Below are 72,089 nucleotides of genomic sequence, written 5' to 3'. Positions count from 1 at the left end.
TGTTTCGATATCTTGGTGTGTGGTGATTGATTGATATCCTAGTATTGGTTGTGCTTATCCGTCTTATGTGCGTAGCTAACATATAAGATAGCGTGTTAATCTCTATTGAAGCGACAGTGAATATAGAGGTTTAGAACTTGACATGCTAGCATAGGTTCATGTATTGTATGCATGATTCGTTGGTAACTTTAACCGTTTTACTTGCCCTATGTAATCAAGATAGATAATTTGTGCTTAAACCGTTATGTTATCAAATTCTATAGACATATAGGGTCTCAATATAATTGGTGTCTATTCAGTTTCTATCTCTTTTGTGGATGTCTGGTAGAATGGTACCCGTGCAACGAAAGTTGGCGTTTATCAGTTTCATGTTATCTGATTAGTGTCATCACCATCACATGCTAAGGTTAAAAACGAAAAGGCTATTGAATGAAGTAGTAATGAAGTTAGGATCCCAATTCTCTTAGTTAATGTTATTTAGTATAATCTCTTAGTTTAATAAAAACCCAATTTATTATTTGTCTTAGCATTGAGCGATAACCATACATTGTTGTATAGGTGCATAAATTGAACTTAACCTAAACCAGTCTCTGTGGGAACGAATCTGATTTATATCTTATACTACTTGCGAACGCGTATACTTACGTGAATATTAGCGTGTGCTTTTGCCCTAACACCCCCTTCCTTAGCTACTTCCTCATCTTCTGAATCTGACTCAACTGTGTCCCCGTGAGCTCTTTGCTTTTTCATTTTCTTCAAGGGTGGAGACACTGTAGGAGCTTTATCATTAGGATTTAGCTTTCTAAGCCTTTTGAGAGGCCTAGAACTCCCAGTTACAGTATCTTTCTGAGAAGAGACCTTCTCAGCTTCTACAACAACAGGTTCTGATATGGGAACATGTTCCTCAGTATCTGATTCATCTCTCACAATAATTCTCCTTTTCTTCTGTTGAGACTGTGGCACAGTCTTTGTCCTCTTTGGTTTGGAAGATGAAGGCTTCACTGTAGGTGCTGGAGGTTTGAGGTTGAGTTGACTGTGTTGGTTTGAAAAATGTCCTGATGGAGGGTTGAGATGGTTGAGGTTGAGAAGTTTGAGATATTGGTGTAGTTGTGGTAGTTGTGGTAGGTATGATGGAGTTTGGGTTGGTTGTGGTGAGTTGGTGGGTTGGACATCAGGATAGACAGATGTGTATGTATGTGGATCAGCATTTACCAAGACTTGTTTTACAGATTGAGGTATCTGTAAGGGTCTAACCACTTGTTTCTTATTTTCAGAATTTAACAAATCATTAAAAGCCCTTTTTGCAAGCTTAAAGGGTGGAATTAAATCAGTGGTAGGTTAGGGTTCATCAGCACAACAAAAAGTATATATAAGCTGACAGAATCTAGCAAAGTATACTACATTCCTATCCTATGTCATCCTATCCCCTATGAAACCTAGCACAGCACTTGCAAAATCAAAGTGAGTTTGATGGATAAGAGCATACCCGATTTGCTGATTCATGATGGGAATAGCATCAAAGTTTGAGTATTTATTTGCAAATGCCTTAGTGATACAATCAAAGAAAAAGCTCCATTCCTTTCTGATATTTGCTCTTTAAAGTTGACCCAAATTTCCCAAACTTTTCTCATAGCCCAGACTGGCCATAGACTGCTGTAGAACAGGGTCCTCCACTGTTGAGAATGTACAGCCTTCTGGTAAGTGGAGAGCTTTACGAACTGCTCCAGGAGTAACTACATGCTCAACATCATTTACTTCAAATACGATGCTTGGAGTACCAGTAGCACCACCATCATCAAAAAGTCCAGTCCGCCAAAATGTCAGTACTTGTTCGCTTGAAATAGTTTGAGGTTGGGTCAAAGCATACCCAATCTCACTATTTGCTAAGAAATCTTGCACAAAGTGCAAATCTGATGGAGCTTCAGCCTTGTTCAAGATTGCAGCATAGTTATTTGGTACAAACTTGGCTCCATCAACAGTTAAATCCTTGGGCGCCATCAGAAATAAGTGAGAATCTTGTTTGCCTGAAAGGTGTTTGATGAAATGTCTGTATAGTGAACTGTCAGAAAATATGAGAGAATAAGAAAAGAGAGAGAGTGAATAGAATAAAAATATGAATAAAAGATTTGAAAATATTTTATCTCATTTACTTAGACAACCCACGTTACAGCAGTTAATAAGAAGTGGGACAGACCTTTACACCTGTCAAGAATGTAGCAGTTAAGGCAAAAGTTAATGGGCACAGTAAATAAGCAATTATTACTTTGCACGTTCAGTTTTTTTTAACAAATGATCATTACTGCTTTATCTCACATAAACCAATATTCTGAAAAAAAATATGACCGTTGAAATAATGACCAAAAATAAACCAAGTAAATAAATACTGCCACGTCAGCATCAGAACTTGATTATTATCAGAATTTAAAAGTCATCAGAATATGGCTTCTTAACTCGAAAAGTGAATGTTTAATCTTGTAATTCTTCACAAAAATACTGATATGGGTACATCAGAACTTAATCATCAGAACTTCCATCAGAACTTGTCCTCAGAATTTATGCAATAGACACTTAGACTGTTCATCTAAAATAACATTTATCATCACAGTAATTTTCATCATTCATATGGAGTGTAAGTGTGTGCATTAAGCTAAATATCAAACAAAGAGTAAAGTCTGATTCACTTTAGTACATCTTAGAAATAAGGCATAACTAAGAACTTTATTCAAAATCTGTCATTATTCTGAAGTCTACTATAGAATGAGTTCATGCATGAGTCCACCTCAACTGTTTTGTGCTCATTTTATACATCTTTTGAAATTCCATTTTACAGTGGCTTCTCAGTGTAAGTGAGCCACGAGTGCTTATCAGAATTTATGCTGTTATCAGAGTATTTCTCCAGTAATCAGAGAATGTGAAAAGTCATCAAGAAATTTTTTTTATGCTTTTCTAATGCATATTACTTAATACCAACAATGCACTTGGGTCTTCCCTTCCATATTTTTACTCTAGATCTCAAATGAGTACCTGATTTTTATTTCTTTTCTTTTTCTTTTTCTTTTGATAAGTGAGGCTTATCAGCACTTAGTACATCCACCAGATTTACTAACATCAGAACTTAACAGATAAGAAGCACTATTCTAGTTTTTGACTTAGTAATAAGATACACAAAGTAAACTTCAACTAAGCTCAGTATCAGAATTTGCTTGTGTAAAAAGATTTCCATATAAACAATTACTTCAAACATGGGATCATCAGTATGTGAAAGACTACTAGGTCAGCATCTAGCACAGTTATCCTCATTAGATTGAATAGTCACAGAAACATTTATATCACTATCAGAGTTTAGAAATTCACATCAGACAACAATCAGAACTTAAGCAAATTTCAATTTAAGCACAAAGAGAGTAATATCTGTTAACACTGATCATAAAGTCTGATGTATAAGAACATAAACTAGCCAGATTTAGAGAAAGAACCTGAAACCATTCCAAGTTCATTTACCAATCTTGTAAAAGTAGCTTCACACAGTGGTTTTGTGAAGATATCTGCTAGTTGTTGATCTATTGGAACAAAATACAATTCCACTGTACCTTTCATCACATGCTCCCTTATGAAGTGGTACCTAATGCTGATGTGCTTTGTCATTGAGTGTTGAACTAGATTACCTGTCATAGAAATAGCACTTTGATTATTACAGTAAATAGGGATTTTAGAATATGTTAACCCATAATCCAGTAACTGATTCTTCATCCAAAGAATCTGTGCACAACAGCTTCCTACAGCAATGTATTCTGCTTCTGCAGTTGATGTGGAAATTGACTTTTGTTTCTTGCTAAACCAAGAAACCAATCTGCCTCCAAGAAATTGGCAGCTTCCACTTGTACTTTTCCTGTCAATTTGGCATCCTGCAAAATCTGCATATGAGTAACCTATTAGCTTAAAGTCCGATTCTCTAGGATACCACAATCCCAGATCAGTTGTACCCTTAAGGTACTTGAAAATTCTTTTCACAACTGTTAAGTGAGGTTCTCTTGGATCTGCTTGAAATCTTGCACAAAGACAGGTAGCATACATGATATCAGGTCTACTTGCAGTTAGATAGAGTAATGAGCCAATCATACCTCTGTAATCAGTGATATCTACTGATATACCAGTATCCTTATCTAATTTTGTTGCAGTGGCCATAGGAGTGGATGCACTTGAACAATCTTGCATTCCAAACTTCTTCAACAAATTTCTGGTGTACTTAGATTGACAAATAAAAGTTCCTTCTTCATTTGGCTTGACTTGAAGGCCCAGAAAATAGCTAAGTTCTCCCATCATACTCATTTTATATCTTGACTGCATCAGTTTGGCAAACCTTTTGCAAAGTTTGTCATTTGTAGAACCAAAAATGATATCATCAACATATATCTGCACCAAAAGTAAGTCCTTTCCATGGTTGAGATAGAATAAGGTTTTGTCAATTGTCTCTCTGTTAAATCCACTTTCCAGAAGAAACTGAGCTAATATCTCATACCATGCTCTTGGAGCTTACTTAAGGCTATAAAGTACTTTATCAAGCCTGTAGACATGATTGGGAAATTTGAGATCTACAAAGTCTGGAGGTTGTTCAACATATACTTCCTCTTCCAATTCTCCATTAAGAAAAGCACTTTTCACATCCATTTAAAAGACTTTAAACTTCTTGTGAGCAGCATAAGCCAAAAATATCCTTATGGCCTCCAATCTAGCAACTGGTGCAAATGTTTCATCATAATCAATTCCCTCATGTTGAGAGTATCCTTTTGCAACCAGCCTTGCTTTATTTCTTATAATTATGCCATCACTATCAGTTTTGTTTCTGAACACCCACTTTATACCAACAATAGATCTGTTCTTTGGTCTTGGCACTAGGGTCTAGACTTTATTTCTTTCAAATTCATTTAACTCTTCCTGCATTGCTTGCACCCAATCAGCATCTTGAAGAGCTTCTTCCACTTTCTTTGGTTCAGTCTGAGAAAGAAAAAAATGATAGAGACATTCATTTGATGTAGCAGTTCTAGTTCTGACACCTGCATCAGGATTTCCAATTATTATGCCAGGTGTATGTGCTTTAGTCCACTTCCTTGCAAATGGAAGGTTATCTCTAGAACTGGATACTCCCCCATGATCCATGCTGTCTCCATCAACATTTTCTGATGCTCCCCCTGAAATTATGCTCTCTGAGATCCTTCAGAATTTGAGTTTCCAGAAATATCAGAATATGAGTTTCCAGAATTATCAGAACTTGGCCCATCAGAACTTGATGAATCAGAACTTGAAGAGCCTGTTGTAGATTCTGATGCTTCTTAAGATGTGGTTGGATCTTCAATATGCTCCCCCTGCACAGGTGCATCTTGCTTTGGCGTAGTCACCACAGTTTCAATAACATCAGAGTTTAATCCATCAGAGTTTGCAGTATCAGGATTTAGACTGTCAGGATTTACAGAATCAGAATTTAAAACTTCATTTTCAAATCTCAGCTGATCATGATCATTGAAATCTTCAAGTCCAGTAATCTTCTTATCATCAAAAGAGACATTGATAGATTCCATGACAACCCTTGTTCTTAAATTGTAGACTCTGAAGGCTTTTGTGGAAAGTGGATATCCAACAAAAATTCCTTCATCAGCTTTTAGATCAAATTTGGATAGTTGTTCAGGATGAGTCTTAAGAACAAAACACTTGCATCCAAATACATGAAAATACTTCATATTTGGCTTCTTTTTCTTCACCATTTCATATGGTGTCTTTCCATGCTTGTTTATAAGTGTTGCATTCTGAGTAAAATAAGCAGTCTGCACAGCTTCAACCCAAAAATAGGTTGGTAACTTTTCTTCATCAAACATAGTTCGTGCAGCTTCAATAAGAGTTCTATTCTTTCTTTCAACAACTCTATTTTGTTGTGGAGTTCCAGGAGCAGAGAATTCCTGCTTTATTCCATGGTCTTTGCAGAACTCTTCCATAATCAAATTCTTGTACTTAGTGCCATTATCACTTCTTATGATTTTCACAGAGTCTTTGACCAATTTATCCAGTTGTTTAACATGATCAATCAAGATAGATGCAGTTTCACTTTTTGTGTGCAAGAAATACACCCATGTGTATCTGGTAAACTCATCTACTATGAGCATAGCATATTTCTTCTTTGTAATAGACATGGCATTCACTGGACCAAATAGATCAACGTGTAGTTGGTGATAAGGCTCAAGAATTGATGATTCAGTCTTGCTCTTGAATGAAGATTTTCTTTGTTTTGCCTTCTGACATGAATCACAAAGGCCATCAGGGGCAAATACTGATTTTGGCAGTCCTCTCACAAGATCTTTCTTGACTAGTTCATTTATATTGTTGAAATTTAAATGAGAAAGTTTCTTGTGCCAATTCCAGCTTTCTTCAATTGATGCTCTACTTAACAGACAGATTACAGAACCATCAGAACTTGTTGAAAGCTTGGCTTCATAAATGTTACCATACCTGTATCCTTTCAGAACAACGTTTCCTGTAGATTTGCTTACAACTTCACAGTGTTCTTCAAAGAAATCTACATGATAACCTCTGTCACAGATTTGACTAACACTCAGCAAATTATGTTTAAGTCCTGAGATAAGAGCTACTTTTTCAATGATGACATTCCCAAAATTGATATTGCCATATCCCACAGTTTTTCCAATGTTGTCATCTCCATAAGAAACACCTGGGTCAGCTTTCTCCATAAAGTCTGATAGCAGGGCTTTATTTCCAGTCATATGTCCAGAACATCCACTGTCAAGAACTAGGATGTTTTTCCAGTTGCCCTGCAATCACAAAGACCACTAATGATTAGTTTTAAGGACCCAAACTTGCTTGGATCCTTTGGCCTTATTAAGTTTGTTAACATTTGCATCGGATTTAGCATCAGAGTTTATGTTAACAGTTTTTTTATCAGAATTTACAATATTAGACTTTGTATCATAACTTACACTAGAAGGAAAAATGTTAACTTTCTTTAAAGAAGGTTTTATTTGATAATAATCATAGTACAAACTATGATATTCCTTCCAAGTATAAATGGAATTCCATAAACTACCACAATGAAAACAAGGATTTTGTGGCTTATATCTAACAGACTGACTCTTAACTCCTGACTTCGAAGGTAAGGAGTTTATGTTCTTATTCTTCATGTAAAAAGAAGCCAGATGGTTAGAATTTCCACAGTTATAACATTTTTTTCAAGGAGCATTAGGAACAGGCTTATAATCATTGCTTTTATTCACACCTTCCTTTCCATTCCTGTTTTTCCTAGGTGGCTTTACCTTGTTTACATTCTTAACATCTTTCAGCTTATGCTTAAGCTGCTTCTTTGTCATTAAGCCTATGTTAACTTCAGTGGGCTTATCCTATTTTGGTTTTTCAGAAGTTAATTTCTCTTTAACTTCTGATTTATCAATATCAGACTTTACAGCTACAAACTTAACATGATTTACATTTGGCTTTTGTTTAATAACTATAGGCTCAATTTCCACAGTTCCTTTATCATTCTTATCATCTCCATAACCTAAACCCTCTTTCCAGTTTCCAGTACTTAACAAATTCTGAGTTGTTTTGCCAGAGTTAGTCCAAGTCCTGATAATCTCTCTTTCCTTTTCTTACTCAGTTTTTAGAGATTCATTCATTTTAAGTACTTCATCCCTAACATAAAAGGCATCATCTCTATCTTTCTGAGTATGATGGAACATGACTAACTCTTTTTCTAAATAATCATTCCTCTTTTTATAAGCAAGATTTTCAGAAGTTAATTTTTCATATGTTAAAGTTTGATCTATATAACTAATGAACATGGTTTTAAGATATCTTCTCAACTCAGTAATATCATCAGTATGAAAGGCATAAGTAGTTTGAGGTACCTTTAACTCAGCAGCATCAGAACTGCTATCAGCATTTGCCATTAAGGCATAGTTCACCTCACTTTCAGAATCTGAAATGTCTGTCCAGCTTTTCTTCTTTGTGACAAGTGCCTTGCCTTTGTCACTCTTCACTTTCTTGCAATCAGGAGATATATGGCCTTTCGCACCACAGTTGTAGCATTTGACATTTGAGTAATCTCCTCTGTCAGACTTTCCTCCTTTGCCTTCAGATTTTCTGAAACCCTTCTTATCAGAACTTGCACACAGCTTCATCATCTCTTCATCAGGATCCATCTCAAGTAAGCTTTTAGTTTCTGAGTCATCATCTCTATCAGAACTTGATGACTCAGTATCAGACTTTGTGATGAGAGCTTTTCCTTTGCCTTTTCTTGAGGCAGCTACTTTGGGGACATCCTCCTCAGCCTTAAGAGCAACTGTCCTTGACTTCCTTCCTTTCCTCTTGCTTCTTTGTTCCATCTCAAGTTCATGAGTCTTAAGCATCCCATAAATTTCATCAAGAGTTGTTTCATCAAGAACATAGTTGTCTCTTATAGTGGTGGCCTTCAAATCCTAACTTTCAGGAAGAGCTAACAGGAATTTAAGATTTGAATCTTCAAGTTCGTATTCCTTTTCCATCAGTGACAGATCATTCAAGAGTTTGACAAATCTGTCATATAATCCAGTTAATGACTCATCAGGTTTTGAGTCAAAGTGTTCATACTATTGAGTGAGTATAGTCCTCCTGTTTTTCTTAATTGAATCAGTTCCCTGACATCTTGTTTCCAAGGCATCCCATATCTCCTTTGCAGTCTTGTAGTTGATTACCCTGTTTGACATGACATTATCAATGGCACTATGCAGCAAATGTCGTACCTTTGCATCCTTAGCAATAGATGAGATATCTTCAGCTATATATTCATTTTTCTCCTTTGGTATTGTCTGTGCTGGCTGATCTGCAACTACAACAAAGAGCTTGGTTGGATTATGTGGTCCTTCATTGATTCTGTTAAGGTATTCTGGATATGTAGCTTCCAGAAACATAGACATCCTCGCCTTCTATATGAGATATTCAGATGGTTTCAGTATGGGAACCCTAATAGTCTCATATCGATTATGGATTTGAGTCTTTAAAGGTTCTTCAGTTTTGGTGGGCTTGGTTGGAGTTTGTACTTCTTCAGACATGATTTTTTTTGGATATTTACTGTGTGTATGTTAACAGATAGCTCTGATAGCACTTGTTAGGTCACACACACTGTAGAAGGAGGTTGAATACAGTGTTTACTACAATCAAATCGAATATAAGAACTCAAGTAACAGAAAACAGATTTTATTCAACACAATAAACTCTGTTACAAAGAACTGTCATCTCTCAATGATAAACAAATTATCACGAGAGCTACTAGGGTTACAAAAAATAATAATCTCGATTAAGATAACACATATAGTGTAAACCCTATGTCTGTGTTTATATACTACACAGTTACAAGATAATCTTCTAATTGATATTGAATATAATTCTGCTTCCTAAAATATATCAATCAGTTATCTTTTCTTCCAAGTATTCTATTCTTCATAGAATTCCTTCTTCATGCATATCTCTTCTTGCATTTGTCTTGATCTTCTTTTTTTTCAATCAGCCGCCTTTCTTATCTGAAAGTCTCCTTAAGTCCTGATATTATCTCTTGATAAATATCTTCTGATAACTTAAGTTCTGATAACTTAACTTAATCCTAACTTCAGTATAAGTACTGATTTCCAGTTAAGTACTGATTTCTCCTGTTAAGTAAGATCTGAAAAATAAACACAAATCATCATTAGACATGACATCACAAATATATCTAACATATTATTATTCTAAAAATTACGGGATATTACGTCTGAGATTTAAAGTTGAGATATTTTCTATTGTCTTTCCATTTTTTAAATTGAACCGAACATATGTGATTGTGACACTTAAATGTTATTTTCTTGTAGCGAGATTCAAAATTGGTTAAACTTCGTAACAAGCCTGTAGAGTGGTATGATGATTGGCAGAAAATCTTTGGTAAGGACAGAGCTACTAGTGAACCTGCAGAGGCCCTTGTGGATATTATTGAAAATATGGATAAAGAGCAATGTGAAACTGATGAACTTTCATGCTCTACCGGTGATTCACATGCAAATAAAGGAAATAGGAAAAAAGCAAAGTTACAAAATGCTTTATTGACATCAATGGAAAAAATGAAAGAGAATGCTGAGAGCCTATTAAAAACAACTATAGAACAATTTGGAGTCAAGAGTCAAATAATTGGATATGAGCATGACTTGGGCAAGTCACGACGAGAGGTGTATGGAATAATTAGCAAGATTAGCAATTTGGACAACAAACAAAAGTTGTTTGTAGCATTAAAAATAGTTGATAAGCCAGCTAATGTTGATCTATTTTTAAGCCTCCCTCAAGAAATGCAAACTAAATTCGTACATTTAAAGTTATCATGTAATGTGTGAGACTGATTCCGGAATGCACATTTTTGTTTTTCTCAACATAGTGTTGAAACTCTGGACATCACGACATCTTTGAATAAGTCATTTTAAGGAAGTTTGTAACCTTTTATTATTTCTACATTTTTGAACTATGTTTCTTTAATTTATAGTTAATGATCATGCAATATTTCTAGTTTATTTAAATGTATGCAAATTTTATATAATTTTCTACAAAAAAATATGTCTATTTATACTTTTATATGAACCCAATTGATTATGATCTGAATATAATTGAAATGAATGTAATTTAACAATTACTTTTTTAATTATAATTATTCTTATCTATTGGAGTTGTCTCACATCTTTTGTAGGATGGGCAGTTTGCTAGTATATAAGCAGCCAGTTAACTCCATAAGTATGAAACCTTTTAGGATGTGCCCAAAAACAAACCCGTGCGGGCAAGCCCATCTGTCTCTTCCTACGTCACTTCTGGAACTCATCTAAGATTGTTATGGAGGGTTTATAACCTGAAGTTTTGATACCACTTGTTGGGTTTTGCTAAGCAGACATAACTCCACATAAGTATGATATTGTTCGTTTTGGGCTGAGACCGCACAGATTTATTTTTGGGTCACTCCCAAAAGGGCTCATACTAGTGGGGTTATCTTGTTTCTTATATTCTAGCAATCTGCCCCTCCCACAACTAATGTGGGGAAACTCACATCAGCTCTTCTGATGTGGCTTATCAACTATTTATCTTGACGATAATAAAATATATTATTAATCTGGGCTAAAAATTAAACTAAATAATAATTAGGTTGATTTAGTTTGGTCGTTAAATAATCTTGTGTTAAAATAAAATTATATGATTCTTAAAACAATATAAATACATATTTTTGCAAAAAAATCGTATTTTTCTAAAAAAATATTTTATCTTACTTGTGCCCAAAAAAGATAACAGACCATTGAGATACTGATTTACGATTAAAGATAATATATTTTTGTTAAAAGGTATTTAATTAGAAAAGATTTTACCATGTATTAATTAGAATGAAAGACCGAAAGTCAAAAACTTTATTTTTCAGTTTTAAAATTTTAATATAGATAATATAGATGAGTTAAAGACCTTTTTGATAAAATTTAAATTTATTCACAAATTAATACATGAATGTTAAAGTAAAATTTCAAAAGATAAAAAATAAACAATGAAAAATACTACTGACAAGCAAGAATGGGGTTAAGTTGAACAGAATGTTAGAGCTTCTCAACTTTCCCATTTGTGTATAAAAGCGACAAGAAAGTTCTGTAAAAAGAAATAGCCAAACAGTACACGATAAATGAAATGACGTTTGGAGTAGGAATAAGTCAAATTTATGGTACCCCAAACAGCCACAGTGTTCAAGTTGATTAACAAGAAAATTATGCAAGTTTTTGTGTGTTTTGTGGGTGATAAGTGTGATAACCACGGCTGCCTTGTGATGGATTTAAGAGGGTCTATAATTTCTTAAAACAACCTGCGACATCTTCCACTGAATCCCTTGAAAAAAAACACTAGTTCACTTCCTAAAGGTGAAGTAAAGGACACCAGTCTTTGGACGGACAGTCCTGGTACAATAAAGTCATCGGAGATAAGTTCTTAAATTCCATGCAAGGAGTGTCCAAATTATCCCTGATTTATCTTCTGTCCTTCCCGTGTTTGGGTCTCTTTATTTAGTCCACTGATTTTGATGGAGGAGAGTTGAAACTGAGTTGTGTAAACTTCCTACAGAGGGAAGGGCTACTTTTCCTCAACCACATCCAAGCTATTTACAAGTTTTGAATATTTCTTATGTTAGAATCGGGGAAGTACAGTATGGTTTTCATTTTGTTTCGCTTAGATATTTATACTATTGAGACAACATCACAAAATTAGGAAATTTTGGACAATTTGACCATCCGTCTTCCAGCTGCTGGAATCATGAATTACCAATTCAAGAAAATGCCACCGGTACAGGTAGTGTGTATATGGTGCACGCTTTCAGCAGTGCCGTACCTATTGCACACCACACCCTTGCCAAACAGCACCACTGCATCACTCCAACAATTTATTAATCTTTCTACAACTTTTTGTACATCATATAATACCTTACTACATTCTTGAACATTACCTAGAAATAATAAAGCATCATCCTGTGGTTCATTTTTACCATATGTCTAAGCATTCTTTGGCTACTCAATGTTAGTATAGGTGACAATGCAAGGCACACAACTCATCAAAGAGACGAAAATTCAGGTTAGGCGAAAAAATTCAAAAAATAAAGATATAAACATGTACACACACATACAAAAGATATATCAGTTGAATGAAGTACAACTTGTATAATTTTAACAACACTTGAAAATTTATGAAATACTTATACCTTCAACTGGAGGTGCAGGTCAAAGTAGTTGATTAATATTGTCAAACTAATTTGATTTATTGAAAGAAAAAAGTAATACTACATGAAAAGAATCGAGAAACTGTCCTCTATTATTAAGGAAATATCAGTTATACAACTATATTACCTGGTACCTACATATAGAATATTATTGAACACAAGTACATAACTATAGTATATAATGTATATTATAACATCATACTGTATATTTGTAAAAAGGGATACAAACGAATCGCAAACATATGGCTCCGTGTGTGTGCGTGAGTATATGTATATAAAGTGTATCTATATACAAAATGAACATACAGAATGAAAAGTATAAGAATAAGAGATGAAGGGATGAAGCAGAACACAACTGATGGATAAACATATCCGGACTCAAAAAGAAATTGGAAGAACTCAGCTGACTTGGTGATACATAGAAGGCAAGACCACCAGAATTCAGACACAATGTGAGGACAAACTTGATGTGATTTAGGGTGTTTTCAGGTACTATCAACTTGATCTATTCGTCGGCTAAAGCTTTGACTACATACAATACAACTGAGATTGGGCCTGGATTAAAAATGGTGCCCCCTGGTATCTCATGGGTCAAGGCGCACAATTCATTGAAGTGTATGCACCTTGGTCGGAACGCTGGTCAAATTGCATTTCCCCTATGCATTTAAAACCAATAATTACTGCTAAATTTCCCAAGTTTCTTCTTTGGCATCCGCAACATTTTATAATTCACTAAATCCCTATCCTTTAACTTAGCTCAGTTCCAATAATGAATTAGAGGGTCCGACCGTCCTATCTATATACTCCACAATATCTTCCACAAACTATGAATTTTCATGTAGAGGTACCAGCACAACTCATATGCTCTTTGACAATTTGGCGGGGTCAAGTCTTCTTTCTCGGTGGACATTCCTGCATTTTTGGTTCTGTCGCGCAGCCAATACTGTCCCATTCATACAAACATAGTTGCAATAGTGTGGTATATCTAGAGAGAAGAAATCATACTTCCATTTCTACAAGTCACGTACAAGTCCCCACCCAGATAGATAAGAAAAGCAGCACCGGTGTTGGAAGACCTTCTCAAATTCCGGAAACTTGTTATCTAGATTGAATCTTCTATTAATTTTATCCAAGAACTACCTTCTAAAGAAACTAAAAGAATCTATCAACGTGGTTAACTAGAGAGAGTAATAAAACCACAATCACAAAACATAACAGCACATAAACCATTAAAGCATGAAACAAACAAGTACAACACCAACAATACTAAATCTTACCATAAATATTACAAGACAATGAAAACTTATAGCAAAAGTTCAAAAAAAACATTAAAAAACTCAAATTAGGAGGTCGCTACCACACTAAAAAGATGTCCATAATCCCGATTACACTAGATCAGAAACCTTAAATCTTGCAATTACCTCATTCCACGACTTTAATGTTGAATCACATTCATCACAGCTTCAGCTTGGTTAGATCTCAGCATTACCTTCTTGGCATAAGCTTGATGCTCCATCACAGTGAAATCCTTCCATCCCTGCTCTAATTCTATTGCCTTCTCTTTAGTGAGCCTGCTAACTACCTTCTTCACGTATTCCTTTGGACTCATTGGCCCAGTAAAATTCTTAACTGCCTCTGCTTCAAGCGAAGCACACAATAACGGATACATTAACCAACAGTTATCCTTCTCTACCTCACTTGTACCCAAAACTTCCTCTTCAAAGTCACTCTCCCTGCCAACCGAACTCAACGGCGTTTTACCACCAACATTATCATCCTTTTTCCTGCTACTTCTCTTCACCTTACTATCACCAGTAACTTCACTCCCCAAACCCTCACTTGGCCAAATCTTCTTGGAAAGCTCAAAAGACTTATACTCATGAGGCCTCGAAATAACAGGATCCTCACCATTCTTTCCTTTCTTCAAATAATTGACGTACTTCTTCTTCAACCTCCTAATCTTATCCGCAATCTGACTCTTGGTAACACTACAAGACAGCAAATCCTGAACGGATTCATGAAATTTCACTATATTCAAACTCGGATCAGCCCCTTTATTTTTTTCCTTGTAATTAATCATCCCTTCCAACAACACAATCTCATCTTTCTCCGTAAACAACCTCGCAAATATATTCCCCTTCTTATCCTCAATCTCCCCACCCTCTACTTCCCCATTACTCACTTTACTCTTCTTCGAACCCTTATCGACTTTCTCAACACTCTTTGAACCCTTACCCTTATCGACTTTCTCAACACTTTTCAAACCCTTATCGACTTTCTCAACACTCTTCGAACCCTTATCGACTTTCTCAACACCCTTAATCTTCTTACTCTTGATGGCCTTATCAATTGGGTCTATCTCAGCTGGACGCTTGCCATTGGCTTTCGATACGGGTTTCTTGGGGTGAGGTGAAAGGGGCTTCTGGGTTTTGTCAGATTCAGAATCTGATTCAGAGTCAGCGTCAGAGTCAGATGAATCTTGAGATTCATGGTTGGGTATGAGTTGTTGGGGTTTTGATTGGGTGAGTTGCCGGGGTTTGGATAAATCAGAGTCACCACTGCTGGAAGAGTGTTCAGTTTCGGAGTCAGAAGAGTTAGTCGAAGAAGGGGAATTGGGGAGTTTTTTCTTTGGTGCCATTTGAGATTGTGAGAAAGGGAGGGGCTGCTTTAGTTAGGGTTGTTCCAATTCTCCTTCAATTGGGGTGTTTGGCTATGCAAGACCCTCAATTTGTAGTGCTCAAAATTACGCTTTTCTTTACAAAATCTGTTTTTTAATTTTTATTTTTCAAAAATATAATTTACAATTTTTTTTATTCTTTTATCGCAGGAACCCGCAAACGTTAGGCTCGTTACCCTTAAGATGTTGTAAACTTACAACCTAAAATCAATAGTATACTAAAATATAAAGTTCGGTACTTCGTTTAGAAATTATGTATTTGATAAAGTTATTACGTTAAATTAATTATTTAATAATTAATATCGTAAATAGAAAATTGTGCATATTACGTTACACGTTAACTTAACTGTATTTTACATGACAATCCCATAATTTTGTTGTATACTTTTTATTATGTAATATATAATAATCTATTATTATATAAAAAATATTCTAGAGTAACCTGGTTTAAAATATGAATCTAATGTTTTATTTTAAATTAATACTTATAATAATTAATATTACATGTAATTTTAATTAAATAATATTTATATAAAATTAAATGAAATTACTAAATTTTAATACCTCTTTTTTGTTTGAAACTCGTCATTTATGAAAGTATTTAGGGATCGTTTGAATCATAGATTTAACTCGATTAATGTCAATGATAATGAGATTTCATTATTGGGCCTGAACTAATATGGGCTATCATTTGCCTCCCATTCACTTATGCGGATTTCCCGGATGGGGAGTAAATTTGTTGTCCTTAAACTACTTAGAAGAAAAAATGGGCTTTTGGCTGTCTAAATTTAAGTTGGATCTGGGGTTTGTTCTTGGTTTATGTTTTTGAGGATAATCATATGTATAGTGTATAGATCTTGTTTTTTATCTTTGATTTGCATAATACATGTTTCTGAATTCCTCTTGTTCTTGTTTTTGTTTTTGTGTTTGGGTTCGGGTGTGGCATTGACTCCAAGGTACGTATTTATATGTATACTATATGCAAGGTACGAGATTTAAACAAACATTAAACCTTAAGAAGCGTAACCCGGACAAACCTGAATTTATAGGTGAAATAGAACCTATCTCTTCCTCTTCCTCTAGCGAGTTTATAGAAATGCCTCCACGCGCAGAGAAACATGTTCAGGTATTAGTCGAGACCTTAATTCTGGGACCTGCGGGTACTCTGTCCAACGATGATGGTTCTTGGGAGGACGTAGATCACTACTTCGTATAGTATAGGAGAGATCCTAAGCCCCTGGGTTTTTATTATCAAGATTTATCCGGAGTATACGAGGCCCGAAGGGACTGGACGGGAGAGAGCTTTATGATGAGGCAGTTATGGATATGCAGTCTTTTAACGCCCCGGGGACTAGACATGAGTGTGGCCCCGTGCACAAGGAAATTGGATAGAAGTATACTGACGTCGAGGTCGATAGTGCGCTCCGGCACGCGTTTAATCTTGGGGAGGAGTACGAGTGGAGGTGGCCAGAGGACCATGAGAGAGTCTATCACAGACTGACTGGGGGTTACGTTGGGATACCACTAAAGCATATCTGGGGTATGCGTCTAGGCTTGCGCCAATTTACCAAATTCCTCTACCGGGATGTAAATGGGATTCCCTTCACTCAGTTAGCCCCGAACTCTGTGAAGTGGATTAGTTGGTTCTTGGCTTGCTGTCATGCCAAAGATTATTTTCCCGCCTTCAGACTTTTCAACCATCTTTTTAGGATCAAGAAATCTACAAGTAGACCGATATATGAGGTTCTTTTCCGGATAGAGGATTGTGGGTATTCATCTTACCAGATGGTGTTCCCGGTGAACATGCTGAATTCCCTAAAGGGTTGGCACCGGGAATTCATTTTTGTACGGGGTGGGGATTTGGAGTTTATGCCACTCCATAAATTTAATTTGAAAATAAATAGGTTTCCGGTCCAGAGGCTCGGACATGGCGCTCTCACGATGGTCTATGCCTTATGTGGGACACTAGGAGGGTAGTGGACCCGGGACAATTTCAACAATAATGTAGACATGCATGCAGTCGGCTGTAAGTCCCTATTTCGTATCAAATTTCTGTTTGTTTTGCTATAATATGATGCTTTTATCCGGGCTTAATACTTGTCCGACTATAATTTCAGGTATTCCAAAATTGATCCCTTATCCCAGCAATATGTCTACACAACTGAAAGACTTAGCTGCTCGTTCTAGGAGGATTGGGGATCTCAACAGCTTGGATTCCGGAAAGAAGAAGGTTGGTGAAACTGAAGTTGGAGATGTTGGGTCCGAGTCTGGACAGACTGTGGCTTCTCGCCCGGGGTGGACGACTATCTAAATCAATGAGCCCGGGTGGAGGTGTGAGGGAGAAGGAGAATTATAAGGCTCCGAGGAAGAGGAAGAATATTTTTATGGAGGACGCTGAGGATTCCGGGAGCAGGGCTTCCAAGAAGGCTGCAACAAATATGGCTCTGAATACTCCGAAAACCCTCATGGCGCTGTTGGCTAGTTTCACTCCGGAGACTCACCGGAAGGAACTGTTTGAGAACTACGCCGCCACGACTGCCGAGAGGAGGCAGTACCGGAGGGAGCCTCTCGAGAACTTTCTTATTTCGATGCAGGAGGATATTACTGTTGTAAGTATTTTCTTTGTTTTTGTACTTGTCTTTTTCCTGTGTGTTTTTCATTTTTAACAAGTGTTTGTTCACAAGCCAACGCCCGAATTGCTGGCTTGGTGGCCATTGTCCGGACTCTGAAGGCCAAAGTTGATGCCGGGGAGGTTGCGAAGACGGAGGCTAAAAACTTGGCCAGGGAGCTGAAGGAGCTAAAAGAAGCCAATGTCAAGGAAACCGAGGCTCACAAGAAGCTCTTGGATGACATTAGGGCACGCCAAGATCAGGCTGAGGCTTCTGTCCAAGAGATGAGGGATGAGAACTAGAAGTTGAGGGAGGATTTGGCTGGGAGGCCAACTGCAGAAGAAGTCTTGACCAGTTTTCGGGGAACTCCCGCTTATTTCGAGGAGTTGAACTGTAAAGCCTTGGAGAAGATCCATATATGCTGGAAGGTTGCCTCCCGGTAAATGGCGGATTGCCCTGACGGGACCATTGATGTCTTCTTGGAGAAGTACATTGAGGAGGAGACCCGGATTGAGAATGAAGCTAGAGTTCGGGGCCGAACCGTCGACTGCTGTTCCTCCTATTCCCGAGTCTCCCCTAGCCCAGTAGCCACCACTTCCTCGAGAAGATCCGGAGCAGCCTCATTCCCCTCTCTCCGAGTCGGCAGCTGAAGATTAAGATGTTTGGACCTTGTGGCATGTAATTATAACTTGATGTTTTAAGTAATTTCTGAACTTAGCCTTCTGGATGTTTCAATTTGTATGTATGTTGGATTCTCCCGGGGTTGGTTTCCCCGGTTACTTTATGTCATGCTTTCATATTTATCTTGCCATTTTTTGTTTCGTTTAAAACTTTAGAGCTTATAAAATATTGGTGACACAAATGTTGTGTTTTATGTACCCTTGGTAAGAGTAAGTTTTGAATATAGAAATTTTATCTAAGTACACATGGATTGCGACTTTGTTTTGACCTCGGGTTGGGTTAAAATTTCAATTCTTATAATTTTTCTAGGTACACATGGATTGTGACTTATTTTTGACCCTACGTTGGGGTAAAAGTTCAAATTTTTAGAAATTTTTATAAGTGCACATGAGTTGTGACTTTTAGACCCCGGGTGGAGGTAAAAAATTTAAGTTTCAAAAGTATGTCTAAGTACACATGGTTTGTGACTTCGTTTTGACCCGGGGTTCGGTTAAAATTTCAATTCTTATAATTTTTTTTAAGTACACATGGATTGTGACTTATTTTTGACCCGGGTTGGGGTAAAAATTCAATTTTTTAAGAAATTTTTCGTACACATGGGTTGTGCTTTTTTTTTGCCCCGGGTAGGGATAAAAATTCTACATTTTCAGAAATTTTTCTAAGTCATAAATTTATCTAAGTCATGCATTTGGTTGTGCATACAATGGTAGTAATCAAAAAAAGAGAATAAAATTATTCTAAGCTATGGGATGCTCAAAGTAAGGTTTTTCATTTAAATAAAAATAAGGGTGAGATTACATTCCGGGTCGAATAGATACATATTTTAAATCGCTTAATTGGGAATTAAGGATATAATAGTTCTAAGATAGAGATGATCCCGGAATGAGCACCTTTTAATCATTGGTATAATTTCCTTAACCGGGCTCCGTGCCAGGTGTTCGGGACCTCGGTATCGTTGAGATAACATATTTTGTATGTCCCAGGGCGCAACACCTCTTTGATCTTGTAAGGCCCTTCCCAGTTAGGCTGCAATTTTCCTTGATTTGTTGGGTCTGAAGCTTTAGTGTCCCGGAGTACCAAATCTCCTACCTCGTATTCTCTGACCTTGGCCTTCCTTGCGAAATAGAGTTTTGTCTTCTCTTTATAGTTTTTCATCTTTTGCACAGCCCGGTCTCTCTACGTGCAGTTTGACTTATCGACATCTCCACTTCTCTACATGTAGTTTTGACTTGTCGACATATCCACTTCTTTATATGCAGTTTTGACTTGTCGACATCTCCACTTCTCTACATTCAGTTTTGATTTGTCGATAACTTTACATTTCTACATGACTTGAACTTCTCTACAAGTAGAAGACATTACTACAAGTAGAATGACTTTTCTACAAGTATAATGACATCTTTACAAGTAGAGTGACTTCTCTACAAGTTATTTGACTTCTCGATAGACATCTCTATGCACTTATGCCACTTCTTCCCCTCGTGTCCGTCTTCAGAAGCTAGAAACGCTTTATTTCGTTTCGTTCCCGTTTTCATTTCCTTCTTATCGAGCGGAACCCCGTATTTCTTGACTTAGAACATTTTTCCAAAACCAACTTTATTCAATCTCAAACTCCTACATTTCTCTTTAAGGCATGCTCAAGCTTGATCTTCTTCCAGACTTTAGCTTAATGGTTGTTCATAAAAAAATCTCCAAGTATAATCTTCTTAACATTTTTACAGACTCAAGAAATACAATTACAAAATACAAAATGATTATCATACAACTAAATATTTGGATTGTCAAGTGACTTAATCTTATTATCTAGAGGCATGTCTGACACAACAATAATATATGATTTTCGTATTTTTTGGATTATATTTACAAATTTAGACTTTTATTATACGTACACATTCTTGATTATCATTTATAACAAATTATTTGTATTATATCTTAGAATAGTTTAGAATTTTAAATTTATATCTCAGTAATTCGATCTCAAAATTAACAGAAGGTATTTACGTATAAGTAAAAAATATGTAATTATCATTTCTCTAAATAATTTATTAAAAATTTAGGAATTCTATTCGAAATTATATTCGATTATAAAATAAATTTGGATAAAACTATTTTTTCGATGTTCTATTCAAATATTTATTAAAATTAACTTAAATCAGGATTTTTATGGGCCAACCCGATTTATACAAAAAATACGTCATCTGTTAAGGCCCGCGGGCGGGTTCAAACCGAGCCAGACTTTTTTGAGATCAGATTTTTACCGAATTTTTCTGAACCGAATGTGACAGGCTTTTCGGATTCAGATTTTTTATGCATCTCTATACTAATGTAGGGTTATGGGCTAGAGATGATCTCAAGGACGTAACAATGGCATATTCGGATAATCAAACTTATTTTTTCTAATTTAAAACTCTGATAAACTTTTTTTTTAAAATTTAAAATTCTGATAAATTAGAATCGGATTTTTAACCTTCTAAAAAATTCCGACAGTAATCAGGGCGGATGGGCCCTTGGGTTTTTAGACCAACTACAACGCGGTCCCAAGTGGTGTCTTGGGCCGCGTGAAGTGACCCCCGGACGCTGAATAAGCAAATTCTTGCATTGCATGAAACCTCTAGCAAGTGGCCAGTCCCTCTTTGGTAGCCAGTCCCACTTCCTTCACTTTTTAATTTTATATAATTATTTTGCATGGAACTTGGCAGGGAAATGAAATAATATTGTGCCATTTTACTTTCTATTACTATGCATGCAGACTGCTTTTCTAGCCGTTAAGTAATAATAACATTATACTAATAATAGATAGTTAACGTACATATAAAAAATGGTAACATTTTATTCTTATAAATTCAAGTTTCACACCCTATTATTCATGTCTTCATTTCTTAAAAATATTTTCAACATTTTTCCTCTACCAAAAAATGAATCCAATAATCCCCCATCTTCAAATTCTCAAAATCCAAACCCTCAATTTCCATATCCATATCCAAATCCAAATTCATATTTTCCAAATTCACCAAATTTTAATTTTACTTCTCAAATTCCGAATTCTCAATATCAATTTTCACAATCTCAAAATTCTCAATTTCCATTTTCGTATCCTCCAAATTCTTCATATTAGTTTCCATTTCCTCCCTTTTCAAATTCACAATTTGGAACCCAACAAATACCAATCAATATCCGAAATTCTCCAGAATCGCAAGTGTCTGTTTTTGGTCACGAAAACATTATTGATTTAAATGAAGATTGCGAAGAAACCGACGATTTACGAGAAATTACCGGTCAGTGGAAGTGGGTTGAAGATAAACTTTTAATAAGTGCATGGTTGAATGTGTCAATTGATCCAGTAATCGGTACAGATCAAAAAGCAGATGAATTTTGGAACCAAATTCATCAATATTGTGAAGAAGATAATTCTGGTGTCATTAAAAGAGGAGCTGTGGCAATGAAAAAAAGGTGGCAGAGAATAAATGAAGGTGCTCAGAAATTTGGTGCGTGTTATGATGAGGCTCAGCGAAAAATCGGGAGTGGTTCAAACTTGGACAACATAATTGAGAAAGCTCACGAAGATCATTTAACTAAGTACAAGAAGAAGTCTAACTTTGAGCTTCATTGGCGTGAGCTTCGTAGACATCCCAAGTGGAGAGGTCCTCCAACTAGTGCAAGTTCTAAAAGAACTAAATTATGTAGCTCTGGAGCTTACTCTTCAGAAGGAAATAATGATACACCAATATCTGAAGAATTTGAACTGGTTCGTCCTAAAGGAACAAAAACTGCAACTAAAAGGAGGGGAAATGGGAAGGCTACAGCTGCAGAAGTTGATGAATGGGAATCTTTAAAAGCTAATGACAAAAGAAGAATGGACATAATGAATCAATTAAATGAAATTCGGCTAAAGGAGCTTGAGTCGAAACAATCTGAGATGGATTTACAAATTATTATGGCGTATACTAGTAAAATGAATGACACTCAGCGGAAGGCTCATGCAAAATTGCTTGAGAAAATTATGGCAAGAAACTAGAGTTTGTCTTTTCTTGTTTGTTTTTATTTGTTTGTAAACTAGTCGTTGGAAGCTAGTATTTGTTTTTATGTCTTTGTAAGTTAGCCGTTATAATATATTCGTTTTATCTTCTATATAAACTAGATGTATTAGTTCTTTCAATTCACATCAACATGGATCAAGCACCTATACCAGCAAATTTCACTAAAGAATTCACTGAAAAATTCATTGAAGAGTTTATCAATGACATTCAAAAGAATCATCGACTCGAACTCTTTCATAAAATATATGGACAGAGTTCAACATCCACACCTCGAAAATGTATTTACAGAGATTGTGAAGCAGGCCATCAACGTCTAGTGAATGATTATTTTTCACCAAATCCAGTATATCCAGAAAATATATTTCGACGAAGATTCCGTATGGGAAGACATGTCTTTCTTTGTATTGTGGATGCTATTTCAAATTTTGATCCATACTTTCAACAGAGAATTGATGCTGTTGGAAGAAAAGGTTTATCACCTTTACAGAAATACACCGCGGCTATGCGTTTGTTGTCATACGGTGTATCTGCTGACGCTGTTGATGACTACGTTCGTATTGGAGAGAGTACCACAATTGAATGTTTGAAAAAACTTGTCTCCAATGTAATCACGATATTTGAGGGTGAATATTTACGAAAGCCGAACTCCACTGACGTGCAACGCCTATTACAGATGGGTGAGGCTCGTGGATTTCCTGGTATGATGGGAAGTATTGACCGCATGCACTGGCAATGGAAAAATTGTCCAAAAGCATGGAAGGGAATGTTCATGAGTGGTCGCAAAGGAGTTGCAACAATTATATTGGAAGCGGTTGCTTCATCTGATCTATGGATATGGCATGCATTTGTGGGAGTTGCTGGATCAAATAATGGCTTAAATATTTTAGATCGATCACCTCTATTCGATGATGTGCTACACGGTCGTGCTCCAGAGGTAAATTTTACTATCAATGAAAACAATTATAATATGAGATATTACTTAACCGATGTAATATATCCTGAATGGTCAACATTCGTTAAAACGATACCACGTCCACAAAGTGAGAAAATAAAATTATTTTCAAAGTATCAAGAAAGCCAACGAAAAGATGTTGAACGAGCGTTTGGTGTGTTACAGTCCCGTTTCGCAATTGTACGTGGTCCGACACGCTTTTGGGACATAGCAGATCTTGGGGAAATCATGAGAGCATGTATCATAATACATAATATGATTGTTGAAGACGAGAGGGACACATATGCCACTCAATTTGGTCCACTACCAACTTATGATGATGCAACAAATGGCTTACCGGAACCAAACTTAGGTGAAGAACCTTTTATCCCATATGAAACATATGTTCAAAACAGTATGCAGATGCGTGATAAAAGGATACATCGTCAGCTACAAAATGACTTGGTTGAGCATATCTAACAGTTCCATAATAATCATTAATTTTTTTATTGTAAATTTTAAATTTTAGATGTTCTCGTATGGTGTTTTTTTTCAATGTTTTAATATAATATGGTGCATTTTATTTACATATTTTTATTTTAATTAAAATTTTAAAATTTAATCACTTTTTTTATTATTATAATTTTATTTTAGAATTCAATATTAAAAGATCAAATCATTTTATTAGTAAATCAAATAATAACGTTAACTCCTGCTAACAAATTATATCCAAATAAAATTAGTAAAAATGATATGTTATGTGGCCCACAAAACTGAAAAAAACTTTATTAAAAAGGGTGAAACGGGCTCGGCGCCAGATACATTTGGCCATTTCTTATGTGGCACCTGCGTGGGGTCAGAAAATTAGGGAAGTGGTCTGGAGGGCTGTGATTGCTCTTACAACGAAAAAGTAGTTAGGGTTTATTCGGACATAAATAAATAAATAAAATCAGAGAATTGAGGGCAAGAGGGTTTAGGGTTTTACAACTCGGTTAAAACCTATTCTACAGCAGTAAATTACTCATCATCGGGGATGACGAATTTCACTTCTCTATCATCTTCAACTAGCTTCTTGCAAGTCGTCAACCTCACTCTCTCATGTTGTATGCATATAAGTTATAACTACACAATTGGATATTATAAATGTGCTTCATAATTTAACTATCCAATTTAGATGTGTATTTAAGTGTTTATTAGTATTATACTTAACTTATGGTGAATAATTTAAACTAGTCGATGCCGTATGAAGTAGCATCATGTCGAACTGGCTGTGGGCCCCACGCGTGAAACTACAACTGCTTACAACTGCTTTTATTAGTGCTGAATCAGTTTAGGAACTTCTGGTGTGTGAATAAGCCGATAATTAAGTGATTTTGGTGTGATTTGTTAGAATTGTGATTATGATTTACAATTTATGGTGTAACTCCAGGAGAGGGGAGTAGCTCTGACACGTGTGCAAAGTACTATTTATATAATAGTGATTAGATTTAAAAATAATAGATAAGTTTACTGGATGATCATTGGAGAATTGGAGTTGAATTAGTATAAATCAGGGGTCACCTGCAGTTGTTAGTACTTCAATTACTGCTTAACATTTGTGCTGGTTTTCAGTTTTGGTATAGAAGTCTAGGAGGATAAATTGCAATTTTAAAGATTAAATGGCTCAAACAGTTTTATGAATCTATCTGGTTGAGAGACTTAAGAGGTCTCTTTAGAGTCGAATGAGTTAAAAAACTTGTAGGGGGTGAATAAGCAGAGAATTGAATGAGGTCTCCTATAATGTTATTAGAGGAGACAAGAGTAGCATTAGCAGTGCACTCCTAGTGCTTGTATGCACATACTAGATGGATGAATTTGAAAACAGATAGTGGTATTTGGTTTTATTTTTTGGGAAAGATGAATCCTTCTGAGTGTGTGTAAGAAATTTTAATGAATCACAGAAAAACCGATTGTGCTCTGTTATAAATTCAGTGTTTGAATTGTACCAACCTAATGGGGAATATAAATATACATGGCTTTCTTTTCGGAAAGAATTCTAAAGCAAATATTTAGGAAGTTGCAGTACCTTTAAAAAGTAATGCGACTTTCATAACTTTTGACAGAAGAACCACTGTGTGTTTGCGAGATATGGAAATACTTATGTTTATGGAAGTTCTACATGAAGTTTGGTGATTGGATACTAACATGCTGCAAATCTGTAGGAAGTGACTGAGTAATTTTAGGTTGAGCTTTGATGATATATACCGAAGTTGTGCGGATTAGAATTGTACTGTGTGACAACAGAAGGCCCTGGCCCACTTTAGAACCCGGCGGCCTGTACATTGAAGATATAAAATGAAGGACTAGAGGTCCCAAATAGGTCCTTAAAAAGGATCCCAAATGCTTAATTACAATTTTTTAATTAACTATAAGGCTACTATGTGTGGAGGGACCCTTATGTTCTTATACAGTATGAGCAGCTAAATTAATACATGGCACCCATGCATTTGGGACATATCTTCGAGACTTTGACCCACTTTTGGTAAACCTAGCAATACTCAACAAATATACATTTTCGTGCAAAAAAGGGAAATTAATTTTTCGGATGCATTTTGTTATTCTAATTCCCTGTTCAACGTTTTTGTTTGTGTTGGGTTTCTAATGCCACGTTTAACCATAATTATAAAATAATGTCTTTAGACACTGTGTTTTAGCTAGAAATATTATTATTTTGTTTTTTTACAGAAGGAAGAGAAAAGCTGTTTACCAGTACGGAAGGTTGAGTAAGAAGCGAGAAGCTTCAAAGGGTACATCAACAACAGCTGCAGCAGTTATCAACAACAAACTGAGCGAGACAAGTGTTAGTGAAGACGATGGGCAGTCACATGCTTCAGTCTCATCCATACAATATCAGAAATCTGGCAGGATGAAAAGTGTAAGGGAACCTGGTGACAAAACCAATAAAAAATCAAAATCGCATGGAAAAGTAAGGGGGGCATTATTAGTTGAAATTTAAAAATCAACAGTTGATCGAGCCACTTTTATAAAAGAAGAAAATGGAGCTTTACCATCACCAAATAAAAAAAACAAGAGTGTATTAAGTAAATTGTTGGAGAGTTTCCCATCTGAGAACTCTACATGCTCACTTGCCCAAATAAGAGCGACTTTCTATCCCAAATTTGAAAATGAAAAGTCTGATCAAGAGGTAATTCATCGCGTCCCTTGTCTCTTGCATTCTTGTTTTGCGAACAATATTTTTGTGATATTATGTACATGGAAAGATTGGATTACACAACTAATGCACTTCATAAGTATTTTTAAATTACACAAGCATGTTATCCTCGAAAGCAAATGAAGATTTGGTGATTACTTTCTTGACATATAGGTTATCCCCAGGTTACTAAGTCACACGTGGGAGAGCAATAAATGAAGAAGTTGTATTTGTGGAGTATGATAGGAAATATCTTGAAAGAAAATATCACATTGATTATTTTTACTTGATCTTATGTCTTTCACGTGATGGTCTTTTTATATGTTCGTGTTAGCTGGTGCTTTTACTAATTAGTCTTATGTGTTTTTGCCTTGCTAAAAAAATCTTGTTGATTTGCGTGTCAACCGGTGCTTACACTAATTATTCATACTAGTACTTGTTTGTCGCGCTACGCGACGAGGCTAAAATGTTCGACAATATGTATTATAATTTGGTAATAATCATAAATGCGATACCGAGAAATAGTAGTAAATTGATAATATTTATGTTAAGGTGTAAGAGTAATATAATGCATGTCGATAAGAGATTTGTCAGTACATTTGTGTTGGTATTTTCTTAAGGTCAATAAATTTAATATTTACGAGGTGTATCTAACTTGTTGTACATGAGTTGGTCTTTCTAGGTTTTGTAATTTATAAAAGGTGTTGGAGTGTTTCTCAAAATGACATTGTCATCTTCACAACTAATTATGGTAAAATTAATAAGATGTATTAGTCATTATAAAATTATCTATTAAATTATTTAAATTGTGTTTCATTTAAATTACATTATATATTTTAAACTTCATAAGCATGTATTTTATGGTAAATTATGGTCGTGTATAAATTTGATAGTGAGTATTTAAATGTAGAAGTTTGTGTTTGTTAGTGTATTTTTATAGGTTGTTAGGTTGTAGTCATTCATATTGAAAGTACATAGTTAAACTTTTTAAGGTGTTAAAACTTTTAATAGATAAATATTTATAGGTGTAAAGTTAGTAGTTAGGTTTATATGATTGTAGGTGTGTCTGTTAAAAAGGCTGTGAAGAAACATTATTGTTGTATAATTTTATGTTAGATTATATATTTGTATGTCAGATTATATAGGTTTGTGTAAATGCACTTTAAATGCAGTTGTGTATGTTCATTTAGGAATTACGATTATAGCTCGCCGGACTTGTGTATGCTGGATTAGATTAAGTTTATATAATTGTAGGTGTTTGTTCCTTCAGACTTATGACCTCATGATGCGGCGACATCAAGAATAAATTGGGTAAAAATGTAATAAAAATACAAGATAATTTTTTTTGGTATTAATTAATGTATTACCTTCATGTTATGCCTTAAAAAGTTATGTAAAGATTTTGGTGTAGAGTATGTGTTTAAATTTATAATGAATTATTTATTGATTTTTAAGAATATGACTTCAAATTAATTAGATAAAATTTAAATTGTATAATGGATACAAAATTTTAACTATAATGGTAAATATAATAAGTAAAATCGGTATACAGTGATTTCTTACTGTTTTTATATATTTGGGGTTTTAATAATAATTTAAAATATGTAAATTTTTTGTATGTAAGATTGAGTTCAAACTATAATTTTAAAAATAGTTATATGTGTACTTGTGTGTTAAGTGTATAACAATTAGGAAATAATAAGTTTGATAAATATAATAAGCAAAGTTAATATATAATTTTTTGTTATCCTTTATTTTTGGTGTTTAAATATTAATTAAAAATTAGTAATTTTTTGGCCTGTACGGTTGAGGATAAAATAATAATTAAAAAAAATAATTGTTTGCATTTTTTAAGTTTATAACAATTATAAATTAATAATTTAAGGTATATATAATTTTTTAATGTTCTATTCTTACAATATCAAACTTGTAGTTTCTTCGTTTCATTTTAGGAGTTCATTGCAATTGTTAATTAATTTTAATGAAAAATATGTATATTTAAGATATGTAAATTTTTCAACAGTAATTCAAAATATTTATCCTTAAGATATGTAAATTTTTTTTATAATAATTTCTCTCTAAACACTAAACTATTTGTAAATTAAATATAATTGTAAGTATTTTTATTAGGTTGGGGGGTTTAGGTTTTCTATGCATATAAGTATTTTTTTTAAAAAATTTTTTTGGCCGTGGTGTTGTTAGTTTGTGTAATTTTTAGGTTGTGTAACTTTATTCTAGCATATGTGTTAGGACCCGTAAATCTAATAAAATGTAGTAGTTATTATAAAATGTAGTTATTATAAAATTATGTATTCAATAATTTTAATTGTGCTTTGGTTGAATAATATTATATTTTTTAAATTTAAAAGCATTTTTTTGGAAATAACTCTAATGAAATGCGGTAGTTATTATAAAATGTAGTTATTATAAAATTATGTATTGAATAATTTTAATTGTGCTTTGGTTGAATAATATTATTTTCTTTAAACTTTAAAAACATGTATTTTTTGAAAAAATATGTTACTGTATTAAGAGTGAGAAGTGAGAGTGAGTATTTACATGAAAAAGTTAATGTTTGTTTGGTCAAAACTTTTGTTTGAATGTATAAAGTTTTATCTGTTTAGCCTTTTATGTTTTGTAGGTAGTTAGTTTGTACTTATTAGCAAAATTTGCACCCAAATAATATAATGTTTAGTTTGCTTAAAATCTTTTTTCAAAAAGTTAGTTAGGTTGTATTTATTCACAAAATTTCCACCCAAATAATATAATGTTTAGTTTGCTTAAAAGCTTTCTTGAAAAAGTGTTAAAATAATTGTTGGATTTTATGTATATATAAAATTAGTGGTTGGAAAGTACATACTTAAACCTAGATGTTAAATGATGGTGTTAAAATATTTAATTGTTTAATATCAGTAGTTGTGTCCTTAACAAAGTTAGTATTATTTTTAAGATTTAGGTTTTCAATATTTTCTTTTATTTGTTAGCCTTGTTTTTAGGTCGTTTAACTTACGTGTTCATATGTGTCTACTATTGATCGCGTAAATCTAATAAAATATGCTAGTTATTATAATATTGTTTATTCAATAATTTTAGTTGTGCTTTAGTTGTATAATATTAAAATTTTGAAACATTAAAAGCATTATTTTTTGAAAATTTGGTGTGAAAGTGATTATTTACATGTAAAAGTTTATGTTTGTTTAGTTAAATTTTTTACTCTGAATGCATAAATTTTTATTTATTACGTAGTTAATGTTTTATAGGTAGTTAGGTTATAATTATTCACAAAATTTGCAACCAAATAATATAATAATAAAATGTTTAGTTTGCTTAAAATCTTTCTTAAAAAAGTGTTAAAACAATTGTTGGATTTTATGTTATGTACAAAATTAGCATAGGTGTGTGGTTGGACATACTTAAACCTAGATATTAAATGGTGTTGCCGAAATATTTAGTTGTAAATATTAATAGATGTGTCCATTACAAATTGAGTAGTTAGGTTTAGGGTTTAGGTTTTCAATGGTATTTTTTTAGCCGTACATGTTGATATATTTAGGTTTTAGAATTTTTTATTATCATATTAATTTGTTTGGTTTCAGATTAGAAATGGTGTCTGGAGGACTGGCTACATTGGAGGTATATGGTTCACCCAACTACTTTGTTAAGTATGACCTCTTCATTTATTTATAACTATAGAGCAGAGTTAGGTCTAATGTTTACATTAATGATTTTGGCTCTCCCAGGTTTCCCTTAAACACTCTGGATCGCTTTTTATGTATGCTGGTTGTGAAGGTGGTGCATATGCTAAAAACAGCTTCGGGAATATGTATGCTATTTACGTTTATATTATTGATAACACTTGAAGCATTTTAAGTCAATATAAGGTTGAAGAAATTAGCTAAAATACCATAATAAGATCATATACCTTACTCTAATCATTTTATATGTAAATTACGTTAACTGCTTCCAGTGTCCACTGGTATAGCTTATAATGTAACGAAAATTTGACCTGTAGAATTTAATATATAGGTAGATTATCATTTTAGGTTGACTTGGATGGTGGCCCTTAATACTATTAAAAGTAGAGATATTCTCATAATACACCTATTGCATTAATGAGTAATGCTTGGTGTCTCACACTCAAATATGTACCACATGACATATTGTATCAGTATGTAGGTTAATAAATACTAACATGAATTACTATTTATTTGGTACACGATTTTTGAAACCCTTAGTACGGTTACATATAATATAGTGTCCGAACACTTTATGTTTGATATTATATGCGTATTTTATTTTTCTTGCTGTTTTCTTTTCATCTTATCTTCATTGGGCTGGGGTTGAAATTGTGATTTCAAGTTGGTACTAGTGGCAGAAAAAATGGTTGATTATAACTTCCAAGACTACAAGGACCTAACGACTACAAGCCATTAAGCCCAAATTTGAGCTATCTTTACCCTTCTGGTTATAAGTAGATGTAGTAAAGTCTAGATACGTTGGAATCTTGTTTATGATGTTTTTGGTTATTTATACACTGAAGCTTGTTAACTTATTCTCTGAAACTGCAGTTACACTGCCGTTGGTGTTTTTGTTCTCGGGCGAACGTTTCAAGAGGCATGGGGCAGCCGAGCAAGCAAGAAGCAATCAAAATTCAATGCCTACCTTGAGGTAATTTACATGTAAATGAATTTCATGGCAATGCAAATAGAACAATACCTTTTAAATCTCCCTTACGTTTGTGCCTTTAGTTATTTTGGGATGAGCTATTGTATGCTTCACAAGTCAGTATATACTATATATTTGCTGGTTTTGAATCTTAATCAGCAATGACGTCTCTTTGAATTTGCAATAAAGATGTGGATAATGGTTGGATAGTATTTGTAGTGGTCTATAAAGAACATGATGGTAGCTATAGTGTTCATTGAATAGCAAAGGGTTATGGTATAATGGGAAAAATGATACGTATTGAGAAGTTTTGATTTTGCTGGTAATTCTGACATGGCTGTGACATATCTTCGAGCAAGGTATCTGATGTTGGATAGTATTTAGATGAAAAGTTTTCTGGGGAGATTGCAGAAATTATGTTTTTAAAATAATATGTGACAACATACAACAAGATTTCAATTTAATAAGCCGAATGAACATAAATCCACGAACAACCTAAAATTATGGTGAATCCATGGTAACTATATCTCTTACCTTATAATTTTTAAACATTGGTATGGTAACAAACAATCATAATAAACGTAATAAATGCATAACTGCATTTATTTCCCTGTCAAATTAACCTATTTATTGACTTTAGTCTTAGTTATGACTTGTGATGAAAGATGCGCTAGGATAGAGCACGATCACCCGTTAGGGTGCCTATATTTTAATTTCATAAGATCGACATATCTTTCTTTGTTGTTGCGAGGTTTTAGTATGTTTATTCATTAATTTGTCATCTGTGTTTTTCTTTCTCCCTATTACTATAGGTCGAAAATAATTACTTTGAAATTCAAAGACATGCATTTCTTTTTTATTGTATATGAAATATTTGTTTGTTTTGTTTTAATTTTTAATGTTGAAACAACATTACTGTTGGAATTTCAGAGAAAACGCATGTGCATATCTATGGAGCTAGTCACTGCTGTTCTAGGAGATCACGGACAACGTCCTCAGGAAGATTATGGTAAAGGTTCGGACAACGTCCTCGGGAAGATTATGGTAAGGGTTGGTGGTGGGTGTCAAAGGAGATAGATATTTAATTTCATGGAAGTTAGATGTGAAATGTAGTTGCAACTTGCAACATATCTGATCTGTTTATTCTCTTTTTTTTTTTGCAGACTGTATCATTTTATAACCGACATTTTGCATTGACACTATGAAGTTTGTTAATTATAAATAATATCCCCGGAGCTATTGAGTTTCTCATAAATTTCTCTTTTTATTGCCTTCTTGGGTGGCATTTGAATCATATTTGAATCTTCATTATCTACGTAGAACATACAATGCTAATTCTCCTGGTGAACTAGCAGAACACTGACGTGTGAAGAAGTTGTTGCCGCATGATAAACGTATTCGACTTGCAAAATAATTTGTTTGAAGACACATCTAAAAAACTTTTGTAATTTCCGCTGTTTCATTATCCTCAGACTAGATTAAAATACAGAAAATATTGAAGGGATCATAGTAGAGAGGAGAGAAAGATAGAGGTAGAGAAACTGAATTGTATATCTATTATATTGTCCTCTGCATTTTACAATGAAGGCAAAATCCTTGATATATATAAAATAGGAAACTTGGTTGCTACTCATGCTATAGTAACCAAATAAATATTGATGTCATCTTCATGACCTAAACGTGCTTATGTTATGATTCTTGCAGAAATTTAACTATTTTTTCATTATCTTTGTGTTTCGCTTAGTCAATCTTCTTTCCTTTCTTGTTTGAAACAGTGGTAGTGACGACAGTTACAGAATTGGGCAAGGGAAAACCAGAGTTCTATTCGACACCCGACATAATTCGTTTTTACAGAAAATGGCGTCTACCGACAAATCATGTTTGGCTGTTCTCAACAAGGTGATTAGTAATTATTATGCACTAAATGTGCACTTGAGATTGTTATTAACTTCTATTGTTTAAGCATTATTTTAGTGACAAGCATGTTGTAAAACTGTGTTTAGGTATATCAGCTCAACAAAATCTTTACTGTATACATAAAAGAGTAAAGTGTACTTCGCGTACTTACACTTTGCTGTCAGACCACTTGAAATACCAACACTCGAAAAGTCACGCTTGCAATACTGAAATTTCAAAATAATCACAGAGTGTGTGTTTCTGTTAAATACATGTAACTCCGTCAATGTAGGCAAGGGTATTTCAGTATTTTCCAAAACTCCGTTACATTTTCACCTTGATAAATGTGTTTCGAGTTTTTCTTCTTTTTTTTCCACAATACACTCCGTAACCATTCTTTGAAATCCAAAAGGTATCATAAAGTGGTCGTAGTTTGTTGATTCTCTAAGCATATTTCTTGGTAACCTTGTATCCTATATCCATGGATGAAACTGTGATTTGTGAACCAGATCTTAGCAAGCCGATCCAACTAGGAGACCGATGATGAAATCTGTTGATGAAGCTTATTCATCTTTTAATAAGTGGTCTGACACACTTTGTCTGTCAGACCACTTCATCTTTTTGAGAGACCACCGTGCAAGATGTATTTCTTCCTAGGTAGAAAAGTAATGCATACTACAGCTATCGTTAATATTAATGTTCAAGTACTTGAAAAATCCCTTGCTCTTGTTCAGAAATATAAGGATTATGGGACAGTTCGGAGGTTTTTTAATACCTACGACTGTTTTTTGAATAATCGCTGCTCAGCTTGAGAGGATGATGAGTATTTAAGGTTTTTTCCAATTGTGACAAATAAGTTAATTTCGTGTTTGATTCGGGAGTAGATTGCAATTTTTTCTATTGGTTCCTTGGATGATTAGTCTGATGCAGCTGCTTCGTTTGTTTCGCTTGTTCGGGATAATATCGATACGAGAAGTTGATAATCGAGGAATGTGGGGTTGGGCCCTTGAAGTTAGGGAAAGGAGGGAATTTGGAAGGTCTGGAAAATGATGCTAAGACAACGGAATTTATAGATGAATATGTATTTTAATGCGCCTTCCCTCTTTAGGGTTGTTAGATATATAAACGATCCAGAAATTGGTACCCCCAGAAATTGGTATCAGAGTCAGTAATAGGCGGGAGATGAACAGTAAAACACTGTAGCAAAAGTAGCCGTGAATAGTAAACCGTGAATAGTAGACAGTGAATAGTAACTAATGAATAGTAAAAGGTACATGAATAGTAAAAATGAAATAAAATTTGAAGGTTAAATGAGACCTCCGGCAAGAATAAATAGAGAAACGAATAAAGAATATAAATCTAAAATAATAGCAACTCTATTAATTTTATTTATAATAGAAAACAAAGCAACACAACAGATGTGTAAGAAAATTTTATACAGACAATTAATAAGAATGAATTTGACTTATGGAAGATTTGAGGATACGATCAATTCAGTATATAGCTGATAAAGAACCAACATATAACAGGCTAATAAATCAACATATTGAAAGTTGTAAGATAAGCATGCAAATAATAAATGAAAAATTAGATATTATAGCTATGTTACGAACAATGTTGGAAGAAAGAGATGAAAAAATTAGGAGATTAGGGGAAGAAAATCTTTTATTAAAACGAGAAAAATTTATTAAAGAAACTAATTTAGAAATCCAAATAAAAGACTTAAAAGAAGTATTAACTAAAGAACAAAAAGAATATAATGTGATAACATTTTTAAAGAATCATGGAAAAGAAATTTTAGAAAGAGAAAAATATAAGTATGAACCATTAAAAAAAGAAACAACTAGTGAAACTAAAGCTGAGTTTAAGATTGATACAACTGTGATAGAATATTTAAAGTCAAAATTAGAACAACAAAAGGAAGAAGTAGAAGAAATAAGGACGGAGAATAAAAAACTACGATTAAATACTAATGAAGAATGGTTAGAAAAATATAAAAAATATAAAAATAAATATAAAGAAACTAAAAAGGAACTAAAACAGGTAAAAAGAGATTTAAGACAAACAAAAAAGGAATTAAATGAAAAAACAGAAGAAAATAAAAAAGAAATAGAAATATTGAAAAAGCAATTAAATAAGGTAAAAGAAAAAAAAGGATACAAGTGAAGTTTCTAGTACTGTGTCTACAAATAATAATACAAGTACTAGTGAATCGGAACAAGATAATTTAGGAAAAACGGTGAATATAATAGAAGAATATAACAGTAGTTATGAGGAAAATTCTGAAATAGAAATAGAAAATAAAAATATAATAGAAGCTTTAGAAAGAATGAAAAATGTAAATGCAGTAATAAAACAAGAATCTAATAGTGACCAAGAAGATAAAGATAATTATACTGATATAGAAACTGAAGGAATAAAAAATGAGGAGATGAATAACTACCCGGAAGAAGAAGTAACCGACCATAATATGGAAGTTATAACAAGATATAGGAACACGATACCAAAACACATACCAATAGGACAACATAATGAATTTAAAGAATTCATAGGATCAATGTCACAAGGCGTAAACTTAAATTGATACTTTTTAGACTTAGATAATGTATATGAAGAACAAGAAATTAGCAGGAGAATAACTGATTGGAATTTAGGAATGTATATAGCATTAATGAACTCCACTCATACAGATGAGTTAGAATATACTTATAACTTGATCTCAAAAACATTAATTGGAAAGGTAGCATATTGGATAGAATCCATAGAATATCAGTTAAAAACTGAAGTACTAAGGTATGCAACAGATTGAAAATCAATGTTACAAATATTTGATATGATATTAAAAAGAGAATTCTTAGGAGAACCTTGGATAGTAGCTAGAGACCAAGTTCTAATAGAAAGAAAAATAGAAATAATAATGAATCTAAATAACATGAAATGCTGTAAAATTAACAAGTTACCAGAATATACTATAAGTTTTACTAAATTCTTTTATGAAGCTAGATTCTTACCCGAAGAAGGACATATATATCAACAATTATATTATGATCATTTACCAGAACCTTATAATACTGAGATAACTAAGTAATATAATAAGTTAGAACCTCGTGAGAACATTCTGGGTGAAAGAATAAGAGTACTAAGAGGATATCTAATGAGAAAATGTGAAGAATATAAGGTACAACAGAAGGTTAAAAAGGATAAAAAACTAGGATTAAGAGAAATATGTGGATTCACTGAAAGAAGACTAGGATTTGGATGTGAAGATAAAAAACCCTATAGGAACTATAAGAAGAGGTATAATAAGAAAAAATCATATGATAAGTACGGAAGCAAACAAAATAGAAATAATTATCCTTATAAATACAACAGATATAAGAGAAAAAAATTTAGGAAATTTAGAAATACACCAGAAAATAGGAGAAGATATAAAAATAAGAGAAAGATTAGAAGAAAACCTTTTAAAAAGAAAGATATAAGTGAATGTAAATGTTGGAATTGCAATGAAAAATGATATTATGCTAATAAATGTCCTAAACTGAAAGAAAAGAAAGTAAAATATATAAATACATCACAATTCATAATGGAAATAGAACAAATTAAAGAAGACGACAATAGATGGTATGAATATGAAGAGTTTTATGTTAGTGAAACTGATAATGAAATAAACTTTATAAATTATGAATCATCTAGTGAAAGCAATTGAGAGGAATGGTAGCAATATACATAGAAACAGATGTAGAATATAAAAAATATAAATTCCTAAAACAAAAAATATTTATAGATAGTGGAGCAGATCTATGTCTAGTAAAAAAGGAAGTTTTAGCTTCATATAGATGGGAAAAATCTAATGCACATAGAACTAGGGTATCAGGATTTAATGAACAAAAGAAAGAATTAGATGTAATAGCAAAAAACATGAGAATAAAGCTAAATAAAATATTATTCAGTTTACCTATTGTATATCAGAATAAGATGAAACAATCTATATTATTAGGAAATAACTTCTTAGATTATTTTAAAACACATATAGTAACTTCAAATACCCTATCATTACAAACTCCGTGTAATAAGTGGATAGTATTAAAAAGAATTATGCCAATAAGTACTATAAATACTATAAGAATAAACAATCTAAGAATAGAAAGATATAATAATCTACAAGAATTAACTGAAAAATATAATAATTTATTAAAATCCAACTTCGGAGAAAATCTTATGAGTTTATGGGATAAGGAAAAGATATATGCTGAAATAAAATTATTAAACCCTAATGATATAATAAGATCTAAACCTATAAGGTATAGCCCTTCAGACCAAAAAAAATTTGATAATCAAACCAATGAATTATTAAAACTAAAATTAATACAAGAAAGTAAAAGTCCACATAGCAGCCCGGCTTTCCTTGTAAGAAAACATAATGAACAGAAAAGAGGAAAAGCCCGTATGGTAATAGACTATAGAGAATTAAATAAGAAAACTATATTTGATGGATATTTCTTACCATATAAAAGAAATCTTATAAATAGACTAGGAAATAAGAAATGGTTTAGTAAATTCGATTGTAAAAGTGGATTTTGGCAAATAAAATTAACCAAAGAATCAAGGCCTTTAACAGCCTTTAGTGCTCCGCAAGGACATTATGAATGGATAGTATTACCCTTTGGATTAAAAAATGCGCCACAAATATTTCAACGAAGAATGGACCAAATCTTTAGAAAATTAAAAGATTTATGCATAGTATATGTAGACGATATATTAATATATAGTAAAACTCTAGAAGAACATATAAAACATTTAGAGCAATTTATAAAAATAATAAACCAGCATGGAATATTATTGTCTGAAAAGAAATCTGAAATCTTTAAGAATAAGATAGAATATTTAGGATACAAAATAGATAAAGAAGGTATACAATTACAAGATCATATAGTAACAAAGATTGTAAATTTTAAGGATAAATTAGAAAATAAAAAAGAGGTACAACAGTTTTTAGGAATAGTAAATTATGCCTCAGATCATATTAAAGACTTTCCTAAATTAAGAAAATCATTATAGGAATTAACAAAAAATAAAACTTTTGAATGGACAAAAGAACATGAAAACTGTATAAAAATTCTTAAGGAAAAGGTGAAAGATTTACCAAAACATAGAATACCCATAGAAACAGATCATTTAGAATTATATACTGATGCTAGCGATATAGGATGGGGAGCAGTCCTAATAGCATATGAGAAAGATGACATAGATAAAGAAAAGCCACATATATGTGGATATGCAGGAGGAACTTGGAAACCTAATGAATCAAACTACCACATAAATGAAAAAGAGTTATTAGCTGTAAAATATGGGATTAAGAAGTTTCATTATCATTTATTGCCTGTTAAATTTGTAGTAAGAACAGATAATACTCAAGTAAAAGCCTTTATTACTAATAAAATAGAATTATTACCAGAATTAAATAAAAGAAGAAAATGGCAATCTTTTTTCTGTTGTTATGATTTTGTAATAAAAAATATATCAGGAACAAAAAATGTGTTAGCTGACTATCTTAGCAGAGAAAATAAACAATGAAAATAGAATATACAAGAAGACAAGCTCAACCATGGAAAATAATATCGGGATCTTTAATAATATGGACTACTACTTCAGAAGCTGTAGAATTCATAAAAAATTTTGCTCTCGAAGGATTAGATGAAAATAATACAGAAAAACTAGAAGAAGCATATAAAGGATTTCTAGAAATAGAAAAACACGTTGGTTATTATTTCACTCCTAATAGAAGGTATATTGATGAATTATTAATATCAATTATTAGAAAATTAAATGCCATTGAATGTCATGCATTTTGTTTTTGTAAAGGGAAAATTTAATTGTTTGTTGTTCTTAGCAGGATAACAAAAGATGGAAAATTTTGAGAAATATATCACTGATGTCACTTCTTATATATCAACCAATAATGAGAAAATCACCAAACTCCAAAAGGAGATAGAAACCCTGGTTCAGGAGAACCAACATTTTCTGAAACAAATTATGGAAGCTATAAAAGACAAAACAACTCTACAAGCTTCAGTTGCAATCCCTACAATAAAACCTATAATATTTTCATCAAAGCTTGCAACCATGCCATCACCTTCAACCAACATATCAACTACTCTGTCAAATTTATCAATGAGTGATAAGCTGAAATACTCACCTGAGATAGTGAAAACATATGAGCAAATGATGAAATATTATGATTATAAATCTAACCCTGATATTTGCAGACTGACAAAATCTACAAAATATCCCAGATATATTTGTTGTGAAAATGCAAAACCTGACATAGTCTATAACCTGTTTATACATGGTTTTGTCGATAAGATCTTAACAAATGAAACTATGTATTGTATATCAAAACTACCAAGTATAATTATCAAATCCATGGAAGCTATGGTACGGGAAATGGGAGCAGGCTCATACGGAATACAAGTTTTTAATGCATCAACTGATCTAGTTAGAAAACCCATAATAATATGTCAACTATTTAAATTGGGAAGAAATATGGCAGATATTGTGGGAGAAACCAAAAGCTTGAAATTGCCAAATCCCTGTGATATTAACAAATTCCAGGAATGGTTATGTGAAAAACGAGCCATTGGACTAACTACCGTCAGGTCCAAAATACAAGATATACTACGAGCTCGGAAAGTTATAATCATTTCTGAAAGCCATGGTGGAGGTTTCACTGAAAGTAGAATAACCTTATATTATGATAATATTATACAAAATTCAGGTACTATGGCATTAGAGATAATGCTTGATAAAATAGAAAACCTGAAATATAATCATGCAAAACATACTACTGAATATTATCAAAGAATAACAGGTCCTAGAAAGAGACCTATTATCAGTCTAAAAGATGATGATAAAGGGAATTCTGATCCCTTTGCATGATACAAAATGGTGTGATACACCAAAACACTGTAAATTGAATGGTGAAAACCAAAAAATATAAAAGAGTTATATTACCAGGAGATAGAAGATTCCCTTCTACAACAAAATATCAAGGCAAAATGACAAAAATGGAGAAAGAAGAAAAGAAAAAACAGATTCCCTGGAAAAGATGACAGATCCTGCAAGATATCATGGCAGACACAGAAGATAAAGATGAAGAAAATATGAAGAGACGACAAAAGAAGAAATGGCAGACAAAGAAAATAAAAGATTCCTGGAAAAAACTTGCAAAAGAGAATTATTAGTAATTATGTAAAGGAAACCGGTTATCCCGGTAATCTGTAACCATATAGAAGGACTACTATAAATAAGTCCATGCATGAAATGTAAAAGACATCTGAAATTTCTGAAGTTAAAAATTCTCTCTTTGAATATGTCTGGCTAAACTTCTTCACTCTCTATAATCTCTACTAAGGATATATCATAATAATAGAAAAGATTATTTTATATGTATTATATACAATCAGGATTGATTCAAAAAAATAATACCTTGAAGAATAGTAATATGGAAGAGACCGTGTGAGGACTCCTGCATCCAACCAAGAATATCCAAAGGAGCTTGGAGAGCGTTAAGGATAATAGGGCAAGGGTGAGTTGAGACTTCCGGTGACCAGAAAGCTATTGTAAGAGGTAAAAATTCTAATTTAAATCTTATTGTGTATGATAGCATTATAAAATAATGTTCTCTAAGATTGTGATATTTAATTAGTACGAGGTTATAGGGATGATTTCATTTAAAAAAATGAATTCGTTTTTGTCTACTGCTTAACCATATTAACCGATATGAATATGTATTTTAATGCGACTTTCGTCTTTAGGGTTGTTAGATATATAAACGATCCAGAAATTGGTACCCCCAGAAATTGGAAAATGATGCTAAGACAACGGAATTAGTAGAATGACGCTGTCTCATGCCTTGAAAAGGAAGAAACTGAAATACCCTCGCATATATAGACGGAGTTACAAGGATTTAACAGAAACATGCACACTGTAATTATTTTAGAATTCCAGTATTGCAACTGAGAGTATATGAAGATTAGTATTTCAAGCACGAAGTGCACTTTACTCGTACATAAAATTAAATCTCTATGTCTTTCTCAATGATGTATGATGTCTGCACAAGAGTTTCAATCGTGCATATTACACTCACAGAAAAATTTCTGACTGATATTTTTTTTCTATTAGACTAAACTCCAAAGTCCCATATAAGTAATTTTTAAAAGTTTATTATAATTTCTCGTCTGTATATAGTATATATTGTTCATGAGCTCTACAAATTACCATTTTAGACCCAAATACCATTTTTATAAATGTAATTTGCTTAAATACGCAATATCCGCAAATATAATTTCCATAATTTCAGGTATAGTTTCTAATTTTTCTATATCTTTTATCTGTGTATAATTCTAGCACCAACCCTGTATTAGATTAAATGACTTATTGTAGCTTAAAATTCAGCACTTATATTTTTTTTACGTTCAAAATAAGTAGTATTTAATTACTTTAGTCCGACTTGTCTGGACGTCATTTTTGCCGTTCAAAATAAGTAGTATGTAAATACTTTAGTCTGACTTTTCTGGATGTTATTTTTGTCAATCAGAAATTCAGAACTGATTTACATTAGTTTGATAACAGATGTTCTACTTGTATTTACAGTTTGTATCTTGAATATAAGAATCTATAATGTATGCTTATGCATTATTTTTATATGAAGCGATAATTTACTTAATCCCAAGGTTGATTGAACATCACCGAATATATATGTGTTGTTTTGTAAACTTAATATACCTTTAAAGATAATTTTTTAACCTACAAGTACTTACTGTGACAAGATTTATTGATTGATACCTATTTATTCACACTGATAAATCATGTATTTATTGATTGATACCTATTTGTTCATCACTGCTTTGTTAAATTCTTTTTAAAGCTTACGGTGTCAGCTGATCTGCATGTCACAGTTTTCTTTATATGGCTGAATTCAAATCACGTCATTATTGACTTCTTGTTTTTTAAAGGAAATCAGTGACCTCATTTTTTGCTGCCTATGACGCACTGTACGAAGAAGGAACTGCAACAACTGTATGCAAGGTTCTTGATGAACTTGCAAGTTTATCAATACCAGGTCAGACTTATATATTTTTCATTCTAGGTTCTTGACTGTTCTGGTTGCTGAACTAAATATAACCTAATTTCGGCATCTGCAGCTTTTTCGTGATAATTTTGTCTGGTGTTTATAATATTATGACAGTTATCATATCTTGTTGTCTCACAGAAATAGGTTAGCACCTATACACACAAATAGTTTAGCACCTGTACACACATATTATTTCAGAGAACAAAAGTGTGTCATCTTGTCTAGAAGTCAATAGTATCTAGGTATGCTGACTGTATGTGGAATGCAGATATTTTCTTTGTTATCTTTTATTTTGCAAGGACAAAAAACCTTTTAAAATTTCACAATCCGTGTCGGAGGTTTGCTTGTTTTGTGTAAATTCTTAGTTACATGTCATGCCTCGGAATTCGCACATGTATCATTTTTGTATTTTATGTTCGTAATCTTACTTGGTAGTGTGGTACCTCACAGAAATTTATCCTTTTACATGCAATTTACAGGTTGAGCAATCTCTATTATCTCTTGAGCATGTTAGCAGCTTTTCCTTATTAACTTGTATTATCATATTATTGTCAGAATAGTTATTATGAATTCAACGACCACCAGATCCCTTTTTAACTGAAATCAGAAGAAGAGAGTAATCGCTACAAACTGACCAGAGATTAAACTGTGTGTTACACATGTTTTATTATTTTTGTATTATATTATGAAAACACAGTAGCAGAACAGAATATTTAGCTAATTTATTAAATCAGCCAAAGCCTCCTGAAGGATAAACTATTCACCATAATTGCACTAAACCCATAGAACTGAATCAAAGAATAAACTAATTTAATACTGTTGTGGTGTGGCTGTAGTTCCAGCTCAAACAACCCTCACATAATGTGAGTCACGTCTCTCCAATGTCTGAGATGCAATAAATTCTGAATTGAAATATTATCCATGTCCAGCTTTGAGTTGCAAATAAGATAGTGTAGTATTTGTGTATGATGCCCCTTATCTTTTATTGCCTAGATGAAGACATCAATCATTTTTGGATTTTATTATTGAGTTGTTTCTTTAATGTAATTCGAGATTACGAGCATGCATGATGCATGTATAGTTTTTAGGATTTAGTGGAGGTATTTGAATGCTAAAGTAACTAAATCTTCTTGCAGGGTCGAAAGACCTGATGTGAACAGAACAGTTTGTGTAGTAGTAAGACAAAGAAGAAGACACAGAAGGAAAAAATACTTGATTTACTTCGCTACATAATGAGAATATGTTACATAGCATATATAGAAAACATGTAAAACTTGAAGGCTAAAATCACGCACTAACGTGATCACCAGACTCCTTTTTTCACTCCACCATCTCAGCCTTATTCAAATCATACCTAAAATCTCTCTACTGAAATAACGACCAAATCAATTACTATGTCAACAGCCATATAAACGACTATTAACATTTTTATTACAATATCATATGTTTGGATTAAATATCCAACATACACCCCCTTAATCCAAACATGTTTAAGTGAGTTGCCTGACTCCCAGAAGTTCCCTCATCTGTTCAAACTTCGCAGTGGATAATGGCTTTGTCAGTACATCCGCCCTTTGATCCTCAGTCCTGATATGTTTGATGATAATCTCTCCCTTCTCTACACAATCTCTGATAAAATGGAAACGCAGGTCTATGTGTTTGCTCCTCCCGTGAAACACCGGGTTCTTTGCTAGATCTATTGCAGAACGATTGTCTATATATAGGACCACTGGACCAACATTCATATCCATAATCTGGTTCAACAAATTCTTGAGCCATATTCCTTGACAGGCTGCTGCGGTTGCTGCCATGAACTCAGCTTCGCATGAGGAGAGTGCAACACAACGCTGTTTTTGCGATACCCAAGTGATCAAACTCTCACTCAAGTAGAACACCATGCCACCTGTGCTCTTACGATCATCCATATTTCCTCCCAAGTCACTATCAGAATAGCCAGATAACAAATGGTTTCCCGAGTTCTCTGTGTACACCAATCCATAATTCAGAGTGCCAGCTACATACCTTAAAATACGCTTAACAGCATTCATATATTGTACTGTTGGTCTCTCCATGAAACGACTCACCATGCCAACTGCATATGCTATATCTGGTCGAGTATTCACTAAGTATCTCAACCCTCCCACGAGACTCTTGTACAGAGTTGGATCAACTGCCTTTCCAGCAGAATCTTTACTTAGCTGTATTCTCGGTTCCATTGGATATTTAGTGGGGTTGCTTTTTGACATTCCAGCTTTGTCCAGAAGTTTTCTTGCATACCCTGACTGCTTTAATTCGATCCTTCCTTGTCTCTGCTCTACCTCGATGCCCAGATAATAGGAAAGTTTTCCTAGATCGCTCATGTCAAACTCGTTCTTCATTTGGGTCTTGAATTTCTGAATATTTCTCATGCTAGAGCCCGTGATTAACAGATCATCTACATACACTCCAACCACCAGAAATTCATTCCCCTCTCGTTTAGTATACACCGCGTGTTCGTATGGGCATTTCTTGAATCCCAATTTCTCAAGACATCTCCTCAACCGTGCGTACCAAGCTCGTGGAGCTTGTTTGAGCCCATACAATGCCTTCAGTAATTTGTACACTTTGTACTTCTGATTTTCTTTCTCGAATCCTTCTGGTTGTAACACGTACACTTCCTCTTCGATGTCCCCATTCAAAAACGCAGATTTTACGTCCATGTGATGGACTTCCCACCCATATTTTGCTGACAAGGCCAGAAGTAACCTCACAGTTTCCATTCTTGTGACAGGAGCAAAGACTTCCTCATAGTCTATACCTTGCCTTTGAATATACCCTTTCGCCACTAACCGGGCCTTGTGTTTCACCACCTCTCCATTCATGTCCCTTTTGATTTTGAAAACCCATTTCAAACCTATCGCCTTGTGCCCATGAGGAAGCTCTGTTAGTATCCATGTATTATTTTTCTCGATCGAATCTATCTCGGTTTTCATAGCTTCCCTCCATGCTAACTCTTTCTCTGCTTCATTGTAACTCGATGGTTCCTCTGTAGACAAAAGTAACAGTTCATCATCTATTTCAAATTCCTCAGTTTCATCGTAAATTTCACTCAGTAATCTGAATTTTCTGAGATCAGTGCTCCCATCTGATGATCTGGAATCAGGGCTATTTCCACCAGATTGTGTCGAGTCTGATGATCTGGAATCAGGACTATTTTCAACAGATTGTGTCGAGGACGAACTCTGCTCATATGCTAGTGTCTGTAATGGCGTGACTGTCCCATCTTGTTGTGTACCAGATAGATTTGTACCAGCAGCATGATTATGAGTGTCAGAGGCAGCAACACTTTCTTCCTCCTGACCCACGGTTGTCGTTAATGAAATATAAATACCTGGAAAATTCACTTCATCCACCACCCCTGAATTTTCTGCCCACGGCCAATGCGTGTCTTCTTGATATGTCACATCTCTACTGATGTGTACACGCTTCGATATTGGATCATACAAACGACTTGCCTTAGTTCCAGGTTCTTTACCTAAGTACACAACGGCCTTGCTTCGATCCTCCAGCTTCTTTACATTTACCTGTGGGATTTTCATATATGCAAGACAACCAAATAAGCGAATATGTTCAAGATTTGGTTTCTTATTATTCCACGCCTCATAAGGTGTTTTGTTTGACAATGCCCGAGTTGGTAATCTATTTAGCAAATAAGTAGCATGTCGTACGGCCTCACCCCATAACCAAGATGGCATTTTAGTCTCCCTTAACATACTTCGCACCATGGCTACTACAGTTCTGTTCCGTCGCTCAACTACCCCGTTTTGTTGCGGGGTGTATGGAGCAGTAAAATGTCTTACTATCCCAGCTTTTTCACAATATTTCAAGAATTCAGTAGAGCAAAATTCTCCTCCCCTATCTGTCCTAAAAACCTTAATTACTTCATTTGTTTCTTTCTCAACCAGTGTTCTAAAATTTTTAAATACTTCAAAAGCTTCACTCTTTTCTTTTAACAGATAGACCCACATCTTACGTGTATAATCATCAACTAGTAAAAGAAAATACCGGTTTCCAGCAAGGGTGGAGGGAGAAATTGGACCACAAATGTCACCGTGTACGAGCTCTAATCGTTCCTTGGATCTCCAAGTAGTTTGTGCTGGAAAAACTTTCCTTGGTTGCTTTGCCATCAAACATCCCTCACAAGTCTTTCTTGGTGGCACGAGCTTAGGTATCCCATATGCCATTTTATCCCTAGACATCTGACTCAGCGCCTGGAAGTTCACGTGTCCTAGCCTGGTGTGCCACAGCCATGACTTCTCATCTGTTTTTGCCAGTAAACTCATAGGTGAGTTTTCCTCCAAACAAATTTTATACAATCTGTTTGCTGATCGTCTCACTCGCATTAGCAATCTTCCCTTTTCATCATAAACTGATAAGAATTCTCCTTCAATGATTACCTTATTCTCTTCTTCTGACAATTGTCCGAGACTTATTATGTTATTTCGCAAAGTCGGGATGAAATATACATCTCGCAACAATTTTTCTTCACCATTTTTGCATATAAAAGAGACTGTCCCTTTGCCCTTTATATTCACAGTAGAACCGTCTCCAAACCTCACTAAACCAGTCATGCTTTCATCAATCTCCTTGAACTTTCCTTTTTGTCCTGTCATATGACTTGATGCACCATTATCCAAATACCATATTTGTGACTCCTTTCTGCCACCCTCAACTTTCAACTCAGGGAGCATCCTCTCTTCATTTAGAAGTATAACCTCTTGTTTGTCACACTCTGCAAGAAGGAGTGCAGGCTCATTTTCCTCCAGTTTTGAGAGATTTACTTCTTTTGGTGCATCCCTCACATCTCTCCGTGGTCTTCGACATTCCGATGCGAAGTGTCCATAATTATGGCAATTAAAGCATCTCACTTTGCTTTTATCTCGCCCCCCACGATTATCTCTACCCCGAAAATCTGGGGTTCCTCGAGCTCCCTCTCTGCTCGTCCTTTTTAACCACTCCTCGCGAGTCAAAAGCAGCTGTGCACTTCCTTCTTTCTTTCTCCATTCCTCCTCTGTTAGTAGGAGTTGGCCCTGATGCACATCATTTTGACCCCGAAGTCTCTCCTCATGAGCCTTTAACGAGCCCACGACTTCTTCTACGGACATCACCTCCAAATCCCCGAATTGCTCAATAGCCGAAGCAATCTGAAGAAACTTGGAGGGAACGGCCCTAAGTAATTTCTTCACCACATATGCCTCTTCCATTTTCTCACCCAACGCCCTAATATTAGTCACTAAACCATTCAGCTTCATATAAAAATTATCCAATAGATCTCCATCCCGCATTTTCAAAGATTCAAACTCCCCCTTTAAAGTCTGCGCCCTTGCTTTCTTGACCTTATCGGCTCCTAAACTCACAGTTTTAATGGCGTTCCAAGCTTCTTTTGCTGTGTCTTTCGCTGCAATCGACAATAGTAATTCCTCTGGTATTCCTTGATATATGACTGCTAGTGCCCGTTTATCCACCTTTTCTTCGATTGTGGCCTTTGGATCCTTAGGGTCAATGGCATCCCATACTCCGTGGGCTTGCATAAAGATTTTCATTTTTAGTGCCCACGCAGCATAATTCGTTTTTGTCAGCATAGGGTAGCTTAAGCCAAACGTGCTCTCCTTGGGTTTGCTGGTTTCCGAGCTTGATGAGATTGACATGGCTGGGTTGGCTCTGATACCACGTGATGTGAACAGAACAGTTTGTGTAGTAGTAAGACAAAGAAGAAGACACAGAAGGAAAAAATACTTGATTTACTTCGCTGCATAATGAGAATATGTTACATAGCATATATAGAAAACATGTAAAACTTGAAGGCTAAAATCACGCACTAACGTGATCACCAGACTCCTTTTTTCACTCCACCATCTCAGCCTTATTCAAATCATACCTAAAATCTCTCTACTGAAATAACGACCAAATCAATTACTATGTCAACAGCCATATAAACGACTATTAACATTTTTATTACAATATCATATGTTTGGATTAAATATCCAACAAGACCATACAGAAATGCAAGGTGAAATCTTGGAAGGTCTTGTGGCTCGCATTGTGAGCCATGAGAGCTCAACACGTATGGAGAAACTTTTAAAACGTTCATCTCCACATCAGCCAGAGGGAGGTATGCCAATTTATTTACTAAATTACACTAGGTCTAGTACCATGATACCATCATTTCTTATATTTGCACAGGCACTTTTGGCTTCTCTACTTACTCGTATTTCGTAGTAATTAGCTTATGTAGGAATGTAGTTCCTATGCTGTACATTGCTCCCTTCCGGTTTTATATGTGTTGTATAAAATTACCATATTATAGGTTACTAAGCCCAATAATGGACTGGAACTAGTAAATTTATGGTTCTTTTTGGCCTCTGTTATATTCCTCATCCTTAAAGGTGTTGAATTTAATAAAAAGGTCTGATGCACATAAAAGCTTCCTGAAAAGGCAGAGTGAATGGTCTTCTTTTATTAATGGAGTGACCGACCTGCTATGCAAGTGCCTCCTGTTTAAGAAAGCAATTTGAAAAATATTGTCTAACTTCTAATGTAGTAATCTATGGAAACATAAAGTTCTGTTTGAGATAAATTGCATCTAGAATTATGAGTTATGAGGATGTAGGAATGATGGCAGTCTTGTTTGATGATTAATTTTTCCAAGGGTGAAGTATCATTAGAGAGTAAAATGGTATTTTTAATTTGAGTTCTATACTATCTATAATTCGTAATTTCCACTTGCCAGAGACCTTAAGCACGATTTCTGTTTTTTTTAACGAGAGAACGGATTTTGATTTAAATCTGTTAGGTGATCAGGTTCCTTGCCGCCCAAGTTAAAATAATATAGAACCTATTTAAGTGTCAAAGTTTACATGAAGCCAGTAATAAAATTATGTAGAATATGTATCTTTAGAAACGTCTCTTCAGGATTTACTGGCTGAGTATTATGAAGTTGAAGTGTTAAAGTTAATGTTTGAACTATATGAATTCTGTTAACTATATTATTTTAAAAAGTGTTCGAGGAAAGTATTACTTTGAACAATAATAATATAATTATAAGTCTCCTTCAAAAATTTCACCTGTCTTATGTGTTGATAGCAAAGTAGCTTTAATGTCTTATTTAGTTTGTCTTGTTTCTTATCTAGAGTTTACAGTTTTGTCAAACATTGTTTATGTTATAATTGATTTTGTGTTGCAATTCAGTTGGCCTTAACTTGGGGCCTAGCTTGCGGGAAATATTTGCTGCAAATAGATCAGATGAAAAGCAGGTAATATAGAGTTATTTGATGTTTTTGAACATATGAATATATATTAATAGGGTAAGAAGGTAGACTTAGGGTACAAACCTGAACACTTCTTTTAATAATGTCTTACTGCAGCAAATTAAAGTACTCCTTCAGAATGTTGGTACCTCATTTTGCCCCAACTTTGCTGACTGGTTTGGAAATGGAGGAACAGATGCACACTCTACAGATGCCGATGAATCATTTCTTTCAAAATTCTTACAAGCAAATCCTTCCGATCTTTCCACTGACAAGTTTCAGGTCTAGCACTGAACTTATTATCAGTGGTCAAACTAGATTTAAATTTTGCAATTTTTTGATGTTTCAGGTGTGCCTCATTTTATTTAATATTTGCCATTAAAAATATGTTTCCAACTCATTTGCTTGGAATTTAGATGCTAAAACTGTGACAAATCAAGGATTTGGACAAGAGCAAAAGTCTGGAATAAGAACACATAAATGATTTTTTCCTTTAGCTATCTGGTGCTGAAACTTCTCCGTATAATAATTTTTTCAAAACTTTTCATCTTTAGTTACCCTTCCAAATTCATCTTTCAGTACTTGCATATTCTGTTTTAGGTTAGCTTTAGTGACATACATGCCCATAAAAAATCACGTGTACCGGAGACTGATTGTTATAAAGATATGTAAGAAAATTTGATCAAGCGACTTGGGGAAATACTAGTCTGATTTTATTGTGATAATTTAGGAAGGGAAGTTGTGTAACTGCATTTTTCATGCTTGATTATTTTATTGAACAGGATATTATCTGTTCGATGAGAGAGAAGCGTATTCCTGCTGCTTTCAAATGCTACTATAACTTTCACAAAGCTGAATCAATGTCTAGCGACAACCTTCATTTCAAAATGGTTATCCACGTACGAAATGACTCAGCTTTTCAGCGGTATCAGAAACAAATGAGGTTGGGTACACGTTTTCTTTCAGATACAAAGATTTTAATTTGCCTTCTTATTTTTTAAAAAAGAAGATGATTATTGGCCAACTTAAATCTGTAATGAAGTTTCTTCTTTCATGTCCCTTTCATTTGCTGAATTATCTAACTCTTTCGTTTGCCTCAGGCATAAACCAGGACTGTGGCCGCTATATAGAGGTGATGTGCATACAAATTTATTACTAATTCTTTTCTAGTTCTGGTGTAATAAGTGTGTTTCCATGCAAGTTGTTGATTCTATGTTGGTGTTCTATCTCCAGCATTGTTCTTGAGTAGTGAAAACAAATATATTGATCTGGTTACATCACACTTTTCAGTTTTCAATTTGAAAGTTAATGATAAGAAGATAAAACTTCTCTTCTTTTTTCATCAGCAAAAGTTTTTATAGAGGTGGTGAAAAATTAAAGGCTTCTCTAAAGGATTCATGGTAACCTAGATTTTTTATGGTTTCCATTTTAGAGGTTCAGTAGGACAACTGGAGTTACAGCAACAACATAAGATAGGACAATTCTACATGTACAGTAGTGGGAAAAATAAATGAAAGTCCACCATAACTATGGTTGTTCTTTAAGGGGTAATGTTATGGTGGTCTTCATGGGGGTGTGTGCAGATTACGAAACTGTGGAAGCTGGTAATTGTGATGATAAACTATAAGCAGCAGAAAAGTTGAAACATATTTTTGTGGAAAATTAATATTTTCTTTGAAAAATTAAATATTTTTTCCCAAGGAGAGGGGGGTGAGAATTTAAACCCACGAACTTTTGTCATGAGGACAGTTGCCTTGCCAGTGCGCTAGAGCTTCAATCCCAAGGGTTATTAGTTTTTGCCATGATGAACTAGGAGTTCATTAAATAAGTTTATACTACTTGTAAGTTTCTTTCTAACTATTGCATGTTGTTATGAATTAGCTAAATACTAGCAAGCAATAAGTAGATTTCATTTACAACTACTTAAGTTGAGTGCCTGATCTATTGTACGTAGATAATTACATATTCTCAGAAACAATTGTCAAGTACTGCTATAAATCTGTCTAATCTGTTGGGACAGCATCTGACATTATTATGCTTTCCAGGTTTTTTTGTCGACGTAAATTTATTTAATTCAAGTAAGAAGAGAGCTTCTCAAATCACCATAAACAGTGTTGATATAATTGAAAATGTCTCCAATAGTAATGACATACCAGTAGAAGGTGCACTAGCTGATGAAGATGCAAATCTTATGATCAAAATGAAGTTTCTTACATACAAGGTACATGTGCTTATATTTTTTATTTTTTTTAAATTTGTTTGTAAATTACCAATTTTTACAATGAATGCCATCAAAAGGGGTTATTCTATAACAATTAATACTATGTGTAATTTAATTTTGAAATATATATATTGAGACATTTAGCTCTTTTCCGGTTATCTTGCAACACAATGCTGGAATAGCAGGACATAAATTTTGTCGAAGTTGTCTTGTTCCATCTATGCAGACATCTGCTCCAATTTCAACAATTATATTTCCTGCAGTCAATTTGTTGAAAGAAGTTAGGTATAAAATAAATGACGATTTTTTGACTGCTACTTTTGTTTTATATTGAGAACCATTGCTTCACATTAGATAGGTAGCTATAGCTGTGCCCGTGTGTAATCATCTATTGTAATTCGTTACCACCTTGGGTACCCATTTAGGGTTAGAATAAGACTTATATGTAAGACATTTAAGTCTATTTTGTTACAATCTCAGGGAGTACATAATCCTACCGTTGCTCTAAGGTGGCTCCACCCTTGGTTATCAATGTTAATTGTTTTTGTAGACTCTGTTAGAGGTCATCTCAATGTTGGATAGAATAACCAAATTTGAAGGAGTTTAAGTTCGGAAATCTGTGTTAAAGAGAGAATATGAGATAGAAAGTTAATGAAAGAAAAATCTCCACCGAGTGGTGGAGACCAATACTCCATTGAGTCTTTCTTTTGTTTTAATTAGGACTATTGAAGAATAAAAAAAAAAGATGGATGGCTAGTTGATTTCCATTTAAACTTAACTGTATATGTGCGTCTTCCTTGTATATTTGAATTGGAGACTTGTTCTACTACAGTTTGAATAATTATTGGTACTCTTTAGTGATGTCAATCTGATTCAAGATTTGCCTTTCTTAATCCACAGCTGCGAACCTTTCTCATTCGGAATGGCTTATCAATTCTGTTCAAGGATGGTCTAGATGCTTACAAAACCTACTGCATGCGGTATATTTCTACTTTCTGCATTGCTCATTAGTAATAAGATGATTGTTATTTTTTTGAATTAGGTACAGTTGTTTTAGCGCTTTTATGGATGAATAATGAGTGATTTGTCCTAATTGTGTTTTCCGGTTCCCCAAAGCTTATACATTATTTAAGTTTGAGTATCAATTTGTATAAATAGTTTTAAACATGGTTGATCAGATACTTTGATAAGGATCATGTATCATCTTCGTGTTTGTTTGTGCTTCTGCTTGAAGTGATCAACAATTAAACGGCCTTTATTATTAACTTTTGTAGATCCATTTTTGAATTTTATTTGTCTGTTGCCCAAATCTTCACCGGTGCTTGTATTTCTTTACAAAACACATTCATCCTGGATATATTTTTTTTATATTTTTAATGTGGACCGATTATGACAAGTACTATTGTAACTTTTTCTCGGAAAGTATGTATGATATATGATTTACATTCTCTTGTTGATAAAATATATTGTAAAATTCTAGGCTAATGAAAAGATGGAATACCTCAGAAGCAAAGCAAAGGGAACTAAGCCAGATGCTAAATGAATGGTATCACTTAACATTCATTGTTTATTCTCTCACCCTTGACTATTAAGTACTTAACTTTGTCTCTATCTCTGTTCTGCATGTTATTCATAGGGCATGCTATGCGCGAAGCAAGCATGGACACAAAACGGTAACTCGGCCCATGTACCTCACCGAAGTTGAGCCTTTTCTTGAAGAGTACGCAAAGCGCAGTCGACAAAATCAAGCTCTAATAGGATCTGCCGGAAATTTGGGTGCTGATAGCGGGAAAGATGAAGAGGAAGAAGTTGAAACAGAAAAGCAATTGGCACTATCTGGCTCCAATTCATCTGTAGTGAAGGACTCTGTTGGAGAAGACGAGGGTCTGATTGTATTTTTCCCAGGTACCACATCTCAAACAGCTGGAATTGTGCTACCAAACTAGAGTTGGTCATTTCTTCTAAGCAGATCTTAGATTAGATATATTTTCATACCAGAAATACTAGGATCCAATAAATTGTGTCAGTTCAGGATTTTTTCGTTCTAATTTTTTATGTTGAATCCAGTTTATACATAAACTCTTTCACTACCGTCAGCTATACTCTATGAACAGGGACTGAGCATAATTCTTTTAGCTTTAGTTGAGGGTAAGGACAAAAATACCACATATGGGTAAGTTGGGAACAAAATCCAACAATTTAGAAAATGGGCTCGACATATCACATGTAATACACATGTGGTTAATAAAATGTCAAACATTCCAGAAAGTCGTAATGTTATCATGGCGTCTAGTAACGATTTAGCATCCTGGTTCTGGAGAAATGCATGTTTTTTACCAGAGCTCTAGTTTACCTGACCAGATATATGTACAAACCCATTTGATTTTGTTTTTTTTGTGCTTTTCACATTTTTGATGCACTTTTTGTGTGTGTCCTCCATAAATGTGTGTTTCATACCCATAAGTTTAGCTCTTTAACTTGAAAAAATGGTGGATGCTAAAAGCTCCTTCCTGGTTTCTTTTATTCATTCTCTTGTGGCATTCTTAGGTAATTTACGTGGTTCTTGTAGTTTAATTTATTTGACAGAGTTGAGTTCTTCTGCTTAGGACAAAAAAATGTATCTAATTAATCAGAGAAAGATCACAACCTAGAACAAGACCAAGTAATCATGGGCCAAATAATAATATAGGTTTTGGGAGTCTAGTACTTCAAAGATTCTAAAATAAGTTTATAAATAAATGGCTTAATGACCTTTTGACCCCTAAAATATAGGCCGTTATACCCATCATCCCCAAATGTATGAAGTCATACCCTTTAACCCTAAATGTATGAGATTTCGTACGCTTTAACCCTTTTTACCGTTACCGGTATAAATCGGAGGGGCAAAAAAGACATTTACTAAGAATTCCTAAAAGTAGATAGCACTTCTAAACAAGGGACCATTTAACAGATTTAAAATATTTAATATATTCACCTAATTGTATAATTTAGAGTTTGATAACCTATTTTGCAAGTCGAGTTTGAATTTAATGGTCAAATAGTCATTTTAAATGTTAATCAACGTTATTTGTTAATAAACTAATAGCTTATCACCATTTTCTTTCTTAAAGAATCAACATGGCCTATAAATTCATCATGCATTCTGCTCTTCTTGTCGCAGAACCAAGTCTGCTTAGCCATCAGAAACAAGTATATAGACAAAAAATATCATACATACATATACCAACACATGGGAAGGGAACTTGTGATAACAATCTTTTTGGCTGTGATTTTATGGGCATGGAGGGTGATAATGTGGGTGTGGATTAGGCCAAAAAATACCGAAAAGATGTTCAAAGACAAGGTCTTGGGAGTTCATATCGTTTACTCTATGGTGACACTAAGGAGCTTAAACATATGGAAAAGCTTGCTAATTCAAACCCTATTAATCTCTGTGATGATTTTCTACAAGTCATCCCTTTCTTCCATTACAAGATCCTCAGCCTTCCTTGTGTAAACTTATAGCGACCCTGAATTTAGAATATGTACTACTCTCTTCCCATATATTGAAAAACATTTCATTTTTATCTTAGACTCGATGACATCTATATTGATCCGACTAATTTTGTTCACAATTTTTTTTTAGTCCTTCCTCATTCCACTCTCTCCCGAACAGAAAAGATGGATAAGATAGATAGCAGGTAAAGAAGCCATATGATAAGATGTGGAAATGGGAAGGAGGTGCACTCAGCGAACAACACCTGAAGCAGTCTCTGCTGGACTTAGAATCCCAGTTTTGGTGTTTCAAATTACTTGATTGTGTTTCACCTGAGTACTACTTACAACTTGTTTGATCTTTCTGTACTACTCTTTTGTGTTTATAGCATTTATTTCTCATGTTGCCCGTTTTTATTATAGGACATATATTGCAACTTATAAATAGACTATATAATTCGTATAGCAAAAAAGTGGATACGACAAAAGTTAGACGATCAAAAGTATAATTAAATATTATAAAATAATTCGTATATATTTGTTAACCCTTAAAGTATATTATGATGTACCATTGTACCTTTTCATCCTCAAGATATATGAAATGTACCTTTTAACCCATAACGGTACAACTCAGAGTGTAAATGTCTTTTTTGCCCCTCCGATTTGTACCGGTAACAGTAAAAATGTTTAAAATGTACAAAATCTCATACATTGGGGGTTAAAAGGTATGACTTCATACATTTGGGGCTGATGAGTATAACGACCTATAATTTAAGGGCCAAAAGGTCATTAAGCCTATATAAATATATATATATGTATATATATATATATATTATTTTTTTTGTGGATAGTTATCTTTTAAATTAGATATGTTAGCTTTTCTAGAGTTTGGTATCAATAAGAAAATATGAATAGGGGTCAGACATTATAAAGTAGTTTGAACATCACAGATTTGTTCTGTTGGGAGAACTGATCTTGGTATTTGTCCCAAAATCAACGTCCTCATCACCATCTCTCCAAACACCTTGAGATATTATAAAGTTACACCAAATAGAATCTTATATATCAATATTCCCTCACACTCATTATACAGAAAGGTAAAAAGTAGATCATTGGGACGACCACTCAAGTAATTGTTAATGATATTTTTAATATTGCTAGATCACTTCAATTCTGCACAAGTCTTAACTTATACCAACAACTATCATTTCAGTGTCTTTTTCTTCCACAATTTATACTGTAAATGTGTTGTACCTAGCTTCAACCTAAAAGGATTTTTTATGACATTGCAGGGACAGACACAAATCCATACTCACTTGATGCTTTAGCAGTCTTTATATATCGCGTTCTTCTCCGTGCTAATCATCCCGTTTGTTCCTACTTCTTTATTTTACAATTCCGTTGTTCTCTTAGTTTATATATCTTACCTTTATTATCCGGTTCATAGGGGAGTCTTAATAAGGTCTGTCCATCTGCTGGCTTTGTCTTGCTCAAATTTTACCACTTCTATAACGGCCAGGTTAGATGCATCTAAAAAATAATTATATATGTTTCTTTAATAAGAGTGATTACTTAATTTTATATTTTATGTTTTGCAGGATCGCAAAGAGTTTGAGACTGAGCTTGTAGAATGTTTTGGCTCTCTTGTGAAGATGCCTCTATTAGAGCCTGATAGGTCAGAATGGTTTCCATTTTATATTTATGTCGAAGTTGCACATGTTTAATGAGTTTGACTCTGTTTTTTTTTGTTTAGAAAATGATACTGTGAGCCGTGTTATTTGATGTCTGGGGCTGGGAGTGGGGTTTACTTTTAGTGAAGGTTTAGCTAATTATTTCAGAGTGCATGGTTCCAACATTCCATCATTTTCTCTTGTTATCCCATCACTGGAGCTTCTTGTTACTGCATCTGAAAATATTTCAGTGTACTTTGTAAAGTTTATTAAATGGCAAACTCTTTCTAGATGTAATAATTTAAAATTGTTCAAAATTTGAAAAGGGAAAAAGGAAGTTCAAGTCATGTTTATGCAAAAGGATTGTAGACTTTAATGTTTCTATGCGTGAAAGAAAATGTCAGAATGCTTAACCTTCTCTCTTGATGGTTGCTCTACCTTTTTTGGTGTGTAGAAAGAAATGTTTCTCTAAATCTTTATTAAAAAAACCTAGTAGTGGAGAATTAAACATAAATTATATGTAGGACAACAATAAATAATATACATTCAAGTTAAGTTACTACAAAGATGAAGTGCAATATATCGCAAGTCATCTGAAAAGATACATTTATGCTCAAATCTGAAAAGGGACTGATAAATGCCAAGCCTGGGACAAGAAGAGGGATGAGAATCAAGGCGTGATAATATTCTGTACAAAAAAAATATATAATTGAAGTCTAACGACAGTATGAATGAGCTATCTAAAGGATATGATAGAAGTGGATGATAAAGTAGGTGAATAATTTATCAAGTACTATCATATAGTATTTGCATGGCTTGGTACTCCAACATTTAACAGGGCAAGGGGCAACATGTGAACTCCATATTGAAGTCTAACCATATCTGCTTCACTGTTGGTGAAACAGATACTGGAAATAACAAAATTTCACGCTTTGTATTTTGCAGTATTCTTTACCTTATATTGGGATCAAGAAGTCTGTGTTCCTGTTTATTTCCATATTTCTAATATTGTAGCTGTAAGTCACGGTTTCTTATATAAATTGCTGATCTTGGAAAACAATCATATTAAATTCTAACTGCACATTGTTCCATTTGTTCATATAATTGTACTTAAAGCTTTCTTCTCCCATTTCTTTCTCTTTACATCAAGGAGTCCTTTACCTGAATCTGTAACGTCTGTTTTGGAGGAGGGGATAAACCTGTTTAAGCTTCATTCTACCCAACATGGAAGGTTGGTACTAGCACTGCTCAATCAAGTTTCTATTACTGTCTTTCTCAATATTTTCCCAGGTAAGCTATTCACAGTGTCATGTTCAGACTATATAAACAGTTTATTTTACCTGGAGGGCCCTTAATATTTCTCTGCATAGAGAAACTATAATCATGCTCTTGCCTGGAAGGGTACTGTACCTGGGGCCTGTTTGTCTTATATTATAAATAACGTATTATTCAAAGTAAGTTAATTGTAATTTTTTACTCCATTTGAGCAAGAAGCGAAAGTTACTTCTAAGTTGAATTCTGCGTATGAAATAGGTACTTCTTTCATGTACTCACTCGAAGTTTGTACTTTGACTTAATTAAAATCAATATTTATCCTTTTTAAATGTAACTTGTAGTATATTGTTTTTGTTGTTTTTACATTGTTCAAGTTGATATCATTATAATTATCCAAATTGATACGGACTTGAAAGTTTTATTTCCTAAAATAGCACTAATTTTAATAGGTCCCACCAGCTTACTGATATTTTCCTTTTTTTTTCATTAGTCTCCTTAATCTCTGTGCCTAACCCAAATGTTAACAAGTGGGTGGCACGGAGGGAGTATATCATAACTATAAGTAGTAAGTGAACTTTTTACATACTTGCATGAATTACATTCCTCATTATTTTCAGATTGTAGGCTATATTATTCCTGCTATATAAGTTCTTGATCCAATCTATGCCAATGTAATGGGGATGGCCTTGGTCGTCCGAGAATTTTAAATCGACATACAAATTACAAGATTTTAACTAAATATCTAACGGAGATTAAAAATAATTTATGATTTTCAATGATTGCGAATTTTGCACTCAGATTGGACTCCAGCAAAGGGACATATGCACAACAATGGGCTATATGGGAGAAGAAGTTGCGATATATTATATTTAAAAATGCTGAGTATCTCAAATCAATCCAGGTCTTCCATCCTACTTAGTATTCATAAGATTCTTTAAAGTTTAAACTAATTAACCATTCAACCAACCAAAATAATGTATTTAGGGATCGACAAGGTCGGTGGTTGGAAACTTGCAGTATTTGCCATTACTTTATAGATAATTAAGATTTTTTCTTGCCATCTGAAGCCATTGCTTGCATCTTTAGAAATGAGATACATGTCTTTAAATGGATGTTTGTTGGAAAAATGAATATTAAACACCTTCAACTGCATTGCTGCTTAAAATGAAACCCTTGTGCATTCTGACAATTGTACTTCTAGAGCCAATCGCTCATTCTTCTGGCTTCTATAGTAAAACAAATACAAAGAACAGAAAAAACACAACTTCCCCTTCCATCCTACAATTTTTTTGTAACACAAACACCCAGAGTTTGAACTCACAACCGTCCATTAAAGAATGGCGATAACTGGAGCATCCTGCACTTTTATTCAAGGCCGAATTACTTAATCCATTACAAAGACTGATAATTAAGTGTCAGTTAGTTATAAGTCTTTATAATTATTTTGAGCTGTTAAGCATATTGTGCTTGATGAAATTATGCAGTGTTGCAAATGTATACCTCTCTCATTGTAACTAAAATTTTGAACATGACCATCTCCTCTGTCTTTCCAGGTTCCATTTGATTCCGCACTAAAACAAGTATTGAAACAACTAGGAACTATTGCGAAGGGAGACTACACTAGGCCAAGACTTAGTACAGAAAAAAGAATGTCAAGAGGCATCATATTTGCAGCTGTTGATATTCCTGTCACTGAATTACAAGGTCTTCTGTGTACTGTAAGTTACTATTTGCTACATTCGATTAATAATTATTTGCCAACTTGCTAAATAATTACCTTGAATGCTATTATGACTTTATAGAGCTATATCTATATTACCTTGAAAACACTTCCTGTTCCTTTAACCTTTAAACTATTTGCAACTTTTACCGATACATGTCCTGGTAGAAATTAAAAAATATGTATATTCTTAATAGCACCTTAACCCAACTTCCAGAATATGGCGTACACCCCCCCCCCCAACAATTCATGCCAGAGCTGTTTCAAGATTAAACATCATGATATAATTATGTAGGATAGTTTGAGTTTGACTGGTCCTACACCTTAAAATCAAGCCAATTGATTAATTGTTTGCATCTTTACCATGTTTTCTTTGTGGACAATATTTCTGTGTATGGATGAATAGAAAGAAACCTTTTATATGTTTCAGTTTTACTACTGTAATTTGCAGTTATATATATTTCAAGTGTTAATTGATTCCAGGATTATTTGCTAATATTGTCATTGACTTTGATGAGTGCTTAATATCTGTACAGTTGGCTAAGAAGAATTCAAAAGTTTCCGCCTTTTTAAAAGACAAGAAGGTTGAGAGGACACTTAAACAGGCTCATTTGACCCTTGCTCACAAGCAAAATCATGGAGTTGCAGCAGTAGTCAACTACATATCAGTTCTCCATCAAAAGGTCCCAGTGGACATGACTGCTCTATATTTCTCAGATAGATTGGCTGCGTTGGAAGCTCATCCTGGTTCAGTTAATGGTGAGGATGTAAATTCTAAGAACGCGTGGCCTCACATCACATTGTGGAAGGGTGAAGGGGTTGCAGCCAAGGAATCTATTGCTTTGCCACAATTGTTTTTTGAAGGGAAGGCCGCTCGAATCAAGATCGATCCACCTGTCACAGTAGTTGGAACCATAAAATTTCGCTAAATCAAACTATTCATTTTATTAATACACTAAACTCCTTTTTTTTTTTAAATTTACAATAAACTCCTTTTCCCATGGAATCCACAGCTATGTCAAGTACATCCCCCTCCCCCACATTAGTAATGTACAGTTCCCCTAAGAAATTAAGCTGGACCAAAACTTTATATATGCTGGGGAAAACGCATATAGCTCAGCTAATATCAAAGCAATGTGAAGACAAAATTACAAATCTATATCTAGTAGAATATTACTAGTTTATTTCTTGCGTGGTATATTTCTTGCATCTGTAATTGTATTAGAATTTCTCCTTTGATCTTCAATCTTGTCCCAATAGATATCACCATATCAGGCTTCGATGATGTCAGACTTCAGACCCTTTTGGCATGTTTTTTCAAAAAATCTTCATGTAATATTTATTCCCGCCTCTTGGAAAAAGGAAACTGTTAGGGTGACTTGTTATTGGAATGTCAAGGCGAGGGAAATGTTCTAAAAAAAAGCGAGGCTGGTTAGTACTAAGTGCAGTAAAAATTACTCTTTACAGTTTTCTGAATTTACATTTAAGACCTTGGGTATAGTTAATACTTTGTCAAAATGTATTGTTCTTTTTTGTTCACCAAGTTCGCCGCTATTTAATATTCTTATTCATTTTGGTTACTTTTGTTCGGTCATTGAAATTAGTAGTCGATGCAGTTGCCAAAAATAGAAAAAGAAATTGTACTAGTTAATGCTAGTATACGGGTAAATAAGACATATATCATGTGTTTTATCAGGGAGGTGTTTATTAAACATTTAACTAGCATAATAACCTGTGCGGGGCACGAGTCATTTTCTAGAAATTTTTTTACACCATACAATGATATTAGTAAAATTCTTGATCGTTTTCTTATTGATTAATATTGTATAACGTCTAAAACATATCATATACAAGTTGAGTATCTATTAATGTGTATAATTTTTCATGTAAAACATTAATACCGTACATAACATTTTTAATATATCTCATTAATCATATGTTCGCACAAAAACACGCAAGCGTACGCGATCACAAGTAGTACAAGATTAAGTTAAGTTCGTTCCTACAGAGACTGGTTTAAACAGAATATGCACCTATACAACAATGTATGGTTATTATTCATTATTAGACAAGTATCAATTTTAAGTTGATTACCTAATTAAAGTGATTATACTAGCATGCATTAACTAAGAGAATAAAACTTATTTACTTATATGAGATAAAACATGAAATTCTATCTTCTTTAAATACTTCATTCAGAGTTTATGCCTTTAATCCTAGCATGTGATGGTGATGACAACTAATCAAATAACACGAAATTAGTATACGCTATCTTTTGATATACGTATACCCTACTACTAAACATCCACAAATAAGATATAAGTTGAGCAGACACCAATTATGCTTAGACCCTATATGTCTATAAGATTTGAAAACATAACGGTTTAATGAGCAAGTTATCTATTGAGATTACATAGGACAATGTAAGATGGTTAAAATTACACTACGAATCATGCAATACAACATACATAAACCTATACTAGCATGACAAGTTCTAAACCTCTATATCGACTTTCGCTTCAATAAAGATTAACAAACGACTTAGATGTTAGCTAAGCATCTAAGAAGAATAAGTACAACCATACTGGGAATCATAAATCACCACACACTAACGATTTAGAACAATCAACTATTGAAATCCATAAATAAATCCGCTAGAACCCCCTGACAACGATTATTTCATGATCAAACACATTGCACCATGGGTTCCAATGAAAACGTGATAATAAATTAGTTCAGAATACTACGAGATAATATAAAAGTACTAGGGTTTAGAACAAATAAAGAACAAGTATCCAAAAGAATCGCCTAAATCGAAGAATACAAAAGTGAAAACTAAATCTTCTTCTCCTTAGCCGTCTTGTGTGCTTTAGGTCTTCTCTATGTTCTCCCTGGCTTCCTTCTTCTTAAAAACATTTTCTTTTCTTTATATATATAGCCCTGGGTGATCTGGACGCTCGCAATAACCAAATATAATCAAATCAGGATTCTGCAGAATCTGGCTGGCACGGGCCTTGGGCGCAGGTGCGCTCTGTGTCTGATAATTGGGGCGCGGGCGCGCTCCTTTGGGGGCGGGCGCGCCTGCTCTCTGTAAAATTTCTGCAGCTTTGTTCTTTTTGCGCTCCATCCTTCGTACAAACTTCCACGATTCCTTCCCTGATCTCTTATCAACATATAATCATTTAAAAGCTCATTTCCACCTCTGACTAGTGCGCTGCAACAACTCAACACAAAACACATCAAAAACACCAAATACTTGAGTGCAAAACACCAATTAAAGCCGATATGAAGCGTTCCAAGTAGATATAAAATCCACATATTACACCCCCAAATTTAAATCGATGCTTGTCCTCAAGCATAAACAGACTCGACACTAATAACAAAGCTACTGCATAAATGCAACTACGTGAAAATGCAACTAAATGACAATGCAACGATCCCCTCGGAATAACCATAACCAAATCAATAAGCAATATCTCTAAGAATGCAATGACTTTAAACATAGTTCAACTAAATCCCTTAAACCAACATACAAACCAGAAACGTGTGTATGTGAGATGTTTATCAGATATACTCTCAACACTAGATCAATAACCATATCCTATCCTTTGCCAAAATAATCACAAATTTATAAATAAAATAGATGTTAAACACATAATGACTCACAACACCTCAATTTTACTAGAGTTATACAAGGATCATGCTATAATACTGAAACACATCAAACGCAAATGCTTATTTAACCATGCAATGAATGAGGTCCCAAAAGACTTATAAAATAATACCCATGTAGCGAGCGTTAGGTTAGCGGATCCCAGACTGTATAAGCCTTAGGTCAGTAGGCACAAAGTCCCCTAGAACTTAATTGCTCGAGTATTAAAGAGCTCGCCCTCGGTCAATTCTGCATATACTAACACAATTTTTTTTTTGTTTTATTTTTCAATAATTCTGAATGAGTACGTTTCGCTCCATCTCATTCAACCCTAGACTACTCATAAAAATATGAGCCGACTACTAGCCATTTGACGCCTAATTTTGTTCACAACTAGCAATGATATCCATGTTTTTCCCTAGTTTAAAAATTCAGTGTTCCTACATCATTACGATAATAGCAAAAATTCTAAATATAACTAAGTGATTAAATTCCAAAAAATAAACAAGTATGATCATGATCTAGTTCAAAAATAACCTATAAGACTTGTGAAAAAACCTTTTTTCTGGGCATGCAAATCAATTCATTAGGACTTAATCATCCCTCTATTCGACATCACTACACTCAAATCAACACCAACCTACCAATCGGAAACAGCTTGTAACACCCCCAAATCCGGGGTCGGGGATCCGGGTTGTCACGAGTTCCATTTCCCTTAATAACACCCAATCTTAATAAACAATCAACTACTCTGTAGTGTGACCCCACAATAAATACACACACCACAAGTTATAGTCTCAGAGATGAATATCCAAAAATAACACGAGTCATTTTATTCCACAATTATATGCCATTACACCTTAAAAGGGTTTCTCAATAAATTTACATTTCTTTGCCATTATTACAATTGATAAAGATACATAAGTCTGGTACATCAAAAATTGAAAGCCTAGCCTATTGGTAGTTCCTACCTCAGCTACAACGATATCAACGCCTATAGGAAACTGCGGAACGTTTCCTATCCGCTCGCGAATTGGGAGCTTAGTCCTGTTCATCTTGTCTATCTGATGTTGTATGATGAAAGAAGAAAGCAAGGGTGAGCAACAAGCTCACCGAAATAATATGTATACTGATTAACAATATATGAGCATTCTCAAAGTACTCATGAAAGTCTTGGTCAAGTAAAAAAATGAACCAAGTTTGATATCTTATCATGACCAAGTCGCAAAATATTCAGTATATATGTATATATACTTTTCAAAATCTTGGAAGTCCTCTTCCATGCATAATATACACAGAGTTCCAGTCGATAACTGTATAAAAATATCGTTGCAAAGTGATCTCATATATCTAACCTTGTCTCAACGTTTTTGTGAAAATCTTTGTCATGCATAAGATAATCATTAACCAGATATAAGTTGAAAAGATGAAGTTACAAGATACTCCAATATACTTATATCTTTTTCGGATACTACTTGAACTACCACCGTTCAAGGTATCATCAGTTTCAAAAGTTCATCACATAGATGAGACTACAAGAAAAGACTTGAATAGATTCAATCTTTGAAATATTCTCAAAATGAAATGAAGTTACGAGATACTTCATTTGATGAAAACATCATTTTGAAAACTCGACCCTTCCAACACTCAACAATCGCCCAACCATAGCCTTTCTATCGACGTGCTCTGGGTAGTGTTGCAGAAATATCCAATTAGATGATGAACTCATTACGGGAGTTTGCCGCGCCAGGAAGACCACTCACGATGATCAGTCGCAGTAATGCAACCCCACCATTTTCTACATGTAGAGGAGAACAGTCGGATTTACTTGTCAACCGAACCCTGGACTCCTAAGGAATGGACCGTCTTAGCGGAACTTCCAGGCCATTTGGGCCAATATAATAAGGCTGGGCCGGCGCCACTCGACCACTTACGCCACTCCTAGTTCAGATGAAATCCATGACTCTGAAATGTAAAGCTCGTCCCCCCTTTCCCCAAGTAGAAACTTGTTGATACGGCTCCACCAAGAAGTCTTATCTAGTTGGAAAGGAAAACTCACCGATATTTTCCAGGCGGTGCCTGTTAATGGATTAACTTGTTCCAAGAATTTTATTTCCCGAGTGTTGGGTAAGTAATCAAAAACTCTTTTATCAAAGCAGCAACCTTGTTGTGAATATAAAATACACCACAGAGCCGGATCCCTCAGGTTTTGAGCGAGTATTTAAATCCCCTTCGAAAGGAAGATCTTAAATATAAAAAAAATGAGTTTTGGGATCCGCCCTAACCTTTAAAAATCATTTTGAAGACTCTAAAACATATTTAAGAATGTTTGGAGTAATGCTGATTTAATAAAATAAATCAGTCCCAATATATTAGAAAATATCTGAATATTATTATTTAAATAATATTCCTATAAAGAATAATCTTTATAAAAATAATTGAAGTAGAAGTTTTAAAACTCATACTTGAAATGAATAATAAATAACCAAAGATATACTTATACGAAAGTACAATCTTTATTTGAATAATCGAAAATAAGTTTGATTATCGAAACATTATTCTTTAATAAAATAAAGAATATTATTTAATAAAATAAGCGGGGTCATAAGTCCTCGAATGAATATTCAAAACAATATTCATTAAATAAAATAAGCGGAGTCATAAGTCCTCGAATGAATATTCAAAATAATATTCATTAAATAAAATAAAGTTATCGAATAAACCTTATTCGAATAATAGTTTTGAAAACTATTTATATATATATATATAATATACTCGGGAACATCGTCTTCCGGTTTAGAAAATATGTTCACCTTTGGGTCCCCTATACTAAGGGTATACGCAACTACTGCTTATCTCTAGCATAGGTATTATGCAACTTATAAGCAATTGAATCAACAATTAGATATCAAAATTACGAAACAGACATGCATATATACCATATCAGCATGCTCCAATATATCGCAAGATTTGCTAATAACAATCATGCACTTATCACAAGATAATGCATGTTAGGTCACACACACTGTAGAGGGGGTGAATACAGTGTATAATACAATCAAATTGAACTTTAATATATTAAGTAACAGAAAACAAACTTTATTGAAATAATAAACTCTGTTACAGTATGGAACTGTTACCTCTCAGTGATGAACACATATCACGAGAGCTGCTAGGGTTACAATGAATAATCTTCTCGAATATATTAACACTTTTAGTGTAAACCCTATGTCTGTGTTTATATACTACACTGTTACAAGATAATTGCTAATTGATATGGAATATAATTCTGCTTCCTAAAATATATCAATCAGATATCTTTTCTTCCAAGTATTCCATTCTTCACGGAATTCCTTCTTCATGCATATCTCTTCTTATATTTATCTCGATCTTCTTTCCTTTAATCAGCTACTGTCCTTCTCTGATCATCCTTCAGCACTTAAGTTCTGATATCTAACTTCTGATGATTATCTCCTGATAATATAAGTACTGATATCCTTAAGTCCTGACTTCCAGTATAAGTACTGATCAACAGTTAAGTACTGATTTGTCCTGTTAAGTAAGATCTGAAATCTAAACATAAATTATATTAGCCATGACATTATCAAATATATCTAACAATCTCCCCCAACTTGTAAATTAGCATAATATACAAGTTTAACAGATATTTGATAATGTCAAAAACATTAAGTATAAATGCATGAGAATTGGACTAGATAACTACAACTTACAGTCCTTAAAGCTTTACCAATATTCAACTTCTGATAACAACTTCAGTCTGTACAAATATCAGAATTTAAGCAGTTGTAGATCTTCGACTTGGCTTCATCATCTGATCTCTCTGATGTCAGGAGTTGTTCTGAGATAGTTCTTCAACAAACATTTCTCAGCATATCTGAGTTCATCAATCATTCTCCTTTTGGCATCTTTAAGCTCTGCAGTATCTTCACCAGTTTGAAAGATTGCAGCTCTGAGATCATTGATCTTTGCTTTTCTCAACTCCTGATCTAGTCTTATGACATAGGCTTTGTCAGACTCCAGATTGAATTCAAGTCCCTTAATACCAAGATATGTTCTGATCTGTGCAGTATTAGGCTTCATATCAACAATATCACCATTGTGATCTCTGTACTTTGGAACATATGTGCTGTCAGACTTAATAGAATAAAGCCTTTTCTGTCTCTGAATCTGTTCTTTTAAGTAGTTTGCAGCAGTCCCTGTTATTCTGTCATCCACTTGAAGTAAGAAAAGTACATGCTCCAATTCTTCAAAATACTTCAATGGAATGGCATTTTTTCTTATATGATAAACCCTACCATCTGTCATGAAATACAACATGATGTATTCTTTTAAGTAGGTATGGTAAACCATCTGTACAGATTCCAGTTGATTCAATCTCTCAGGAGTTGCTCCAATACTTGGTTCACTCAAGGAAGTTGGATCATTGGTAGTGTTGTGTACTCTTCTTTCATCAGCACTTCCCAATCCAGTTTTATCTCTTGCTTCCTTTCCAGTAACTACTCTAGCTTCAAAACCACTTGCAGTAGTCTTCAAAGATTGAGTCTGTTTTGCTTTAGTGAATCCTGGTAGAAGTGTCTTTGATCTATCTTCTGATATCAAGTTAACTTGAGCTATGTCAGAGGTTACTTGCTTCTTCTGAATATCAGAACTTACAATTTCTTGACTCTGAACAACTTGAGCCATGTCAGAGGTTGTTTTAAGAACTTTTCTTGAAGTCAGAGCAAGATCATCCTTTTCATCAGTAATTTCTTCATCCTCAGGAGGTACATAAACCTTGATAGGTTCACCAACCTTTTCTTTACCCTTGGATCTTGGATCTATCTGTGGTTGTGATCTAGCCAATGTTGCTTCAGTATGTGTCCTTTCTTTGATCACAATGCCTTTGAGTTTTGGAAGTGGCTTTTTACCAGAAGCTTCAGGTTTAGATGTGACTTTCTCTGATTTAAGTCTGGCTTCTTCTTCCTTTAAACTTTCCAAGTCCATTCCTGGATTTTCCTGAAGAAATAACTGTCTTGACATTTCCTCATCAAGATCTAGAAGTTCATCAGAACTTATCCTTTTACCAGCAGCAGAACTTATTCTTTTCCCAGTATCAGAACTTGTCCTGTGACTAGCTTGTCTTGATGTGAATCCTCTACCTTGACTATGACCTCTACCCATTCCAGAGCTTCCTTGATCATCTTTTTCATTATCCTTTCCTGTCAGTGTCTTGTCAGTCTTGCATTTGGACTTAATCACTTTCTCCCCCTTTTTGGCATCAGCAGGTAGTAGAAGAGAGATAAGCAATTCCACTGAGGATTGGATTTCAGTTAGTTGTGATTGCTGACAAGCTTGATTTTTCAGAATTTCATCAATCTGAGCTTGTTGATGATCTTGAGTCTTCTCAATATAAGCAATCCTGTCAATGGTAGGTAGGAAGAACTTTTTCTTATCAATTTTCCAAACTTGTTCCTGTTTGATAAAGTTCTCCTGAATCTTGTGTAGCTCTGCATGAGTAGTTGAATGAAGACCTTGTAAATGTTTAGTACTCAATGCAGTGACTCTAAGCTGAGTTTTGAAATCATCAGAATTTAACATTTCATCAGCTTTAGTCAAGTGCTCAGCAAGATGCTTGTCAGTTGGAACACATGAAACTGAGTTCCATTCCTTAGTCCACTCCTGACCTGCACGAGTTTCAGTCCAAGGTACTGGTGCTTCTCCGGTAACAAACTTCTTAACCAGTTCAGACTTAGGAAGAGTCTGTTGAGGGGTAAGTCCTGAAGGACCTGCTTCATCAGCATCTACAGTTGGAGCAGCATCACCAGTATCTCCAGCATTTGCAGCATCAGAACTTAAAGAATCAGTATCTTCTGTTAAGACAACAGTGTGAGTAGCAATGGAAGCTTCAGCATCCTCTAATTGCTGATCTTGTTCTAAGTTCTGATCAACAGCCATATCCTAATGCTCACCTAAATTCTGATCATCAGCATCTTGATGCAGAGAAGGTGTTGTTGATAACTCTGGAGTTTGAACAACATCAGTAACAGGTGTTGAGGAAGGAATATTTGTTGTTGGAGCTTCTAAGAGAATTACTGCAGGCACAACCAAGTTTTGAACATCAATATCAGCACTTGTGCCTGGATCAACAGAAGACACAGAAGGTGTGTTAGCCTTTTCAGGAACAGCTTCCTGAGATGGAGTTGATGGAGAAGAAGTGACTGGAGCAAATTCCTTGTCTTGTAAGATCAGAGATTCCTGATCCCCTTCCTTAGCTGCTTCCTCTTCATCATCTGAAACTGGCCTGTGTGCTCTCTGTTTCTTGTATCTCTTTGTTGATTTGGATTCCTTTGGAGTTTCAGGAACTGTCATTCTTCTAAGCCTCTTGAGAAGCCTAGCTCCCCCAATTCCAGAATCCCTCTGAGAAGTCTCTTTCTCAGCTTCACCTACAACAGGTTCTGAAGAGGAACCTGGTCCTCAGTCTCAGATTCATCTCTCAGTACAGTCCTCCTCCTCTTTTGAGGTGTTTGAGGAATAGTTTTTGTCCTCTTTGGCTTGGAGGATGAGGGTTGAACAGTCTGTGAAGTAGAGAGATAGGATTTGAGATAAGTCCTGAGGGTAGGTTGAGTAGTATGAGTGGTAGTTGCTGAGGATGATGGTTTTTGGGTGTTTGTGGTTGGTTGGACATCAGAGTAAACAGATCTATAAGTATCAGGATCAGCATTTACTAGGATCTGTTTTACAGACTGAGGAATCTGTAATGGTCTAACCACTTTTTTCTTAGTATCAGCATTTACCAGATCATTAAAATATCGTTTTGCAACTCTAAAAGGTGGGGTTGAGGAACTGACTAATTGAGGTTAATCAGTACAAAAAGTATATATAAGTTGACAGAATCTAGCAAAATAGACAATATTTCTATCCTCTGTCATCCTATCCCCAATAAAACCAATTATTCCAGTTGCAAAATCAAAATGAGTTTGATGGATAATAGCATACCCTATGTGCTGACTCAGAATTCGGATAGCATCAAAATTCGAACATTTGTTCCCAAAAGCTTTGGTGATGCAGTCAAAGAAAAAACTCCATTCTCTTCTGATATTAGCCCTTTTTAACTGCCCAAGCTTTGCCAAACTCTTTTCATATCCCAAATCAGCCATTAACTCCTGAAGTGCTGATTCCTCTGGAGTTGAAAAAGTACAATTTTCTGGGAGATGTAGAGCTTTGCGTATTGTACTAGGAGTGACTGCATAAGATGAATCACCCACTTCAAAAACAATACTGGGAGTGCCATTTTTACCACCATCATCAAAGTGCCCAGTCCGCCAAAACGTCAGAACTTGTTGACTCGAAAAGACTTCAGGTTGAGTTAATGTATACCCAATCTCACTGTGTGCAAGAAGATCTTGCACAAAATGCAATTCAGATGGAGCTTCAGTATGATCAAGAATTGCAGCATAGTTATTTGGAACAAACTTAGCTCCATCAATGATTAAATCCTTAGGTGCCATGTGAAAAATTGAGATTCAAAAGTGCCTGTTAGGTGTTTGATAAGATGTCTGTATGAAAAACCAACGTGAGAAGAAAGAGAGTAAAAGTAAGTAAAGAGAAAAAAAATGAAGAAAATAAAGGATTAAAGAAATCCTCTCTCTGTTGTACTTATACTCTGAAGAAAAATGTTACCGTTGGACACCTGTCAGACATGCAGTAATAACGGATAGTTACTAGGCTCGAGAAAACAGGAATCATTACTTACTCAGTTGCCTGTTTTCAAGGAAAAACCGTTCCACTTACCCAGATATTCCATTAATCAAGGTGAAACAGGTTTAATTCAAAATTGAAACCGTTCCCACTGAGTTAATTATTTTTCACTGCATCATTAATATTCGGAAAGTAAATCACGTAAAAATGACCAAGATAAATGAGATGAGTAAGTGCTGATAAAAAAAACCAGAACTTAAATTAAAACAGAATTTATATGGTCATCAGAATATCAATCAGGATTTAGCAATGCATTACCAAATATCTTAGAGACAAAATCTTGAAGCAAACACAAATTTCATTATTATACCAAGAGAATACATTTATGAAATTGAAATTACATCAGTACTTATACAAGATTTCCCTAAGCTACGAAACCTAACATCAACAGCCTTAGTCCTAGCTAAGAAGCCTGACAAAGCTGATG

At 34.2% G+C, this 72,089-nt stretch overlaps 4 protein-coding genes across 4 annotated transcripts; 3 read left to right on the top strand and 1 right to left on the bottom strand.

Annotated features, from left to right (window-relative positions):
• Positions 1–14,037: 14,037 nt before the first annotated feature.
• Positions 14,038–15,503, bottom strand: LOC141724374 (uncharacterized). Its single transcript, XM_074526496.1, has one exon. The coding sequence runs from the start codon at positions 15,423–15,425 to the stop codon at positions 14,223–14,225; it is 1,203 nt and encodes a 400-aa protein (XP_074382597.1). The 5' UTR covers positions 15,426–15,503; the 3' UTR covers positions 14,038–14,222.
• A 3,013-nt stretch (positions 15,504–18,516) lies between these two features.
• On the top strand, positions 18,517–22,769 carry LOC141660312 (glutathione S-transferase T3-like). The gene is made up of 2 exons (XM_074467289.1): positions 18,517–18,625; positions 21,994–22,769. Exons 1-2 carry the CDS (start codon positions 18,517–18,519, stop codon positions 22,767–22,769), a joined length of 885 nt encoding a protein of 294 aa, XP_074323390.1.
• A 152-nt stretch (positions 22,770–22,921) lies between these two features.
• Positions 22,922–24,202, top strand: LOC141660311 (uncharacterized). The gene has a single exon (XM_074467288.1). It carries the CDS (start codon positions 22,922–22,924, stop codon positions 24,200–24,202), a length of 1,281 nt encoding a protein of 426 aa, XP_074323389.1.
• A 756-nt stretch (positions 24,203–24,958) lies between these two features.
• LOC141660310 (tRNA ligase 1-like) lies at positions 24,959–61,554 on the top strand. The gene is made up of 25 exons (XM_074467287.1): positions 24,959–24,963; positions 26,447–26,687; positions 29,554–29,564; positions 30,509–30,545; positions 30,653–30,735; positions 31,481–31,580; positions 32,508–32,586; positions 33,353–33,476; positions 42,488–42,594; positions 48,638–48,757; positions 49,834–49,898; positions 50,010–50,174; positions 50,675–50,835; positions 50,993–51,024; positions 51,938–52,113; positions 53,014–53,093; positions 53,594–53,659; positions 53,750–54,018; positions 56,880–56,956; positions 57,035–57,106; positions 57,186–57,262; positions 58,408–58,488; positions 59,331–59,433; positions 60,086–60,250; positions 60,789–61,554. The coding sequence occupies exons 1-25, from the start codon at positions 24,959–24,961 to the stop codon at positions 61,179–61,181; spliced, it is 2,889 nt and encodes a 962-aa protein (XP_074323388.1). The 3' UTR covers positions 61,182–61,554.
• Positions 61,555–72,089: the final 10,535 nt, after the last annotated feature.

The sequence above is a fragment of the Apium graveolens genome, chromosome 5 (assembly GCF_009905375.1).
Source record: "Apium graveolens cultivar Ventura chromosome 5, ASM990537v1, whole genome shotgun sequence".
Classification (NCBI taxonomy): domain Eukaryota; kingdom Viridiplantae; phylum Streptophyta; class Magnoliopsida; order Apiales; family Apiaceae; genus Apium; species Apium graveolens.
The sequence above is the reverse complement of the archived record's forward strand: the minus strand, read 5'-3'. Positions and strand labels throughout refer to the sequence as shown.

What these genes read in the sequence shown, in the direction of transcription:
- LOC141660312 (XM_074467289.1), top strand. Translation starts at nt 18,517, where the DNA reads ATGGCGGATTGCCCTGACGGGACCATTGATGTCTTCTTGGAGAAGTAC. An exon ending in GGGCCGAACCGTCGACTGCT is followed by an intron (nt 18,626 to 21,993) that starts GTTCCTCCTATT and finishes ATTTAAATGAAG; the next exon opens with ATTGCGAAGAAACCGACGAT.
- LOC141660310 (XM_074467287.1), top strand. An exon ending in GAGGACTGGCTACATTGGAG is followed by an intron (nt 30,546 to 30,652) that starts GTATATGGTTCA and finishes TGGCTCTCCCAG; the next exon opens with GTTTCCCTTAAACACTCTGG. An exon ending in TACAAGGTCTTCTGTGTACT is followed by an intron (nt 60,251 to 60,788) that starts GTAAGTTACTAT and finishes ATATCTGTACAG; the next exon opens with TTGGCTAAGAAGAATTCAAA.
- LOC141724374 (XM_074526496.1), bottom strand. Translation starts at nt 15,425, where the DNA reads ATGGCACCAAAGAAAAAACTCCCCAATTCCCCTTCTTCGACTAACTCT.
- LOC141660311 (XM_074467288.1), top strand. Translation starts at nt 22,922, where the DNA reads ATGGATCAAGCACCTATACCAGCAAATTTCACTAAAGAATTCACTGAA.